Below are 72,089 nucleotides of genomic sequence, written 5' to 3'. Positions count from 1 at the left end.
TGTCAGGGAGGAGGTTCTGTATCGTTTATGATAGTCAGTCACTTATTTGATACAGTCTGTTTCTGGCGAAAATGTAACTAATTCGGTGGAAGTAACACTATCGTTTTCTCACCGTCAGTTGATGCTTCATATCCATAAGAGTCAAACCGTCGGGATCATTTGTTTATTTTTGGAACACAGTTCTTATTTGACACGATATTAAACACGTCTATGGGATTCAGAACGGGGGTGGAAAACTGCGAACCAGGTAGACAAACAAAGGATGTGTAAATTACGTCAGACTTCGGTGCCCCCCCCATAACTCTGAGAGGTCACACACTGTTGTGACCTCTGAGACTGTACAAATGTTTTTATATCCCACCGTCAGAAGCTGGTACAGCATGTGGACTTCACTCTGCTATACAATAATAATACCAGTTGTTCTTCAACGTTTATATTTCAAGGACCACCATGACTGACAGTATACAAATGGACAGGCCTGTAAGGGTCCATTTGGTTCTATGTATACACTCTCAGAGTTACAGACCTGTTAGGGTCCATTTGGAAGCCCCTCAAGTAACCCAGGTGGTCCCCGGACCTCACTTTGAGAACCTCTACAATAACATGAATGCAGTGCGGTATGTATGAATGAATTTGTGTAAAGACCAGGAAAGCATGACATTTTAGATTTTAACAACTTTAAACATTATCTTATACTTTGGCTATTCAAAAATAGCAGATCTACAAGCTCATAGCGCGGCACTCGTGCCGCGCTATGAGCTTGTATATCTGCTATTTATTGCTTGTATATCTGCTATTTCTCAAAATATGTTGTTCCAGGGACCCTGGAACAACATATTTGACAAAGATTTGAGTTACAAATGTTCGCTTAAAAAAAAAAAAAAAAAACATTCAAAGATTTGCAAAAATGTTCACAATTTTTTTTTAAATAGCAGATTTACAAGTGCTATGAGCTTGTAGATCTGCTATTTTTGAAATAGCCAAAGAAATGTAAAAATGACTGATACTTTCCCGGTCTTAAGGTCTTAATAAAGCGTAAAGGAATGGGACCGTTAAAGAGGAAATGGTTTAACATGATTAAATTAAAAGCATTCCAACACTAGTTAGATAAGTGGTTGAAAGCAGAGCAAGGAGTAATAATAGATTATAATTCAATGATTGTAATGTGAAAGGTTCCACACAGAGATGATTCCATTTAAAACACAACACACCTTTGTTGGTCTCTGTACGAGTGAGAGCTGTCATTGCCCTGGTGCTTTCTATTCATGGATTACAAGTAGCTCTTCCCCCCCCCAGCAAATATGGAGAGAAAAAGGAGTTCCCACTCCTCAAATAACTCTTTTCACCCCCATTAAAACGAGCTTGTAGATCTGCTATTTTAGAAGATTTTTGAAAATGTGTGCAAATCTTTGAATATATATATATATATGTTTTAAAGCATTTTTAACTCAAATCTTTGATTCTGGGGGTCCCTGGAACAAACTATGTTCAGATGGAATACATAGAATTTTGGATTTAGAAGACATTTGTATCCTTTTAGCCTTAATGTCTGACTGTACCTTGTGCTGTTCAAATCTCTGACTAATGAAGTGTTCAATCAAAGGGACACACGCACGCACGCACGCGCGCACACACACACACACACACGGGCGCACGCACGCACACACGCACACACGCACGCACACACACACACACGCACGCACACACACGCACGCGCGCGCACGCACGCACGCACACGCACACGCACACCCGCCTCTTACCATGCAGATTAGGTAGACCCCCAGGAACACCTGTCCGGTGGACTGCAGTGACCTGGTTCTGGGTTTCTGTCTGTAAACCTCTCCTGCTCCACTGGCCAGGATCAGAAAGCCTCCGACGATGGCCAGAGCTCTGGAGTACATGCGCACCTGATGAAGAGACAGGAGAGGAATGACCAGTTATATAGAGACAGGAGAGGAATGACCAGTTATATAGAGACAGGAGAGGAATGACCAGTTATAGAGAGCAGTGGTTCTCAAACTTTTTCATGTCAAGGACCCCCAAATTGACACTTATTAGCCTGCGGACCCCCATTTGAAAAGATATGCCAGGGACCCCCCATAAGAGACGATTTTTACGGCTGTAGCAGTGATTCACAACCATTTTAATTTCAAGGACCCCCAGTTTGACATGCATTAGGGCTACGGACCCCCATTTAATGGCAATTATATCTCTGGGACCCCAATTGCTATTATAAAATCAATGTTAATTTAACTCTGAGAGTGTCCAAATGGAACCAAATGGACCCTAACGGGTCCATTTGGTTCCATTTGGACACTCTCAGAGTTACAGACCCATTAAGGTCCATTTGGTTCCTATCCATCATTTAGCTGGGGACCCCCTGGAACCCCCTCAAGTACCCCTGGGGGTTCCCGGACCCCACTTTGAGAACCAATGATATAGAGACAGTAGAGGAATGACCAGTTATATAGAGACAGGAGAGGAATGACCAGTTATATAGAGACAGGAGAGGAATGACCAGTTATACGGTGACAGGTGACACTTGTCTTGACACATGCAAATATTATCCAACCACAATATCAGCACGATGACATCACCAGATGATATGCAAGCATAACATTGTTCAGAAATAAAAAAGCTTTGTGTAATGGATTGGACAGAGGATGTATCACATAGCTCAGGTTAGCACTTTAACCCATTGAGACCTGAAGCCGATTCTACATGTCTCCTAAATCTCAACATTATTCTGAAAAACGTATGTTTCTATATCAGTGGTGCTCAATCTTTTTCATGTCAAGGACCCCCAAAATTATATGCATTTGGCCGCGGACCCTCATCAAAATATTTTGTTCCAGGGACCCCCCAGAAGCAACGATTTGAGTTAAAAATGTTCGCTTTAAAAATATATATATTCAAAGATTTGCACACATTTTCACGATTTTTCAAAAATAGCAGATCTACAAGCTCATAGCGCGGCACTCGGTGCCGCGCTATGAGCTTGTATATCTGCTATTTTTGAATAACCCAAAGTGTAAAATAATGCTTTTTAGCTAAAATCAAAAAAAGACACAGTTCCAGGTCTTAATGGGTTAAACCACTAGAGCCCTATTTTATACTTTATCACAATTTTGACAATTTTGTGCCTGAAATGATAATGATATGTTCTTGTTCATGTTGGCTGACCACTCAGCACTCCTGGTCTCGGGTCGGGTGAGGACAAAATGCAAGTCGAGGAAGCCCTCAGTTCTGAACTCAGCTGAACTCAACTTTGAATTGAAGTACTTTGCTGGGTGTTTTAATTGTGGTGTTTATTTACGTATTGTCTCGTTGAATGTATGCATTGACCTGAGCAAAACTATTTCCCCTTGTGGATAATAAAGACATCTAATCTAACCTGCACTTGGCTTTCCAATAAAACTGTCATTACACCTCGGTAAAACAGAATCCATTCTTATTGGGTCCAAACATACCCTTAGCCATGCAAATTATGTCAAGGTCAGAGCTGACGCTATAGTAATCTCAAGCGAAGCGAAGAAGAGATGACCTATTTGGTCTGAATTCTAGATGGGTGAAAGAATTGCATCAAAGCGCGATCAAAGAAAGTCAATCAAAGAACAAGATGTTTGGGCAAGACTGCACCTGTTGGTTCTCCAACATCTCAATGTCACTAAAAACTAAAGGCCATGACCCACCTAATTCCAACACACTAGAAGACAGGGTTAAGCAAATATCACTGGGATTGGTATTTAAAGGGTAAGACCACTTTGGTAGAGGTTTGGGTTGTGTAGTTACCTTGCCATGATGTAACTCCAAAGGTGGACAAGAAATCAAAAATAATTGCTGCATTGATTAGAAATTGATAATTAAAAATGTGCTCCTCATTGACTTACATTGTACGGTAAAACATCTCTCAAAGTCACTCTTTTAGCACGTAAACGAACATGAACAAAGCTGATTCAGACAATATAGAGCATCACCAAACCCAGTACTGTTTTGTTTTTTTTATAAAAATGTTAACTTCCTGCTGATTTTACTATTTGAAGATCCGGATCCGCGAATCCAGTCCAGGTTTTCTTCTTAATGAAAATATCAAAATCAACAGGAAGTTAACATTTTTATTAAAATAAAAACAGTACTGGGTTTGGTGATGTGAGCAATTATTTTTAATTTCTTGTCCACCTTTGGAGTTACATCATGGCAAGGTAAATACACAACCCAAACCTCTACCAAAGTGGTCTTACCCTTTAAGAATGTCAAAGGGACAGAGCCCTCATACAGATGTGCCACTTCAAAACTTCACACGTTACTGTTCTTTCCCTGATTGTGCCCTGAAAAGGCATTTTTTTCCTCTCTTTTCTGCCCTTAAAATGCACTGTTTTGCCCCTGAAAAGAAGTTGTCACTACACACCCCCGTTTTTCCCTTCAACAGACATCCATATACATGAGAACAAAAGAATGTGTGTTGAACAAGGTGTCAGACTCATTATGAGGCGAAAGGTGATTTGACCAGTTGCTCAAATGAATTAGCATCATAAAAGCAGTGATCATCAAAATAATTCAGCATTTTAAATGCCCTTCTTTGTCCCTCTTATTGCCCTGGGAATCCCCTGAAAATGTACTGTCTTGGCGATGGCAGGACATGTGAAGTTTTGAAGTGGCACATCTGTACCTGTCCAACTACTTCACCAAAGTGAGTGACACCCACAGCCACAATACCAGAGGGAGAGACCATGATCTGGTATCGCCCAAACATAGAACAAACACGGGAAAATTCTCATTCTACTGCTGTGCCACCTAAATGTGGAATGTCCTGACACCGTCCATTAACCCATTAAGACCTGCAGCCGATTCTACAAATGTCTTCTAAATCCCAACAGTTTTCTGAAAAATGTATGTTTCTACAACTTTTTCATGTCAAGGACCCCCAAAATGATATGTATGTGGCCGCCGACCCCCATCTCAAAATATTTTGTTCCAGGGAGGGACCCCCCAGAAGCAAAGATTTCAGTAAAAAATGTCTGCTTTAAAATAATAGATATTCAAAGATTTGCACACATTTTCATGATTTTTCAAAAATGGCAGATCTACAAGCTCATAGCGCGGCACTCGGTGCCGCGGAGCCGCGGCCGGTACCTATTCGTCCGCCAAGGCAACGCGGACACCCCACCCCTAATTTCTCACATGGCCCTCTTCTAGCGCCACCTTCAGGCCGCTTTTCACAACACATTTTTGCCCACTACTCCTACAGTTTTGCCCCTAAAAACACGCAAATTGCTACACACTACACAGTATGTGTACACTCATGTCATCAACATGCCTGCCACCACATTTCTTAGACCACCAAACAAAACTATACATTGCCCACACAACTAGGAACCAATCGCCGTTACAGCCCTCTTCTGTATACATGTGACCTACGGTCGCTTATCTCCCGATTAGGGAGTCTTACTGGTGTGTAACAATGATTATCTTAACGTGCAACATTGTTTTCTCACTCAACGGTTAACAAACCAACATACAGTGTAAGTGTAGACAGGACCATAACAGCATCTGCACATTTCTAAAGTGACAATTTAACCCATTAAGACCTGGAACTGTGTCATTTTTAGATTTGAGCTAAAAAGCATTATTTTACTCTTTGGGCTATTCAAAAATCGTGAAAATGTGTGCAAATCTTTGAATATATATATTTTTAAAGCGAACATTTTTAACTCAAATCTTTGCTTCTGGGGGGTCCCTGGAACAAGATATTTTGATGGGGGTCCGCGCCCAAATACATATAATTTTGGGGGTCCTTGACACGAAAAAGATTGAGAACCACTGATATAGAAACACACGTTTTTCAGAAAACTGTTGAGATTTAGGAGACATGTAGAATCGGCTTCAGGTCTCAATGGGTTAAGGACTTATAAATAAATAAATAAGAGACCATAACTGCGTCACCAAAAGTAATAAACAAACTACTACACTATAAAAACTATTCATTGGTCAAATTGTCAAGTGGCAAAACACACGATGCGCAGTGTTTCCCCTGGCCAGAATCTGAAGCTGTGGGGGAGGATGCCAAATTATTTGGCGTTCTCAAAATGCATATTTGTGCTCAAACACAAAGACTTATATATAGTACATGTGCAGAGTAATGAGCAGGAAAATATATGTATAGTTTACATATGAATTGTCTCCAGATTTAGGAAAATATACTTTTATTAGACCAAGTAGTATAGACAGACTGTCATACATAACAAAAGAGACAGTGGTGGAGGAAGTACTCACACTTCTTACGTAAAACATTACCTGCCAATCACGGATATGTCCATGATTTTAAAAAAAAAGAAAAATCATACTGTGGCGTCCAGATTTAAGGGCTGGCGGCCCGCCACTGCTTTAGCGTATAGGGGAAACACTGCACGACTTTCTACATGCTCACAACGCCTCATATTGCACAATCTGAAGTGGCACAAAGCCTCAAACAAGCACCGTGCATTTTCGGAGCATGTCATAATGAGTGAATATTTGGGGCATTATTTATTTTATTTATTAATATTATACCGGGAACACATCTGGGTCATTTTTAGGTTTCTTTGGCTAGTCAAAAATATTCCCAAAAAATTAGCAGATCTTGTAGATCTGCTATTTTTTTGAAAAATCTTGAAAATGTGTACAAATCTTTGAATATATATATATGTTTTAAAGCGAACATTTTTTAACTCCGATCTGTGCTTCTGGGGGTCCCTGGAACAACTTATTTTGAGATGGGGGGTCCGTGGCCAAACACATATCATTTTGGGGGGTCCTTGACATGGAAAAGTTGAAGCACCACTGATATTATAGCAACATAAAACATTTTTTCAAAAAACTGTTGGTAGAAAAAATATTCAAAGATATGCACAAATGTTCACGATCTTTTCAAAAATAGCAGATCTACAAGCTCATAGCGCGGCACTCGGTGCCGCGCTATGAGCTTGTAGATCTGCTATTTTTGAATGGCCAAAGAAATCTTAAAATGACACAAAAGGACCAGTTCCCGGTCTTAAATGTGTGAACGTAGACATCGTCGTACCGTGGAGTTTCTTTTTGCCACGTCGCTACGTCCCTTCATTTGCTCACCTTAAGCCAGTCCCCATAGTGCACCTGCTCCCCCATGTACGAGGCGTAGGTGCTGACGGCCAGCTGGACGGCGGAGGCCAGAGCGAACCACCTCCTCTTCACCCCGAACGACATGAAGCTGGCACACAGCACGGCCACGCCCATGTCCACGTAGAGGTAGGGCACCTGGATGTCTGGCTTCCTGCACAGAAAAGGTGGAAGAGAAGCCAGAAAAATAAAATGCAACGTGGTTTGTGTTCTGTGTGAAAACCTCACAACTAAAGGATCATTTATTTGAGTTTTTCTTTTTTTTTTTACCCCTTTTCCTCCCCAATTTAGTAGTTACCGTACGCCAATTAAAAGGAGAATTTTGGACTAAGGTTTTCTTACCTTTTCTATGACGTTATGATATCTTAGGATGAATGGTACAGTAGAAAAATGTCATAACTCTATCCCGGGTCCACAGCTTAAAACACGTATTTTAATATATATATATTTTTTTTGGTGAGATCTGACGTTCATAGTGACAGAACACTATGAAAAAAAAAAAAATGAAAAAAAAGTCTTGCTAGACGAGATCGAAATCTCGAGATTTCGATCTCGTCTAGCAAGAACGTCAGATCTAAAAAAAATAATAATAATAAAAAATAAATATTAAAATATGTGTTTAACACATTGACCGCCAGAGGTTAATCTCATAATGTACTCACCAGTGCCAACGTTTTATTGTTGTTTTTTGTTTTTTTCACGTCCTCATAGACCCTGTTAAAATCCTTAAAATTGAGCCGTGCACTGTTTGTAAACATCGCAGACATCTGCCTGCCTGCCACTGAAGAACGCGTGTCAAACGGTGCCTCCATGTTGTAGTTAGAACGGTTTATGTTAAACAGTGATCGACGAGGAGAAGAAATAAACAAGGAGAAAATTGAGTTTCAGTTTCGTCATTAGAATGAGGGCTGACGACATCGGCAAAACCGGAATCCCTAATAAGGGCTTTCCGGTGGTGTTACAATGAAATGGTCCGTGTAGAAAATTGAAAAAAGTTTTTGTTTTTTTTAAAGGAAAAAGCACCACGGCCCGTAGGCTACGGGATCGGCGCTTTACAGTTGGATTTATCGGCCCGTAGGCTACGGGCCCGGCGGGTATGGGGAAAAATGTTGGGTGGTTGGGGAGGACTGGGGTGGGGTGGATGGGAGTTGTTGGGAGAAAATATAAAACCGAAGAGTTGTTTCAATCTTTGCAAATGTGAATACAATGTCATGTCTACTCTTTGAATACATTTTGCTTAAAAAAAAATAAAGCTATTAAATAATAATAAAGCTATTAAAATACGCGATCTAGCGCAAGGCCTATCGGCGCACGTTTTAAGCCGTGGCGGACCCGGGATGGACTTATGACATGTTTCTACTGTACCATTCATCCTAAGATATCATAACGTCATAGAAAAGGTAAGAAAACCTTAGTCCAAAATTCTCCTTTAATTCCTCCCCACACACACGTCTGTGTTGTCACTGCTGTCGTATCTTACGACTCACCTGCCAGTGAGGATTGACTCAAATATATTACATTAGAACAGGGGACTTCAACAGGGGGTCCGGGACCCCTAGGGGGTCCTCAGAGTTGCTACAGGGGGGCCACCAAATCTTTGTGGTTTCTACATTAACCACTTCAACCAAGCATCCCTACTCTGAGGAGAACTTTAGACAAAAATAGCAGATCTACAAGCGCACAACGCCTCACACTGCGCTTGTAGATCTGCTATTTTCGGCAAAGAGGTTTGGTGTAGGGGGAAAAAAGAGCAGACCAAGTACAGAGTGGGTCAAGTTTACTTAGTATGTGAGGTTTATGTGGTTAAAAGTCTGAAAACACACATTAAAATGAACCCAACACTGATGACAGTGTCTGTCAAACAAGTCTATGAAGCTATCTATGAAATCTATGAAAAGATTATATTCTATACAATATATATTGGGGGGTCCCTGCTTTATCCCTCTATCAGCCAAGGGGTCCTTGGCCTGAAAAGGAACCCCTGTATTAGAACATTATAGGATGAAATACAGACCATCACCTCAAACTTACACTCCAGTCTACATGGGTTTGATTGATTGATTGATTGATTGATTGAATACTTTATTAGCAGTTTGCTAATAAGCAGTCCATGATCACAACACCAGAGGCAGCTCCACAAACCTTGTCCAACCCTTTTTTGGCTCAACAAAGGGAAGTAACTCGTTCTCATGCTATTCATCAAAAATGTGGAATAACCTACCAAAAGCAGTAAAGGAGTGTAAAACCCTACTCACTTTCAAAACTGCCCTAAAGATACACCTTCAGGAGGCTGCAATTGATAAATGGCCCCTGTCCTAAGTCTTAACCTACCCCCTCTCTCTTTCTTCTCTTGTACATATTTTTCACTCTTCATACCAGTAACCTGTAAGCTGATTGTATGACATTCTGTATAGTAGTGTGTATAACTGTCTGTCTCTTATATGTCACCATGATTTGTGTGCGTGGGGAACTCATTTGAAACAAGCTCAGTGCTTAATGAGTCTTCCAGTTTAGTAGACCTTGTATTGTGAATTTGTACTTCCATGTACTGTTGTTCTCATGTCTTACTAAATAAAGTACATAAATCAATCAATCAATGCAGCAACAAAAAAGCACAGGAAAGTACAGTTCAATACAAGGTCTGCTAAGAGCATTTTAAACCCAAGAAATCCACACTACAAAGGACTTCAAGGGTCTTCAACAGGGGGTCCGGGACCCCTAGAGGATCCTCGGAGTTACTACGGGGAAGACCACCAAATCATCTTTGTGAGATATGAACTTGTACATGAACCACTTCAACTCTAGCATCTCCATTCTGGGGAGAAAAATGCCGATCTGCAAGCTCACAACACGTCACAGTCACAACTCGCTGTGACTGTGAGCTTGTAGATCAGCAATTTTCGGCAGAGAGGCAAAGAGGGGGAAAAGGGCAGACCAAGTACAGAGCCAAAAGGTCAAGTTTACCATGTATTTGAGCCTTTAAGTGGTTAAATGTATGAAAACATTAACATGAATACAACATTCATAGAATTGTGTAAATGTGTAAACAAACAAACAAACAAACAAACAAACAAACAAACAAACAAACAATCATTAATTTACACAACACTGATGACAGTGCTGCCAAACCAGCCTATCTATGAAATCCTGGAATAAATGTTATCTGCACAACACAATATGTACTGTAGTGGGGGTCCCTATCTGATTCATCTCTCTCTCAGCTGAGCTGAGGGGTCCATGGTTCCACCCAGTGTGGTTTGAAAGTACTGACTCCTCCAGATTAATGACAGAGTGATTCTCTGACTCATAATTACAGCCTGAAACTAAAACAATTCCATATGTCTGTCTGCATATAGCCCAGTCTGCCTGTTCAGCAAGCTCTAGAACGGTTGAAACAGAACACTCAACGTTCATGATGACAGACTACATTTAAATATGATATACACATACTGCTGACATGTTAGACTACATTAAATATTATATAAACATACTGCTGACACGTTAGACTACATTAAATATTATATAAACATACTGCTGACATGTTAGACCGGTGGTTCTCAAACTTTTTCATGTCAAGGACCCCCAAATAGACGCTTATTACCCCACGGACCCCCATTTCAAAAGATAAGCCAGGGACCACCATAAGAGAAGATTTTCACGGCTCTCTAGCAGTGATTCTCAACCATTTTAATTTCAAGGACCCCCAGTTTGACATGCATTAGGGCTACGGACCCCCATTTAATGGCATTTCTATCACTTGGACCGCAATTTATATTGTGAAATCTATGTCAATGTAACTCTGAGAGTGTACAAATGGAACCAAATGGACCCGTTAGGGTCCATTTGGTTCCATTTGTACACTCTCAGAGTTACAGACCCATAAGGGTCCATTTGGTGCCTAATCTATCATTTAGCTGGGGACCCCCTGGAACCCCCTCAAGGACCCCACTTTGAGAACCATGGCCATAGATGACACTAACATGCATCACATACAGGCTGAACACTGAGGTATAATTTAAGTCTTGAATGACTTTATAACAGTCAGTGTAAACATACTGTAAATGTGTCCATACAGAGCCACTAAGCCGTTACAACCACATTGGTGACCTATATAATCCCGCGACTCCAGACGTCATACTGTCTGAGCGTTCTGTTCATTGGAGGAAGTTTACAGTGTAAACTCTACATGTGTTTAATAATATATGTTTTAAAAAACAATTGTCATTAATACATGAGAAATAAACGATCAAAACACTCTCCTCGATTATTGTATTAATCGATATATTAAAAGATAGAATAACTGTATATAATATTATTTATAATATTTAATAGTTGTAGTTGTAGCCCCTGAACACAGCGACGCCTGGAGTCACCCTCTTCCACAGGCCACCGATGTCGGTGTAACACCCTGTTCCTGCATCATCATCATCATGTTGTCTAAGTCTGACAGAGTTGTTGTGACACACACACACACACACACACGGTACCTCTTAGCGTCGGCCCGCTCGGCGAACAGCATGAGCATGCTGAAACAGTTCCAGAAGCCGAAGCGGGTCAGAATGAATCCTCCGAACTGACAGAGGAACCGAAGCACCTCCTTCCTGCTGGGAGCCGCCATTACTGCTGCCTGCCTGCCTGTCTGTCTGACCGTCTGTCTGCCTCGGTCTGCCTGCCTGTCTGTCTGCTGCGCCACTGACCCGCGTTGCCAGACTTTGCGAGAGAAATAAGCAACCATGGTTGCTTATTTCTCTCGCATGCATGCTTAACCAGGTCTACAGTGGTGGGAAAAAAAAAGTACTCAAATGTTTTACTTGAGTAAGTATCAATACTGCAATGTAATGTAGTATTATGTCAAGTAAAAGTCCTGAATTAAAAATTGACTTGAGTTAAAGTACAAAAGTATTGGTATCAAAATGTACTTAAAGTACCAAAAGTGCAAATATATTTGAAAATAGCAGATCTGCAAGCTCACAACGCGTCGCATCGCGTTGTGAGCTTGTAGATCTGCTATTTTCAAAAAGCCTAGGTATAAAATAGGGCTAAAGTGGTTATGTTTCATAATATCATAATTTATATCTGAAAAGTAACTGATAACTAAAGTTGGCAAATGGCAAATAATTGTAATAGAGTAAAAGTACTATATTTGAGATGTAGTGGAGTAGAAGTAAAAGTATTGGAAATTGGAAATACTTAAGTAAAGTACAAATACCTCAAAATTATACTTAAGTACAGTACTTAAGTTACTTTCCACCACTGAGGTCTATGAAAACAAAGCCCAAAAGAAGAGACTATTTAATTATTATAGAATACAAGAACACTCGCCCCAAAACACAGTCGCCCCTGAACATTGGAACGATATCAATACAAACTAATATTTCTGTTTGCCTTTTAGGCTTCGTAATCGATAATTGCACAGGGGCAGATATGACTAAATTAAATATACAAAGAAATTATTGACATATTTATTTAATACTTTTATACAAGTAAAAATAGCAGAACTAGATTGTAGATCTGCTATTTCTGCTTTTTTTAATATTAGAAAATGTATTAACATTTTTCAACATTGAAACGATAATGACGATTATCGTTTATAACTTTTGGATGTATCAAATAATTAGACTATCATGTAATAATTGTGACAGGCCTACAAATCCGGTGACTTCGGAACGGTCGCCACGTACCAACCTCAGTAAAACTATGCCCTAACCTTATTCCTAACCTTAACCCTAACCCTAAAACTATGTCTAAACCTAACCTTATTCCTAAACTTAACCTCAGTAAAACTATGCCTAAACCTAACCTTATTTCTAACCTTAGCTAACCTCAGTAAAACTATGTCTAAACCTAACCTTATTCCTAACCTTAACCTCAGTAAAACTATGTCTAAACCTCACCTTATTCCTAAACTTAACCTCAGTAAAACTATGTCTAAACCTAACCTTATTCCTAACCTTAACCTCAGTAAAACTATGTCTAAACCTCACCTTATTCCTAACCTTAACCTCAGTAAAACTATGTCTAAACCTAACCTTATTCCTAAACTTAACCTCAGTAAAACTATGCCTAAACCTAACCTTATTTCTAACCTTAGTTAACCTCAGTAAAACAAACACAAGAATACAGGAACCGCTGGTCCGCGAAAAAAACTGGGGGTGAGTGTGTTTTAGGCGAGCCACGCCACATGAGCACCTCAGACAACCTATGAGCAAACCTTAACCTATATACATTATTGGCTATTTGAAAATAGCAGATCTAATAGCTCACAATGCAATGCTACGCGTTGTGAGCTTGTAGATCTGCTATTTTCAAAACAAATCTTGAGAAAAAATTGACAAATTTGAAATATCTTTGAGATGACACAAATCCGGTACAGGGGTCCCTGGCACAACACTTTTCAGGTGGGGGTCCGTCAGTCCGTGGACAAATACATATCAAGCTATTATTAGCCTACTTAGAATCTCATAATGAATCAAGAACAATGGCTTCTATTTCCAGGAGGAATCCCCACTGATGATGTCACTGGTAGGCATGTTTCTGAACTGTCCACAGTCCACCAATGAGACAGAATGATTAGACAACCATCTTATAATGAGCATTAGTGACCAGTTATATGAAGATAAGGTTTAAAATTGGAGGCACTGCACTGTCTCTATGCATTTGATGCAGCCTATGACCTCGTGTTTACCTTGTTTACTGTAAATCGCTCTGGATTAAGAGCGTCTGCTAAACGCCTACATTGTAAATTGTGAAGTGCTCCTTTAAAGGTAGGGTAAGTGTGTGTTAAAAGCTTAAAGCTCTATGTTTTGATAGTAATCACTGCTATAGAGTGTTTGTTCAGTAACAGTCACAGGGGTCTCCCCATCTCTTCAGCTCTTCAATAAACAGAAAATACATTTTCAGGTAGATGACAATATTTCAGCCAATCAAGAGAGAGAACCCATTTATCAGCTTACTTTTTATAGAGTTGCAGTTCCAATTGTGTGTCTACTCATTTCTTTGTGCCATCACTTCCAATTTCACCTCTTTAATCTCTATCCTGACTGAGTTCTCTATCCTGATTGGATAAAATCTCCTGACCTGACCCGAAAATGCTTTTTCTGTTTATTAAAGAGCTGCAGAGACATGGAGACTCCTGTTACTGAACAAACACTCTATAATAATAAGTACTATCACAATATAGAGCTATTGAACACTTATTTTATCCAAAGACAATCACTTACCCTACCTTTAATATAAATTGCCAGCATAGGCAGTGAAGAGTCATTCATTCACACATTGTCCTGATTAAAGTTTAAGTATCGTCATGTGTCTGTTCTGTTCCCATCCTGGATTAATCTAACACAGGGGTCATCACAATGCTGCCTTGTGATGGACATGTTCATAGAAAGTATGTTTGTGCCTCCGACATTCACTAGTGCAGTAGTTCTCAAACCTTTTCAGAAAATGTTTTGTGCCCGTGAGATTTGTGTTGTTATTCTGTTCATAAAAGATTTGTATTGTTAGAATGTTTTTAAGAAAGGAAGAGGCCGCACTGCTCGTAGCCACGATGCACAAATATTCTTCAGGGTATGTAAGTACGTAGAAAGTAGCAGATCTTGCATGGCGATACGTCGTTGTGAACTCATCTATTTTCAAACAGCCAATCTAGGTTTAAAGTGTTTAAATGATTTTGGTGCAATATTATATTTTCTTTTGCTGGGGACCTCCTGGAAACCCATCAAGGACACCTGGGGGTCCCCGGACCCCACTTTGAGAATCCTTGTAATAGTGGACTCCTAATGTGCCAATGTTTTATTATAATGTGCTTCACATTAATACAAGGAGGTGGGGGCATGCAATCAGGCTAGCTGTAGTATACAACCCTCGTAGACGTTTTCAATCTACGAGAGTTGTAGGGTTCACGCCCCATGGAGACAGGGACTTTCTGCACTATGCCCCTCAGATACTCCAAACGTGTACAAATCGAAAATAAAGGTGCTTACCCCAAAGCCCCAAATGTTAACTACTTCTACGCGGTAGTAGTTTAATGTAATAATCCATATCTTTCAATAAAGAAGTGTTTTAATGCCGTGTGGCCGATTCTGTCGGAAGTTCCCAATGGGCGGTAGTGACGGATAGTGAGGGGGCGCTTCCGGTGAAACCCGGAATTACACTAAATGTAAACAGGAAGTAAACGAGGGTGAAGAAATGGCGTTCGGCCACAGACGGCATTAAAACACTTCTTTATTGAAAGATATGGATTATTACATTACACTACTACCGCGTAGAAGTAGTTAACATTTGGGGCTTTGGGGTAAGCACCTTTATTTTCAATTTGTACACGTTTTGAGTATCTGCAGGGCATAGTGCAGAAAGTCCATGTCTCCATGGGGCGTGAACCCTACAACTCTCGTAGATTGAAAACGTCAGAATCCTAAATACGTCTACGAGGGTTGTATTGTACAGCTACAGTCAGGCCATGTTTTCGTGGCTCGGGTTTGAACCAAACACTTTCAACCTATTCAAAGCATCCACAAATATTCATCAGCCCATATACATAGAGGGATTATAGACCGGACCAGGGCCCTTGGGCAGCCCTAGACCACGAGGCTCAAAGACAATTGACTAAAATGTATAAAGGTTAATACTCAAATACGTAGGACCCTCAGCCTATACAGTACAACAAGGCCCCATATGGCTATAACAGCCAGGGCCCCTGGCCCTCCAATGGGGCCCTTTTAGACTGTAAATCATGTAAACAGGTATCTACAGGTGCTTATAGACCCACAAATGCCTTACAACCCAAGTACTGTGTTTGCGTGCCCACCTGACGTGATGGGGGGGCCCTCAAAGATAACTGGCCCAGGGGCCCCTGCAAGTATTAATCCGTCCCTGCATCAGCCTCTGGTGACTCTTTATTTCTAGCTGGTAGTTCAGGGTATTTTAACCCCTGTATGGCTTACAAGGATATTCATCAGCACCCATCAACCTGTGTGACTTTTTGTGATCTTTTGTCACACTTGTATTTTTAGCGGATATTAGCCCTCTATACCTGGCTTTTGCGTCAACGTTCTGATTGGTCAGGCTCGCCAAGGTTCTGATTGGTCAGGTCCGTCAACGTTCTGATTGGTCAGGCCCGCCAAGGTTCTGATTGGTCAGGTCCGTCAACGTTCTGATTGGTCAGGCCTGTCAAGGTTCTGATTGGTCAGGTCCGTCAACGTTCTGATTGGTCAGGCCCGTCGAGGTTCTGATTGGTCAGGTCCGTCAACGTTCTGATTGGTCAGGCCCGTCAAGGTTCTGATTGGTCAGGCCCGTCAAGGTTCTGATTTGTCAGGCAAGGGGACTATTCATGACATCACTATGATGTCATGAATATAGAATTAGTTGTCTATATAAACAATGACTAAATAAACAATGAGTAATATCTAGAAATATTTAGTAATTTCATTTTATTATTCATTTGGCTAAAGTCTCCTTCTAGGTAAGTTTTTGGCGGCGCTAGCCGCTCTATACCTTTAGGTATAGAGCGGATCCTGCTCTATACCTGACTTTGTCCGTGTTCACCGTCAACGTTCTGATTGGTCAGACCCGTCAACGTTCTGATTGATCAGACCCGTCAACGTTCTGATTGGTTAGACACGTCAACAAAGTGATTGGTCAAGCTTCACATGACACATGGCTATAAACACATATCGATGACATAATGTATCAAAGGCGCCGCTACAGTACCTTCACACAGGTGTGATTTTTTAGGACTACTTACAGAGAGCTTTGCTCCCTTCTTGCTTTACCCCCTCTGCTATGTTGTAGGCACTTCTCTCTTCACAATCTCATGTCCCTGTTTGGACACCTAAAATGTCTCCAAGGTTATGGACCAGCCTCTCCTCCAAGCTGGGGTCAGGCCTCAGGCTTACAGCATCAGTACTAAAGCTAAGGTTGTTCTTAAAGCTGTTGTGAATGAACTCAACTGACTTCTAAGTACAGTACGAACGTCCTGATGCCTTCCCTGTTTACTCCCTAAATACATCTTCCAGTGACCTTTAGAAGAGATACAATTTAGGATCACATCAATTAACAACAATAAAATTGTGTTTATCAGGAAATATATTCAGCAGTAAGTATGTTTACTACAAGGAAATGTTGGCTAGAGCCAAACTTTCAGGATCTCAACCAGGGTTGCATTGCTCATGGGACGGCCTTGCACGCCGTGCAAGAACCTATTTGAGCAGGAGCACGCACAGGCACACGCATAGATTTAAAACTACTTTAAATTCACACCTCAACAAAGTTTACAAAGGCTCGCGACTCACACCAGGCTTATTAACATAGGAATGAGCCTAGATGTATATCAATTGTCCATTGTGTGACCTGTAGTGTAGGTGTTAAGCCACGTGCGTGTGACGTCATTAAAATACAGTGCAACCACGTTCCAATTCAGCAATGCAACACTGATCTCAAGCATGAATAATCTAATATTTCACTGTTCACCGTGTAGCATTCCTCAACCAGAGATATGAAATACCTTGATGTGAAGAAATCAATAATTAGAATTTTAGATACAGTATGTTTTTATTGTACTCAGAAAAGCAGACCTTGATGACGTCCAAAGGGCCGATTAACACTTAGCTGCATGCTGAAAATAGCCGATCTGCAAGCTCACAAAGCGTCGCAGTGCAAAACGCGTTGTGAGCTTGTAGATCGGCTATTTCTGCTGCATCGGATTTAGTTATTTAGTTTTTATTTAGTTTTCGTCAGTGAAAAAAGGAAGTCGATGGACATCATTCGTCATAGTTTTAGTCGACGACGATAAACACTGCTCCTCATCAGCTGACCTAGCTGACCCTGTCTCTGTAGAAATGATACAAATAGCAGTTCTGAGACAGTTTCCTTTTTTTAAAGGCAAAGGGGAACAACATTAAAACACAGAGACGGTAAGTAGAGCTGTGGGGATCATAGCCAATGTATTGGAGGGATGTTGGTCTAAATTCATCCAGACAAACGATACCTGTACTCCTGTATTTCCTCATGTTTTTATAGTGTAGTATCTATTCACCCTAACTGTGTAGACTGGTCCAATGATTTACAAGCCCTACCAGTACAACCTTACAGAATACATTTCATACATCATAGTCTAATTCCACCAATAATTCAATTCAAATCAATTTAATCCAATCCTTTATTTCAGACCTGAGATCCATATCACAATAAAAACAGCACAATCAAATAAGAATAACATTAAAAAAAAAAAAAAAAGATCATACAGATAACATTTCTTAAAAGAGTACATTTTAACAATGTAGGATTGACCATGACCCAGACATGACTCTAAATAAAGAAATTCAAAACGTACATACTGTGTATATATACATAAAAAATATAAAAGATTTCAAAACAACAAAAAGGACCCAGCTATTCCCGAAGCAGACACTCTTTAGTTGTAGCTGGTGGTTTAGGGTATTTTTAGCCCCTGTATGGCTTACAAGGATTATTAAAATGGCTAGTCTCATTCCTTGATTCTGATTGGCTGGTTTCAGTTCAGTAGACGTGATAAAGCAGACTATAATCAACTCAACCTTAGATCAGTTTATATAAATCACAGGTGCATGTTTTGAGAAAAAATTATACAAAATGAACTGAAGAATACTAGTGACAAAAATGGTCTCTTACAACAGATTGAGCCTACCCATCACTACCAGATGATTCAACTTGAGACTTTGTCCCCCAAACTCCAAACTCCAGGTACATTTCCATATGGTAATATGGTCATAGAATCAAGAAGGTTTATTTGTCATTAACTTATACAAGTACCAGCAGCTAAATGTTGTTGGGATATAGTACAACATAACATATAGCCTATACAGCTAATTATTCCTGTTTTTAATAGCTGTAAAATGCACTCAGTTGTCAGAGTTACATTAGGCAGGCTTCTAAGCTTTTTATGAATTGATTTTCATAATGCTGACTTTAACTCCAAGTTTCATAACAATCAGGATGCTCACTCCTTCAGCCATAATTAGCTACTTCTTAAGTCATCTTTACAGTATTTATAGCACTTTTAAAACAAGAGGAGAGGAGAGGAGAGGAGAGGAGAGGAGAGAGAGAGAGAGAGAGAGAGAGAGAGAGAGAGAGAGAGAGAGAAAGAGAGAGAGAGAGAGTTCCCTCTCACAACCCACTTCACAAACAAAACTGATAGAGAAATGGTTAGCGCATGATCATAAACAGCTTTTATTCACGTGCAGCTGTCTCGTTGTCTCAGATGAATTTGAGGATGAGTGTCTTGGTGAGGGTGTTCCGGCAGATTTCTGGCATCTGTTTGTACCTATTCAACTGTCTTCTGCCCACCTCCCGGTTCACGGCCGTCAGGACGCTAATAATGTCAACTCCTCTGTCAGGAAACAGTGGAGTAGAACACTGATTAATTGAATGATTGAATACTTTATTTACTGTTAGGTAAACAGTTTTATGTTAAGATAACACAAAAAGCCCTGAGGGCTTGTGTCCATTGTGGTCCTGTGTATTCAATTCATCAAGATTACATTCGGAGAATACTACTAAAACCCAGCTTGGGTCATTTCACCGATGTTTATTCTATTGTGAGGAGAATGTGAAAATCTCTTCTCAGTGCATCCTGTGTGAGAGCTCAGAACACATGGGGAAGCATCATGTGCAATTTTCATATCCTCCTCCCAGCAGAATGATTTACATTACATTTAAGACAATTTGGTTTGTATTAGTGAATAAATCAACTATATTCTGTCCCCATTGACATGTCATGTAGTCGTGGTATTGTATTTTTAAAACTCTTTGAGAACCTTGAATTAACATCACTGGATTGATAAGACTAGAAAAAGTGCTCCTCGGAGCACAGGTCTCTGCCAGGTCACGTCGGTTATTGTGGCCTCCTGGTGGCGCTATAATAGGCCAATGTGAATAGGGTGGCATTTCTTCCTCGGCCTAGTGGGAATGAGCGTGCATGCATGATTTGAGGCATTTTGTTGCAAAAATGTGTTTTGCTAAATTAGACCTGCTGGTGGCGCTATAACAGGCCAATGTGAAAAAGGTGGCATTTCTTCCTTGACCTAGTGGGAATGTGCGTGCACATTTTCACGGAAATCACACGCTGCGTTCATGATTTGAGACATTTTGTTCAAAACGGACCAATCCTGCCAACTTTGGAAGCCAACCCCCTGTCCGGACACACGGACAGGGGGTAAAACATACTCTCTTGCCATGCCTTTCGGCCTGGCGGAGACAATAATCCATTGGTACTCTCCTGCCAATGGCTTATTATGTAAACAAAAGAGAAACAAAAATAATGAAGAATTCTACAGATAAACATTTACTGTTTTTGCCAACATAAAGGCTTGTAAAGTCAAACTTGTATCTCGTGCTGACAGATGTTGAAACCTCCATCTCACCTGACTGCTGTTCTTTCAAGCTGTTTGCACAGCTCCTGGATGTAGATGGAACCTTTCTTAATGTCCCGGAATGATTTGCATTCCTCCACGGATGCTATGCCCATCAGGAAGTCTGCATCGTTTGGAACCGTTTCGTCCTGGGGCAACAAGACAGAGTCTTCCTGTAATCTATTGCATTTGTCGCCTTCTTCTTCACTCTGTGTGGGGGTTTGCCGCGACAATCCCTCCTGGTAGTCTACCCCTTGGCACGCCTGGATGAAGAACAGCTTGGGCTTCCCTGCCAAGGTGTGGGCATTCCTGCTTCTGAAGGGCTGAGTCAACTCTTTGAGAAACACCTCCTCACCATCCGTACCGAACACGCATCCCTTCTCCCCGTGAGACAGCACACACACCACCTAATGTCAGAGGCAGAATGTGTGAAAACAGGAATGCACAGTGAAAGACTGACACCTCTTTTTAGATGTTGAACACCACCTACCAAAGCATCTGCCTCCTTGAAATCTTGTCCTCCGAGTTCTTTCATCACACGACGGATGTCATTTGCTGTCTTGTCGGTGTGTATCTTCACCTCAAAGCCCAGCTTGGAGAACACCTGTTTCAGGGCCTCTGTGTGACATGATAAGGAAAGAAAGAGGGACATGGCTGGGTTTCCCAAAGCGAGTTAAGTACTTCTTAAGAGCCTTCTTAAAGGAGTAGTTCACCCAAAAAATGACTTATTTTCTATCAATTGCACATCCCATGAGACCTTGAATCCATGGATGAATACATGCATTTTTGATTTTGTGGCATTCCTAAGCCAATAATTTGATTCCCGTCTCCTACCGGCTAATGTATCCGGTAGGAGACACAAAGTAGATTATTTGTGTCTCCTACCGGATACACACCCGGTCATCAAATTATTGTCTTAGGAATGCCACAAAAACAAAAATAAATCCATGAATTCAAGGCTTCATGGGGTGTGTAATTGATAGAAAATAAGTCATTTTTGGGTGAACTCCTCCTTTAAGAAGCAAATGGGTATTCCAAAATGCTTCTTAGCCTAAAAAGAGCTTTCATAAAAAGCTATTTTAAGGAGCACTCGTAACCCTTCTTAGCTAATATATACAGGATATATCCTGTATTATACAGGATACATGGATGTGTGTCTTTGAGACACACATCCATGTTTTGTTTGGCTAAAGAAAGGCATCATGTGACGTTAATCCCCTTCCCCTATTCGCTCATACTAGGACATGATGAAAAAAAAAAAAAATATATATATATATATATATATATATATATATATATATATATATATATATATATAAAATACATACATACACTGGCCCTCATTTATCAACGCAGCGTATAAACCGGCGTATATTTTTCCATATATTTGGCCGTACACCAACGTCGAAGTCACATTTATCAACGCATCCTACACAGCTGATCCGAGCTTAAACTTGGTCCCAGCGTTGATAAATGTCACGGCTGAAACGAGCGTCATTTAAATAACACGCCCTTAAAAAAATCTCAAAACGCCCCGATTTTACGACATGAAGACGAACCAGAATACGAGCATAGACATGAAAAGCCAATAAGAAACAGTCGCCCCCCCCGCTGGCCTCGCCGCACACGCACACGCACACGCACATGCACATGCCTCTCTCTCTCGCTCTCTCTTGCTCTCTCGCTCTCTCTCTCTCACACACACACACACTCACACACGCGCGCACGCGCGCGCGCCCAACTTTGTCTTTCATGTCCGTGTCCGTAGCGTAGCGGTACATGAGACTCGGGCGGAATGCAAAAAAAATGAAAATAGCAGATCTACAAGCTCACAACGCGTCGCGAATCGCGATGCAACGCTGGCTTGTGAGCTTGTAGATCTGCTATTTTCAATACAGACAGATCTACAATCTTATCTGAATGACTGTTAAAGCAGTTTGTTTAAATTACTTTATAAAATGATATATTTTCACAGCAATTATTTATTAGTGTAGATATACACATTTAGGAGTGGATTATGTGTCCAGATGCTTGTCAGACAGTCAGACAATGGTGCTCCGCAGGTCTAGAATGGAATAAACGGGTGCAGCCAATGTCAACAACTGGTCTCGACCAGACGTGAGATTTCAGCCTACGGTAGGATAAAGCCCACGTCAGGATATATTGATAAATGCCGAAAGGTGCGGTGATTACGCCGTACGCTCATTATTCGGGCTGCACCGCGTTGATAAATGAGGGCCACTGTGTGTATTTATGTATTATATATTATGATTGCATTGAGGCACCTCATTTCCCTTTGTGTTGTTAATTTTCTTTCTTTCATTAAAGTTTGTATTTAACATACAAGGCACATAAAAACATAAACCCAACACATGGACAGCACATATTGTCATGCCTTGTACTTATGTGCATCAATAGGTTCATATTATAGCCTACATTGATATAGAAAGAGGAAGTCATAGTTAAAAAAACTTAAACTTGGGTATTGTGCAGTCACAGTTACCAACAGCACTAAAGCGTGTTCATTTTCAGTGTTATTGTATTGATGGGCCAAGTACAATCCCACTTGTTACAGCCAAACTTCATTTGCGAGCATGTACTTGTGTGGAACAATCGGTTAGTCTGGCACCGATTGATTGGACAGCACCGGTTAAGATGCTTCTTACAGAGCCTTCTTGGCGCTGTGGTGAGAAGGGCACTAAGAGCGCGTTTGGGAAACACCCGTAACGTAACCCTTTAAGACCGGGAACGCATCTGTGTCATTTTAAGATTTCTTTGGCTATATAAAAATAGCAGATATACAAGCTCATAGCGCGGCACCGAGTGCCGCGTTACGAAGTTTTTTTTTTTTTTTTTTTTTTTTTACTTATGTTGCTCATTATTATTATCAATGGTTTTCAAACTTTTTGTGTCAAGGACCCCCAAAATAATATGTATTTGTGCGCGGACCCCCTCCCATCTAAAAATATTTTGTTCCAGGCACACGATTTTTCTAAAAATAGCAGATCTTCAAGCTCATAACGCGGCACTCGGTGCCGCGCTATGAGCTTGTAGATCTGCTATTTTTGAATAGCCAAAGAAACCTTAAAATGACACACATGTGTTTCCTTCCCGGCCTTAAAGGGTTAAGAGAGCCTTCTTACCGGAACCTTCTTAAGGACCCTTTTAACTCCATAAGAAGTTGCTTATTGGAAAACCCGGCCAATGTTATTATACAGCATCAAGACACAAGTGTTGACTTTGAGCAAAGATCTGTATTGATTATCAGTAACAAATGAGATCTAATCACTAAAGCAGGGATACATACCCTTATCTTTCTGAGTTCCGGGTCGGTCATTCAGCTTGTCCACAGTGAATATGTCGTTGTTAATGATCAAACACGTCCCACGTGGGTTATGAGTCAGTGTGTAGAATTCAGTCTGCAGGGCGCACACACACACACACACACACACACACACACACACACACACACACACACACACACACACACACACACACACACACACACACACACACACACACACACACACACACACACACACACACACACACACACACACACACACACTTACTTAAGAGGTATAATCTATGAGAGTGTAATAGAATAGTAAAAATACAATTACGCAGTAGGAATGTGAACATTTATTAAATTTAATATTTTGTATTTCCCCACAGTGATACATAAAGATTGATCTTATCCTATCATTCTTCAGCAGTAAATGTGCTTCATTGTCCTTCAAAAAGTGTCATCTGTCTTGTCTAATGTCTCACTCTGACAGACCTGTCTTCTCCAGAGTCTAAAGGTGTCCCTAGTTCCTCATCACTATGTCTTCTATTTGTTACTAAACGTGGAGAATATGGTACCTGTAGCCTCATTTCTCCAGGAGAATGGCCCCCATGGCAGCCATTAACTGTGAGATATTTACCTCAGAGTCAGGCTCTGTGTTTGGTTCTGCAGGGCCGTGCACACGCCCTGGGTCACATGCCTCAGTCACGGTCACACAGAATGGGCTCTTAGGCACCGGAGAGCCATTGTAGAATACCTCTACACTGTGTGGTCCTGAAACATGTCAACAGAACAAACACCACAGGCATCACACTCACATAGTGGGATGATGCAGAGACAATACGCACAGACTTGATCACATTAATAAATTAACTCACCCCTCTCGTATGGAGTGTATTCCACGCCGTAGGTTCCATCCCCTTCGTCGGTGATGAAGGCGTCCGTGCTACTGCCTGAGGGGTTGCTGATCAGGGTCTGGATGTGGTCACCACCCTTCTGTGTGAGGGAACGGGCATCCACAGTGAAGACGGTGAAGACCTCGCAAAACAAGTCTGTTGCACAGGCCAGGAAATGCACAGAACATGATTACAAGACATAGAACAGGTACACAGTAAAATCCTCAGTGTTTATTTAACTGCATTGTAAAAAAAAACGACCCAAGAGTAATGTACAAGAAATGTGTAAGCATCAATTTATAGGTCCCAGAAAATACAAGTAACTGATATCATAATCAGACCTTGAGTCCTGAGGTAAGACCAGACAAGTGAGGCAAAAGGCCACGAAATAGCAGGAGTTTCTTCCTTTTTACAGTTTAAATGAATCTAAGGTAAAGTTGAAGTGGCACACAGGGACACAAACAGAACCTCTGTCCTCACCTCTGCTCTCCACTCCAGGTCCAAACACATGGACTCCACTGGCATCGACGGCAGGCTCCACATACAGCAGGACACATGAAGTTAATTTCATCCATTAAAACTAATACATTCACCTTAAACATAAGAAGGTCTTGAGATGTTCTTAAAGCAGACAGTGGGAGACAATAGCGCCACTTGTTGTTTAATCAAATTACTGCAGGCATGCATCGATTAATTGAATAGACAGGACAGATGATGATTATATATTCACCAAAAAGACTTCATTCATAAAGAAGAAAAATATTTATAGATTTAAAAGACTTATAGATTGCATACATTTAAAAAAGCTTTAAGAAACAATGAAAAAAGCCAATGTACAACCTCGCAATGTGTCACGATCCGACACAATGCAATGTGTTGTGAGCTTGTAGAACGGCGATTTGATTTGTTTTTAAAATAGGGCTTTATGGGATAATTCATAATGTATGTCCCGGGGAGAACATATCAAATGTATCTTTTGGGACTTGTGCTGAAAGGTATGCAAACCCCTGGTTTAGACACATACAATCTAAATTAACAACATAAAATCTAATTATGAAAATTATACAAAAGACCACACTAACCTATCAGACATCAACAATTATTCCCATACTGTAAAGTGCTTCTAATAAAGTAAAGTACTGTCAGATCATGTGACATACCTTATATAATAAAGTAAAGTACTGTCAGATCATGTGACATACCTTATATAATAAAGTAAAGTACTGTCAGATCATGTGACATACCTTATATAATAAAGTATAATTTTTTTTATATAATTTTGAACCCTGGCTGAACGACTCCACTCGCAGCCTCCGACGCGCATGCAGGCGCTCGGAAAGAAAGTGGAATAAGGACAGATTACACGTTTCCCTTCAGATCCTCCGTGCCTGCTTCTCAGACTACCAAAAATCTGTAAAAAATGCCAAAACACTATATATTTCAAATCTGGTATCCATGAATTGCCACAAGCCACAAGTCCTTTTTAATGTTTTTAACTCCTTAGTCAATCCCCGTGTCTTACCATCTGTTGTGCCATCAACACCTCTCTGCGAGAGGTTTTTAAAGTTTTTTATTGATAAAATTGCAAACCTGAGGTCAGCACATATGTTCACCACACCAGAACCGGTTCCCCCATTCCACCATGCTGCCCTTGACACCTTCCTACCTATATCTCTCTCATCACTTGCGGATATTATTTCACACCTGCGACCCACAACCTGCTCCCTTGACACCATCCCCTCTCGCCTCCTTAAAGACGTTTTTGATGCCATAGGGCCCAGCGTGCTACTCATCATCAACACCTGTCTTTTCACAGGCTGCGTTCCACTTGCTTTTAAACAAGCGGTGGTCCAGCCCCTTTTAAAAAAGAAAAGTTTAGATCCCACCATCCTGTCTAATTTCAGACCTATCTCCCAACTCCCATTCCTTTCAAAGGTCTTAGAGAAAGTGGTCTATGTCCAGCTCCAGCTGTTCTTAACCACACACGATATTCACGAAAAATTCCAGTCCGGATTCAAGCCTGGCCACAGCACCGAAACCCCTCTTTTAAAAGTTTTTAATGATCTAATTTTATCCGTTGATAAGGGCAACTCTGCTGTCCTAGTACTGCTTGACCTGACTGCCGCCTTCGACACAATAGACCACAGAATTCTTTTACATAGGTTAGAATATCACGTAGGTATCACTGGCACAGCCCTCAACTGGTTCCATTCATATTTAACCGACAGGTCCTTCTCCATCCGCCTCGGGGACTTCACATCCACCAAGGCCCCCCTTATTTGCGGGGTCCCCCAGGGATCGATCCTGGGCCCCATCCTCTTTCTGTTATATCTGCTACCGCTAGGGCCCATCATCCAAAAACACAACATATCATTCCACTGCTTTGCAGATGATATCCAGCTATACCTGCCCTTACAATCAACATCCACTAACTCACACCAACTCCTACTAGACTGCTTAGCTGACATTAAAAATTGGATGAACATAAACTTCCTTGAATTAAATGAAAATAAGACGGAAGTAATCCTCTTTGGCCCCCTCTCCTCCGTCCCTCCCCGACACACTAAACTCCCTAAAATCCAACATTCACCCCTACGTCAAAAACCTCGGAATCATCTTTGACTCCAAATTCAAATTCGATAAGCAAGTCAGCTCGGTGGTTAGCTCCAGCTCCTACCAGCTGCGCCTACTGGCCAAAGTCAAACCCTACCTCTCTCCCAGTGACCTCGAGAGAGTAATTCACGCCTTCATCACCTCCAGGCTGGATTATTGTAACTCACTTTACATTGGCATAGACCAAGCCCTGCTTAGACGCCTTCAGCTCATCCAAAACGCCGCTGCCCGCCTCCTCACGGGTACTAGGCGGCGCGAGCACATCACCCTTGTTCTGGCCTCTCTCCACTGGCTCCCAGTCCGCTACAGAATTGATTTTAAGGTTTTATTGTTTGCTTTTAAATCACGTAACGGATTAGCCCCACCTTTTATCACTGACCTAACCGACAATCACACCCCATCCAGAACCCTAAGGTCGGCCAACCAACACCTACTGACTGAGCTCCCTACAAATAAACGCTCCAGAGGTGACCGAGCCTTTGCTGCAGCCGCCCCGAGGCTCTGGAACAGCCTTCCATTCCACATAAGAGCCGCTCAGTCCATAACCACTTTTAAAACATTACTGAAGACCTATTTTTTCTCACAGGCCTTTGAGCAATAAAGCCATCGCCCCACGACCATCGATCCTACCTCACAGTATTCTGCTATGCACTTTTTAATTAGAAATTCGTTTTTCTACCTTTAATTGTCTTGCATTTTTGTATTTGTATTGTATTCTTTGCTGGATGTATCTTATTATTGTCTTTATTCGTTGTGTTGTACAGCACTTTGGTTGACTTTGGTCTTTGTAAACGTGCTCTATAAATAAAATTTGAGTTGAGTTGAGTTGAGAAAGTAAAGTAATGTCAGATCATGTGACATACCTTATATAATAAAGTAAAGTACTGTCAGATCATGTGACATACCTTATATAATAAAGTAAAGTACTGTCAGATAATGTGACATACCTTATATAATAAAGTAAAGTACTGTCAGATCATGTGACATACCTTATATAATAAAGTAAAGTACTGTCAGATCATGTGACATACCTTGTGAGTCACTGGTTTTCCTGATGGTCCGATCACCTTGGCGTCGACCTTGTCCTGACCTCCAGTTCCCTTCATCTTCACATCCTGGTCTCTGCCTACAGTCATCTCTACAGAGAAAGAGGGAGGGAGGGGGCTGCTTACAGTCATCTCTACAGAGAAAGAGGGAGGGAGGGGGCTGCTTACAGTCATCTCTACAGAGAAAGAGGGAGGGAGGGGGCTGCTTACAGTCATCTCTACAGAGAAAGAGGGAGGGAGGGGGCTGCTTACAGTCATCTCTACAGAGAAAGAGGGAGGGAGGGGGCTGCTTCAAAGTAATGATAAGATAATGAGACAATCTAGAGTAAAACAATGATGTCACTGGTAGGAGGGTTTCTGAACTGTCCACAGCCCTCCTCTGAGACACAGAGTGAGTAGACACAAATGGTAACTTATTATAATGAGCATTAGTGAGGACCAATTATATGAAGATAGGTTGAAATGGGTGAAGTCGTCCTTTAAGTAACACTATTTTCATTTAAATGTTAAACTCTATTCCTCCAGTACAGTAAGTATGTTAAAATAAATGCTGTAATAATAGTGTGAATGATATTAGAAACAGGAAACTAACCTGCAACCTGCATTACACCTTCATTACTGAATCCACCAGGGAGGCTTGCTAGTGATGCTGTTACACTGGACACATCACTCTGTATGTAGAACAAAGACATTAACATTTTACAATCACACCATGAATGTTATTAGTTATCATTTGTAAAATTGATAAGCATTATGTCTGGATTATGGAAGCTTTTTTCATGATAAAATCAACAATAAATACATTTAGAGGGAATGATCAATAGGCTGTCCTGAACCAGATGTGTTGGAAATATACATTGATTGTACGTGTTGTCTGTTATTATAAATGTTATTGGAAAGAATAAAGGTCCTTACACACCGGCGAAAATAGCGAATATACGCAAAATTCGGACTCGTTCCGAATAATTAAAAGACGCTTTTTCGCTTCGCTTTTTCGCTTTTTTGCTCCATGTACGGAGCCATTGACTTTATAAGGTTTTTAAAAAAAACGCATTATTCGCACGAAAAAATCGCCCCGGTGTGTAACAACCTTAAGAGTGTGTAAAGTCATAGTATCTTTGGTTATCAAAAGTGTAGCTTTTGTCCCAAAGGACTGTCAATTCTTAATGAACAGCTTCCCTATGAAGCTTGACCTAATGAATAAATGTCAATATTATTTGAGCATAATAACTTCCTTCTAGAAAGTTCTACTGTATATCAGAGATAGATGAGTGTTAGACAAACCCTCAGACAGGTCATTAGTATTGAGTGTCTGTGTCACCACAAACTACAACTTCCTCTCTCATCTCCTCTCTCTTCTTTCATTCTTCTTGTCTGTTCCATTCTGAATCAATTTATTTAGTTTTGTATTTTATCTTTTCCGATTTCTCTACTCTTATCTGTACCTATCTTGTATTTTACACGTATTGCTGTTGCTGCTACAACATCTGAATTCCCCCACAGGGATTAATACTTTATCTTTGTCATTCTTCAGCAGTAAATGTTTTCTTTCTTTTCAGTCTTTCAAACAGTGTCATGTGTCTTGTCTCATGTCCCACCTTGAAGTGTCCTGTGTCTCTGACAGAGCTGTCTTCTCTGGAGACTGAAGGTTCAAAGTGTCCTCTGTTCCTCGTCACCATGTCTTCTGTTTTCTCCATCAGCTCTGTCACTTCTGAAATGTCCCACTTGATACCATGTATAACATGATACTTGTAGGCACATTTCTCGAGGATCCACCTCAGAGGTTCTCCTTCAGACTCTATGTACTCCTCAATACGTCTCCCTCCCAGCCACCATCCCCTCATGAACAGAACCAGAGTGTTTCTCCAGACTCTGTCCCCCAGCAGCTCCATGTGTTCCTCCACTGATCTCCTGTCAGCTTCAGAGAAACTGAACATGACATTAACAGTCACCAGGACAGCGTGGGGTCCAGGAGAACACAGAGTCACACCGTGTAGAAGGACGTCTTTGGTCTTCTGTGATGAAGGTGTAGTCGACCAGTCTGGACAGATCACCACACTCACATTTCTGTCAGCAACTCGTCTCTGTTGTCTGACACATTCTGTGAGTTTAGTCTGGCTTTTAAACTCCTGGAATATGAAGTTTACTGTATGTTAGTCATAAAATGCAAAACCTTCATTCTATTCTGTCCTCAATGAAGACTTCCCTCTCATCTTTGTCAGAGATTAATTCACTGAATGTATTATTCTCCTTCACTTTGTCTATCAGTGCCACATAAGCACTAGAAACTGTAGAAATTTATAGTTTTTCAATACTTTTTTTTTCTACTCCATGACATCTCAGGGCAAATATTGCACTTCTTACTCCAGTTACTGTAAGTTTAGGTGATTAATAACAAACATACATTAACTGATCATTTATGATATAATTGTATAGGTTAATCTATCCAGCAGCACAAGAAATTAAAATCAGCCCCACCTACCAGCTGTAACCTTACATTTATGAATACATTAATATATTATTAATTATAACATTAAAGTGATGAATATATTAATACATTACTAATTATAACATTAAAGGTATGAATACATTATTAATTATACCATTAAAGTGATGAATACATTAATATATACTAATTATAACATTAAAGTGATGAATACATTAATATATTACTAATGATAATCCAGTAACATGATTGTAAATGGACCATTCTGCATAATGAGTACTTTTATTTTAGTTTGGTACAGTGACTATATTATTATGCCAATACTGTTCTTGGTCTTAAAGGGATAGTTCACCCCAAAAAAGTACTTTCTTTCTGTAGATTAGTCACCCCATGGAGACTAGAATTCATGGATATTCTTTAGTTTTTGTCTCATTCCTAACACAATAATTTGATGACCAGCGGACCGGTAGGCAGCGGTTCTGGTAGGAGACACAAAGGAGACTCTTTGTGTCTCCTACCGGAACCGCTGACAGTCATCAAATTATTGGTTTAGGAATGAGACAAAAACTAAAGAATATCCATGAATTCAAGTCTCCATGGTGTGACTAATCTACAGAAAGAAAGTACTTTTGGGGGTGAACTATCCCTTTAAGCCCTATTTTATACTTTGGCTAAAGCTCAAAACATGTTGCTATGAGACAGGTTGTGAGCTTGTAGATCTGCTATTTTCAAACAATGCAAGAATAAATGGGGGGGGGTATGAAAAATGATTAACCCATTAAGACCGGGAACGCACCTGTGTCATTTTTATATACAAGCTCATAGCGCGGCACTCGGTGCCGCGCTATGAGCTTGTAGATCTGCATTTTTTTTTTATCATGAAGATTTGAGCAAATCTTTGACTATATATTTTTAAAGTGAACATTTGTAACTCAAATATTTGTTTCTGGGGGATTCTACAAATGTCTTATAAATCCTAACAGTTTTTTGAAAAAAAATTATGTTGCTATAATCAGTGGTTCTCAAACCTTTTCATGTCAAGGACCCCCACAATTGAATGTATTTGGCCGTGGACCCCCATCTCAAAATACGTTGTTCCAGGGACCCCCCAGAAGCAAAGATTTGAGTTACAGATATTCGCTTAAAAAACAAATATATATATATATATATATATATATTTAAAGATTTGCAAAAATTTCCACGATTAGAAAAAAAAAGCTGATCTACAAGCTCGTAGCGCGGCACTGCTATTTTTGAATGGCCAAAGAAATCTAAAGTAACATAGATGATGCTTTCCTAGTCTTAAAGGGTTAAGACACCAGGGTGGAAGTGGTTAAACATTCATGACAGCAGATACTTTCACATTAACATCAGAAAACATTTATATTTGATCTCTTTACTGTTTACTTCTTTCATTATAACATTCATATCATATTACTCACCTTGAATGGAGTTTGTGTAAACACACTGTGCTGCAGAATGCGATTTCCAGCTCTGTTCCTGACCTCCTGCTCTCCACCAACCAGCATCAATCTAACATCTGATAGACTCTGATGTTCTCCTGACACACACACACACACACACACACACACACACACACACACACACACACACACACACACACACACACACACACACACACACACACACACACACACACACACACACACACACACACACACACACACACACACACAGTGGTGTAAAGCAGTAGTTCTCAAACTTTTTGGTACCAAGGTTCCCCAAATGTATGTGCAGTGGGACCCCCTGGAGACCCCCGGACCACTTTAAGAACCACTGCTGTAAAGTAATTAAGTATATTTACTCAAGTGCTGTACTTACAGTAAGTACAATTTTGAGTTACTTTTACTTTACCTGAGTATTTCCATGTTTGATACTTCATACTTCTACTCCACTACATCTCAGAGGCAAATATTGTACTTTTACTCTACAATTATTTTACAGCTTGAGTTATAGTTACTTTGTTCAAAAATAGCTGATCTACAAGCTCACAATGTGTCATGATGAGACACATTGTTCTGCTTAACACTGATGTAAATATTTAAGATTGGATTCAGAGATTGAGTTATATGAATTATTAATAACATTAATTAATGAACATTGAGAATACAAACTGAAAATCTATATAATTGACAAAAAGTGTACATAAATAATAATAGCAGCTGCTTTACTGGTGTTCAGTTATGATGCTTCTTCTCTCAGTTCCTCTAATCTACATTAAGTTTGAATTTTAGTTTTATATTTATTGCCCCTTTTTGCACTTTACTGTACTTTTTAAAATAACTAAAATAACTTTACTGTACTTTTTAAATTAACTTTCAAAAAGACAGACAGACAGACAGACAGACAGACAGACAGACAGACAGACAGACAACCAGATCACCTTTAGAGCTAGCTTTCAGAGTGGTCAGTTTCCTGGTCAGTGTCTGGACATGTTCCTCTATGTTCCTCTTCCTCTCTGACATTTTCTCACAAACATCTCCATCAGCTTCACAGTGTCCACCTCTGTTTCCTGACATCATCTCATCTATCTTCTGCAGCAGCTGTGTGACCTGAGTGTCATCTCTCCTCTTACTGTTGAAGACATGGTATCTGTTCCCACATTTGTCAACAAGCCAGCGGAGGTCTTCTCCTTCAGCCTCAATGTGCTGCTCAATGCTTCTGTCTCCCAGACTGTCTCCATGGGTGAACAGTACCATAGAGTGACTCCAGAGACTCTGTGACAGAAGTGTCATGTGTTCCTCTACTGCTACTCTGTGTGCTTTGGTGAATGCTCTATCAAGAGGAACCGTCAGAAGAACAGCATGTGGTCCAGGACGACAAAGACACACACTGTTCTGGATCTCCAGTTTGTCCATCTCTGAGGTGTCCTGTAGTGGACTGTAGTACCTCCAGCCTGGAGAGTCCACCACTGTCACCTGTCTCCCTGCTACTTCACCCTGTCTCACCTCACACTGCACTGACCTCTGACCAGCTTTAAAACCACTTCCTGTCAGAATGGTGTTTCCAGCTGAACTCTTTCCAGAGTACTCCTCTCCCAACAACACAATCCTGAGGTCAGTCCGTCCTGTGAGAGAAAACAATGTTTACTTTCACTTTGTTTAACAACATTGTCAAGGTTTGTTTTAAATAGCGAAAATAGCCGATCCACAAGCTCATAATGCTTCTCAACGTGAGCTTGTAAATCTGCTGTTTTTGCTATATAACAAAATATATTGTTGCTGTAAATTAACGCCCTACTTCACCATACAAGAGTGTCGCACAAAAGTAGTGAAAATAGCAGATCTACAATTGTATTCATAGGTGAAATGTTATTGTTTAAACATGCGAACCCTGGTGTTCCCCATAAAAGTGAAAATAGCAGATCTATACAAGCTCACGACACGTCGCATTGCGACTAGTCGCATCATTTGGCATATGATGAAAGGGCTTCAACACATAAAACCTAGCATCCCTATTCTGAGGAAATAGCTGATCTACAAGCTCGCACCGTGTCCCGTTGCACCGTGTTGTGAGGTTGTAGATCTGCTATTTTCACTCTATTTAAATGTTTTTAAAATAATAATAAAAAAGGAAGCCTTTTGGACATACAGCAACGATATGTTTAAAACATTGTATCTTTGTTCCTCAACCACTAAACCACTTCAACACTATACTTAGTTGAGTGGAGTCCCCCAGGGGACTGTACTAGGCCTCCTCCTGTTTTCACTCTATACTAAATATATTAGCACAAAATAGCAGATCTACAACCTCACAACACGGTGCAACGTGACACGTTGTGAACTTGTAGATCAGCTATTTCCCCAGAATAGGGATGCTAGGCTTCATGTGGTTAAGCCCTATATACTTCATCATCATAAGACAAATAGCGGAAATAGCAGATCTATAGCTTATAGATCAGCTATTTTCACTTGGGGATTATAATCCTTTTTTTATAGGGACACCCGGGTTAGCATGTTTAACTCATTAAGACCTGAGGCCGATTCTACAAATGTGTTCTAAACCAGCAGTTCTCAAACTTTTTCATGTCAAGGACCCCTAATGATATGTATTTGGCTGCGGACCCCCATCTGATTTTTTTTTGTGCCAGGGACCCCCAGGAGAGAAGATTTGTGTTAAAGAATGTGTCAAACACGCTCAAGATTTTTCAAAAATGTTAAAAAATAGCAGATGTAAAAGCTCCCAGCGCGGCACAAACCCTTTGATATACCATTGGCCGCGGACCCCCATCTGAAAATGTTTAATGCCGGGGACCCCCAGAGGCAAAGATTTGAGTTAAAAATGTTCACTTTAAAAAAAGTACATATTCAAAGACATGCACACATTTTCAAGATTTTTCAAAAAATAGCAGATCTACAAGCTCATAGCGCGGCACTCGGTGCCGCGCTATGAGCTTGTAGATCTGCTATTTTTGAATAGCCAAAGCTAAGTGGTTAAAATGATTGTGACGCTATGTTAACTCATTTTGCTGGGGACCCCCCTGGTAACCCCCCCACTGGACCACTGGTCGTCCCCGGACCACTGGTTGAGAACCATTGGCTTAATCAATAACATTTCACCAGTAAATAAAATTTAAACAGAACACATTTTTTTTCTGTGTCAATACAATCTCCTCACATCAGAAAAATGCCATTTAGGTTAAAATGAGCTAATTGTCACTTAAACAAAGTAAACAAAACATACCAATGTGTTTTGTAGGTCCAGTTGTTTGTTTCTGAGCGTCTGTCCTCCTTTGTTCTGCTCTTCTTCTGATGGTTCTCTTCTTCTCCTTCAGTTCCTCTGAGACGTGTTCTTCTGTCTCATAGCGACAACCATTACTAGTCACCATCTGATCTATCTTCTCCATCAGCTCTGTGACCTGACTTCTACCTCCTCTGTCACTGATGTTAAGAACATGGAAGCGACCTTCACATTTCTCAGTGAGGTATCTTAAGTCAGAGTCAGATCTAATGAGATCAGTGTTCATTTTGTTTCTATCAGCTACAGTGAACACTATAATAGTGTGTTTCCACACTCTGTCACTGAGGAGAAATCTCACATGCTCCTCTGCTGACATCCCTGTTCCTACATATGGGATGTCCAATCTGATCACTAGGACAAAGGCATGGGGTCCTAGAGGACACAGATTCACACTCTGTTGGATTTCTAACTGAGTCAGTTTAGGGGTCAGATCTAGGGGAAGAGAAGACACCCATCCTGGAGTGTCTACCACAGTGACCTGTCTGCCTGACACTTCCTTTTGTCTCATGACACTCTGACATGTTATTCTGTTTGTGTCAAAAACATCTCTGCCCAGGATGATGTTTCCTACTGAACTCTTTCCACTGCCTCTACCTCCATCACTTCCCCCGATCAGAACAAGGTTGATGTTCTTCCCTGGATGGAAACAGTCAAATAATACTATTATTATTGTAACACACACACACACACACACACACACACACACACACACACACACACACACACACACACACACACACACACACACACACACACACACACACACACACACACACACACACACACACACACACACAGGGTGAGCATGAGGTCATAAAGAACCATGTGTTCATTTAAAAAATGATGATTGTCCGTTTTTTCGGTGTGGAAAAACGCACCCTGTCTGCAAAGGCCTTCAATGATGCAACATAGAAATACTAATTCAATTCAACATTTACTTGAGTAAAAGTACGAAGGTATTGGCATCAAAATGTACTTAAAGTTGAAAGTACTCATTATGCAGAATGTCCCATGAAGTTTTCAAATGTATACAAATCTTTTGAAAATAGCAGATCTACAAGCTTAAAATGTGTCTCATCGAGACGCGTTGTGAGCTTGTAGATCTGTTATTTTCAAATGGCTGAAATGTATATAGGGTTGAAGTGGTTAATGTATGTTTTGTAATAATAATGAAAATCTATAAAGTAACTAGTAACTAAAGTTTTCAAATAATTGTAGTGGAGTAAAAGTACAATGTTCGCCTCTGAGATGTAGTGGAGTAGAAGTAAAAGTATCGAAAATTGGAAATACTCCAGAAAAGTAGAAATACCTCAAACTTTTACTTAAGCACAGTTATTGACTAAATGTACTTAGTTACTTTCCACCTTGTGCCTATGTCCTGTCTGCCCCCTGCTGATTTCTCTAATGATTGAAGCATGTGTGTATTGTGTCACATGTTCATGTGTTGAACGTCAAGCCATATGTTTAACATCATACTAGTAGCCTACTGTTGATGTGTGTGGAGAGAGTTGTAACAGCAACTTTTACACACCTTTTAACAGACTGATCTCCTGACACCATTCCTCTTATAGTCTGTAGTAGTCTGCTCTGCTCTGGATAACAACGTTTAGTGTGTAAGGCCTTTATGGACCTGACCTGTGTCCAATGTGGAAACCCTGGTGCTACTAGAGCTCTGATTGGATATTTTAAAATGTCTTTAAACGAATTGGCACTCAACTGGAAGAGTAACATTCATGTGCAACATTTTGGACCTCACGCCCCCCCCCCCCCCCCCCCTGTGATCTTTGGTAACCCCTAGGGGAACTCTAAGCTACAACTCCCTCCGCGCGCGCGCGCACGCACGCACGCACGCACGCACGCACGCACGCACGCACGCACACACACACACACACACACACACACACACACACACACACACACACACACACACACACACACACACACACACACACACACACACACACACACACACACACACACACACACACACACACACCCCCCTCCATGATTGAATTAAAAAAATGCTTCTATGAAAATAGTCCTTCTTGAAAGAAAATTAATCACTTGCTTCATAATTCTATCATAATGTTTTACCTGATGATGAGCTGCTGGTCTGAATCCCACTCTGCTGTTGTTTGGAATTCATTGCAGCCAACTGGAAACACCCTAAATAAACATGATATTAATGTAAACCACCTACAGTATCATCATTACCTTTATTTAAACAATAATGGGCAGCTGATGTAACAATACAGTAAAAACACAACACTCTACATTAATAGAGTCACCAAGAAATAACAATAATTGTAAAGAAAGCCTGAATCAGTAATGACAAGAAAACACTTTAAACACTCATTCCAGGCAGATTAGATTATTAGATATCTTGTATATGAAGTTGACACTTTGGTCTGAAGGTGGCACCAGACACAAGGTGATGGTTAGGATTCATCATCCAGAGAACAGGAATGTGTTCAGTAGGTTTTATAGGAATCCATCCATTCTGATCTATTAGTGGACATTTTGATCTTCCATGTTTTTGGGCCAGAAAAACTATAGCTGTACAAATTAGCAATATCAACATTCCTGTCAGTTGCTGGATTGAGAGCTGTTATAGATTATATCATTTAAATGTATTTTAAAGTCTAATGTTGTGGAGACATAAAGTGATGGTGAGTCTGATGCTCCGGTACAGTTTGACACACTAGCAGAGACTAACAGTTCATAACTGGATGACTGTACAGTACAGTAAACTGTACATCCATCATTTACTATAATCTGATGTGTTTACCTATAAAAACACTTGTGTAACTTCATTTAATGACATTAGTAATGATATGTTGACAGATTAGTAAGCTTTGTGTCACTCAGAGTGTTTACCTTATTAAAGTGTTGAAGAAATGAGTCCAGACTGTAAACTTCACTCCTCCAGTGTCAACATGCACTGACAAGTGATTCCTGTCAATCAAGAGTAAAGTGTCAATCGTTCATGTGCTGTGGATCAAAGTACACATTATAGTACACACACACACACACACACACACACACACACACACACACACACACACACACACACACACACACACACACACACACACACACACACACACACACACACACACACACACACACACACACACACACACACACACACACACACACACACGTACAACTGATGACATCACAACGTATTGTTGCTGCAGTACAACTACAGTATAGTCATTATAATTCCTCCATACATCTTATTTTATGTATATAACATTGTTGCTGTCATGTGTACATTTGTGCTTCAAATGATTCAAACCCTACAAACCTGGATCCAGTTACACCACCTCACACTAAGTTCAAACTTAGCCTAGTTATACTGTAGCTTAACCCATTCAATCTCTGTCATTTTAGATTTCTTTGGCTATTCAAAAATAGCAGATATACAAAATCATGTCGTGGCACTGAGTGCCGCGATATGATCTTGTAGATCTGCTATTTTTGAAAAATCGTGGACATTTTTGAAAATATATATTTTAAAGTGAACATTTGTAACTCAAATCTTTGCTTCTGGGGGAGCCCTGGAACAAAAATATTTTACAAATGTTCGCTTGAATTTTCTTTTCAGACTTGCACACATTTTCACAAAAAAAAAAAAATAGCAGATCAAGCTCATAGCGTGCCGCGCAATGAGCTTGTAGATCTGCTATTTTTGAATAGCCAAAGAAATCTAAAAATGACACAGATACTTTCCCGGTCTAAATGGCTTTTTAAAAGCCATTTAAGCAATAGGCTAAGTTTGAACTTAGTGTGAAGGTGGTGCAATAGGCCCCTGGTGTATTGGCAAAATGCATTCAAAACTGTATCATACAATCAAGAACAATTTAAATAGCTCAACACAACTAATATTATGAGTGGTTTCTACAACTGCCACTCAAAATGCCAATTTTAATGACTATTGCAGTGTCATAATTATTCAAACCCTTCATAACAAGTGTCTGTAATACTTCGTAGGTCATCCTTTAGCTATTATGACCTGATGCAAATGTGACGCATAGCCAGGAGCCAGCTTCTGGCAGCATTCCATTTTAGCTCCTTTCTTTTTCATCCCACAGCACTGAATTCTCACTCCAAGGAAATGTCGGGCCGGGCCATTGCACAATCTACTCTACTGCCTGTCGTCAGTGTTGCCAGATTGTGAGAGAAATAAGCAGCCAGGTCTATGAAAACAAGCCCAAAACAAGCAACTAGCCATATGACCTATATACATATAATTGAAAATAGCCGATCTACAAGCTCACAACGCGTCTTCATAATAAGACATCATAGAAAAAACAAGCCCAAAGTCGCATATAATAAGCAGACATGGCAACACTGCCTGTCGCGCGCGTGTGTGTGTGTGTGTGTGTGTGTGTGTGTGTGTGTGTGTGTGTGTGTGTGTGTGTGTGTGTGTGTGTGTGTGTGTGTGTGTGTGTGTGTGTGTGTGTGAGAGAGAGAGAGCAAGAGCGAGAGCAAGAGCGAGAGCGAGACGTTCGAACCACACACTATAAATTGAATCCATCCATTGCTCAGGGAATAAACAACCGATTACAATAATTTCACATTCTCTATAATTAGTAACATGTTGGTGATAAGACAACCATTTGCTTTGTGGGCTACGAAATGAGCTCATCTGTCATTTTGAGATCAGTATTGGTTGCTCAAGAGTCAGAGCCGTTGAGAGTTGAGTCACTCTTTGATCTCACCTCAAAGCGTGCTGCTATGGGCTGTAGTTCCAAACATTGGAACTTCCTCATCGAGATAGACAGAGCATTTCCTCATTCCATTCTTACAATGGGAGTCTATGCTAGTGACGTAACTCTCTTATATGGCTCTGGTTGCTCTACACCCCAAGTAGTATAACAAAAACTCCTAAGTCAGAGAGCCAATGGGCTCTGTCCATGTAGACCTGGTGTCCAAGTAAGACGAGCTGTTATTTGCCCGTCAACAAATCAATCACTAGGATTGTAGCCAGATTGTAGTCAGCTGCGTTTTCAAATGATTTATGACAGCGTCACAGCGTTTTCTCCTCTCCCTCAAACTCACTCCTCTCCCCCTTCCAAAGTGAAGTGTTAATACAATTGTTTAGTTTTAAGCAGTTTTGATTATTGGGGTTTAATTTACTCCACCATAACAGACATGTAATAGTCATACATAAAGGAATATAAGGTAACATACTCATTGTCTAACAGTTTTCGAATAAAAGCTTCAGGCAGTTAAAAAAAAGTTCCACACATCGTTTTTCAAAATAAAGCAATAGAGACTTAACAAGCTGCACGTAGAAACATTCTCTGAATTATTGTTCTTTTCTAGTTGTTATTGATGTGGATGGATCATGTTTTCTGTCATGTGTCGTCACCTCTAAGGTCTGTTCTGATCCATAACAATCACTGATATACAATATCGTTGCTGTCAGGCAGAAACCTCTTATCTCCATTTTTTTTTGTAAATTAATGTCCTACTTCATCAGACTACAGCATCACACAAAAGTATCAGATCTATACCTAAGCTTGAAACGCGCCGCGAAGCAACATGTTTTGAGCTTGTAGATCTGCTACTTTTGCTATTTTTGAATTTGGATCCTGAAAAGTAACATATGAGGTTTCTACCCGACAGAGATGATATATTATTAGTCTTCACAAAGTGCTTCCAATAGAATATATTTATATTTAATGAAGACATTTTTAAAAGATTTTATCAGCATCATCTTATATCTTAATATAAAGTACAATACAGTCATACGGTACAATTCTATTGTAGAATGTATCAAACAAAAAAAGTATCAATACTGCAACGTAGAAATACTCTGTTACAGGTAAAAGTTCGGTAATCAAAAGCATTGGCATCAAAATATACTTAAAGTACCAAAAGTAAAAGTACTCATTATGCAGAATGTACCGTTTCACAAGGTATCATATCGTCACCTTATTAAACTAATGGCCTAAGTCATTTTTTGAGGAAATGATATTTTTGCCTAAGTCAGGTCCTCATGACACTGGCCACCTCTGGTAAAATCGCCCAACTCCTAATTGAAAAGGATCATGCTGTTCACGCCCCTTTTAGTATAATGGCCTAACTCCCTAGTGTGACTTAGGACAAAATAGGCCTTTTGTTTGGCCTAAGTCACATGTTTTTGTGACTTAAGCCAAATTATTTACTGATTTAGGCCATTTTGTAATTTGTTTTGCTTTTTATTTTGGCCTAAGTCAGATTTAATCCTATTTAAACCTATTTCAATCTCTTATGTTACATAACTGACAGACAGTGTTATTTCTATTTAAATAGTCATAATTTGTTATAAACATTTTGGGTGAAATGATTAAGAAATATCATATAGTTTTGTTCTGGATCAGTTTTTTATTTTTCCTGAAAACCTTGAAAAAATGACTTAGGCCATTAGTTTAATAAGGTGACGATATGTATAAAATGTATTAAAATCTTTTGAAAACAGCAGATCTTCAAGATCACAACACGACGCATTGTGAGCTTGTAGATCAGCTATATTTTCAAGCCAAGTTCAAATAGGGCTCAAGTGGTTGATGTCTGTTTTGCAATAATAATTCAAATCTACAAAGTAACAAGTAACTAAAAGTTTTCAAATAATTGCAGTGGAGTAAAAGTACAATATTTGCCTCTGAGATGTAGTGGAGTAGAAGTAAAATGATTGAAAATTGGAAATACTCAAGTAAAGTAAAACTACCTCAAAATTGTACTTGAGTAAAAGTAATTAGTTACTTTCCACCACCGATCACACTTTTGTTTGGTTTTCTGGTGTACGGTCCTTACCTGTCATTAATCCAAGGTCCTTGAAGTGTAAATGTTGAATGTGTTGTTCTGTAGTCACACAGCACCAGGTACAAGCTGATCCATGATTAATACAAATGTTTTCATTCTCCTGGTTATAAAGTGTTGAGCTGCTGGGCGGGGAAACACAGAGAGATGTTGTCAAACTAGATTCACATAAACAACATCTGATCATACTGTCTGTCTGTCTGTCTGTCTGTCTGTGCGTGCGTGCGTGCGTGCGTGCGTGTATGTACACATCATCAAATGAGAGCCGTCCCCCAGATGTTGTTTTTAATGCATTTCCTACATTTCTATTATATTTATATGATAAAACTTCACACATTTACTACATGCAGTGTCTTCCTAAGCTACATAATTATTTATCTAAATACTCACACTTAGTGTCTGTTAGAGATTAAATGGTATTGAACATATCATGATTATAGTGACCCAAATGATCATCAGTATCATCACAGTATTGTTTTATATACTGTAGCTCCTTTTCTCCAAAGCTCTTTACAATGTGCATTACATTAACCCATTCAGCAGAGAGGAAACCATGTAAGACACAAACCTGCTCATCAGGAGCAGTTGCTATAGTTCAGCGTCTTGCTCAAGGACACTTCAACCAGGAACCTTCCGAGATTCCCAACCAGCCGCTCTAACTCCCTCCTGAGCCGCTCCGGCCTCTCCTATATATATATATATATATATATATATATATATATATATATATATATATATATATATATATATATATATATATATATATATATATATATATATATATATGCGTGTCACCTTCACTAACACACAGGCATAAAGGTTCTTTTTTTTTTATCAAATCTTTCAAAACATTTATTCAAATAATTTTCAGTCCCCTCACATCTGCATGTACATTTTGTCCTGTACGTAATCTTTCCTCCTTTTTATTCAGCCTACTGTATGTACAGTATGTAGTTCTATGAACACCTCTGAGCCTGTAGCTTACGTCACACACCAACTCACAATGATTGTGCAATCACACTGCTGCTGTTCTGGCTCAGAGAACAATGACAAAAATAGATGTCTGGGAATTTCAGCCCTCTGACAAATATGGTTTTGTTTTTTATGTTTTGAAAATATTCACTTTGAGACAAAGACATGAGGGGTCTTTCAAACATCACTGGAAGTAAGGGTAGTCTGCATACTGTGTCTTAGCTCCCAGTAGAAAATGGATTAAGTTGACAACGTTTCAGTCTTCAACAGGTCTGAGGTCTTTTGAGAAAGACCCTTGACACGTTGTCAGGTTAATATATTTTCTACTTGGAGCTATAAGACACAGTGTGCAGACTTCCCTTCATTCTCCAGTGTACGTACTCTAACCTCTAACGCCAACCCCCTCTAACCCCAACCCCCTCTTGTGTGTTGGCTAGTGAGGCGCGTCCTAGCGACACCTGATAGAATGGGTTTCATTGCGCACACACTGGTTGCACGCATACTAGTTCTTATCAGTGTGACGTTGTCAGGTTCTATATCACTTCACCAAGTCCATCTTGTGTGAAAATGGTGAAACACATTGCAGTGTCCAAGACACCTCTGAGACCAGGTTTTCCCCTGGAAACCACTGGCCCCAGCACGCACGCACGCACGCACGCACACACACACACACACACACACACACACACACACACACACACACACACACACACACACACACACACACACACACACACACACACACACACACACACACACACACACACACACACACACACACACACACACACACACACACACACACACACACACGATGATGCTGCATGCATGCACAAGAACAACCAAGTACATCTGCATGTAATACTTCAGGCTTTGTGCCCTGGTTGCTTTGCCAATTTAGTTTGACTCAGGCCAGGTGTGACTCCTTCAATCAGCCATCACACAGTATGGTTTTCACCAGAGCCATTTATTACAGAGTTACGCCACCTCGGTTCACTTCATCAGGCCAGGTCTTCTACAGCAGTGATTCTCAAACTTTTTCATGTCAAGGACACTTATTAGTCCGCGGACCCCCTTTTGAAAAGATAAGCCAGGGACCGCCTTAAGAGAAGATTTTTATGGCCCTAGCAGTGATTCTCAACCATTTTAATTTCCCAGGACCCCCAGTTTGACATGCATTAGGGCTACGGACCCCCATTTAATGGCATTTCTATCTCTGGGACCCCAATTTATATTGTAAAATCAATGTTAATTTAACTCTGAGAGTGTACAAATGGAACCAAATGGACCCGTTAGGGTCCATTTGGTTTCATTTGTACACTCTCAGAGTTACAGACCCATAAGGGTCCATTTGGTTTCTATCCATCATTTAGCTGGGGACCCCCTGGAACCCCCTCAAGGACCCCTGGGGGTCCCCAGACCCCACTTTGAGAACCAATGTTCTACAGAGCCTTCTATTGGCGAATAGTGACAAAGAGTGTTTGTCAGGAGGTTTGCTGAATGCACTCGAGTTTGTTTGTCACTATTTAGAGTTACACAAACCATGTGACCGGTGAGGTTTTCTGCCCCCGGGTTGGCGTAACTCTCTAATAAATGGCTCTGGTTTTCACTACACAGAAAGCACTCGTGTTGGTGTTCAAATTAAAGTTATTTTGGTTTTCACTTGACAGTAGAAGCACTATTATTTATGCGTTTTGTGTTTGTTGAGCTGAGGAGTCAAGACAAAGTTAATAAATAGAATTAGAATATGTTAGAAATGTGAATAGAGAAGTGAATCAAAGCATGAGTAGAGAAACGGTTGTTGCCCCTTCCCTAGCCACTGTAATTAGTGTTGCCATGTCGGCTTATTATAAGCGACTTTGGGCTTCTTTTTCTGCAAAGTTGCTTGTAAAAGAAATTGGTAGTTGCGGAATGCGTTTTTTTGTGTAGTTGCTTATGTGTTGCTTATTTAGGATCGTTTCCAAATGTTTTAATTATCATTTAAACCAGTGGTTCTCAAATGTTTTCATGAAACATGTTTTGTGCATTTGTGCTAAAATGTTTAAAAAATATTCCAAATATTCCAAATTTTAGTTCAAGACTTTTTGAAAATAGCAGAGCTTGTAGATCTGTTATTTTCAAATAGCCGATGCATCTAGGTGTTCATGTGGCCCAAGTTGCTTCTTTTAGGCTTGTTTTCCAAGACCTGGTTGCTTATTTCTCTCACAAAATATGGCAACACTGCCGGTAAAAAAAATGCCAACAGACTGCCAGTAGTCTGTTTGGGGTAAAGTAGTCTGTTTAGTGGCGATTCACCCTAACAGGAGCGCTCATTTCGGTTCACTGTAAGTCCCGTTTTGGGTGATAATAGATTGTCTTTTTTTCATGTCATTGTTTCTATGAGACATTATGTTATAATAACCTAGTATTTCTCTCTCTCTCCACCCTCCCTTTCTCTCTGGAATGGCTGCTGGCTGTCAGGATACAGTGGTGACAGTGACTGCATTCCTTTAAATGCTGTCCTGACCTTCATTATCTAATCTCTCATCAGCTACTCATCTGTTTGACAGTCAAGATGATGTCTCCATCGTTCCATCTCCACACCTCACAACATACCTACTCATGGAATCACAACAATGTTCTAAGACTTCCTCATCATCATAGAATACCTGTTTACCTGAATGGAAAACACAACTATTAAAGATACCGCTTGACAAACATAAAACTAGTTTAGTTGGTACAACTTGATCTCCTCTTGTCCTCAAAGTAACCTGTCCTCTGTAAAGGCAGCCGTCTGTACAGTATATAATATCATATAACATATAATAAGCACTCAAACACCTTTTTAACATGTATGCTAGAGTGGGCTTTCTATCTGCTTTATGTACATAATTATGTAGGCTAAGCTAAGTCATGAACTTCATAAAATAGTGTTTTATCAAAAGTCGTCATGAGTCCATTCTGTATTCTCAGCAGTGAGTGGGTGGACACATTACATTTGTATGCCTCTGCTGGCAGACAGCCATGACCAGAGGCATTATGCTGCCTGCCTGCCTGCCTGACTGTCTGTCTGTCTGTCTGCCTGTCTGCCTGCCCGCCCGCCCGTCTGCCCGCCCGCCCGTCCGTCCGTCCGTCCGTCCACCTGTCTGTCTGTCTGTCTGCCTGTCTATCTGACTGAAATGTAAATCTTAGTTTAAAGTAGTGGGCCAACAGGGTTCAAATTAATCTATGTTTACTGTGAAAACTAAAACCAACAGTAAAAGGATGGTTTAACTCATTTAGACCTGAGGCCAATTTTAAAAACACCTTCTAAATCCTAAACTAAGTTTTTCTTAAAATGTTTTATTTTTTATTCAAAACATTTAAATAAATACATTCCTGTTGCTACATAGAAACATCTAAAATGACACAGATGCTTCCCCTGGTTTTAAAGGTATAACATACCTTTCCCGCTCTTAATGGGTTCAAACCTGAAGCTGATGAGTGGAACAACAGGGACATGCAGACAGAGGGATTTGGAGTAAAGGTATCATTGCGTTGCTTTAATGTCCTCAAAGTCACCCTGACCCTAACCCAACAAGCTCTGAACTGAGTGTCCCATTGCCGTGAAAGGCCTAAGAAGAAACGCCACCCATTTCACATTGGCCTATTATATTATAGCGCCACCAGGAGGCCACAGTAACCTATACCTGACCTGGTGGAGACCTGTGCTCCGAGGGGAACGTTTTTCTAGTTTCATGTAGTTTTTTTGGTTTTCTTTTTGTTACAGGCAGCAGGAAACCTGAGAATTAACTTATGTACGCTATAGGAGGTCAAAACATTAAATACATAAATATGAATGTAGCCACAAGGGTCATTTAATGTGTCCTATGTGTCTTTAATACTGTGTTTGGTATGTGGGTCAGGTCAACAGAAGTATGTAATGGGTGTGGTGGTGTACAGCATGCCAGCGTGGGACTGATAGGACACTGTTTTAGTTAGGTTTTTACATTCAAACTATAGCCATGATATATGAATAATAATGATTCTATTATTATTCAAGTTGTCTGCCATTCAAACATATTCTCAGTGGTGGAAAGTAACTAATTACATTTGCGAGTACTTCCTGTAGTGGCTTTTTCATGCACTTTGTTTTTCTTCAAGAGATAAAAAATATGTTTTTGTTCATGGCATACTATCTGTTATTGATTTATCAAAAGCCAGCAAAGTGTGTTTACAAAACAATCGGTCACCTATGTTTCCTAATGTGTAAATCCTCCTCTGCACTGTTCTATTCATTCTGCACTGTGCAGTGAGTGTCACATTTCATGTTGGTGTTACAAGTAAAAGAGTGTCCCTATCAAAAGTCGTCATGACTCCATTCTGTACTCAGCAATCAGCAGTGAGTGGGCGGAGAAACATTTCATGTTGGTGTTACAAGTAAAAGAGTGTCCCTATCAAAAGTCGTCATGACTCCATTGTATTCTCAGCAGTGAGAGAGTGGACACATTACATTTTTATGCCTCTGCTGGCAGACAGCCATCACCAGAGGCATTATGCTGCCTGCCTGTCTGCCTGCCTGCCTGCCTGCCTGCCTGCCTGCCTGGCTGCCAGCCTGCCTACTACCTGACTGTCTGTCTGTCTGTCTGCCTGCCTGACTACATGTCTGTCTGTCTGTCTGTCTGTCTGTCTGTCTGTCTGTCTGTCTGTCTGTCTGTCTGTCTGAAATGTAAATCTTTCCCCCGACACGGTCGAGGCAGAAGGCCGCCACCCCAGAGCCTAGGGTCTGCCTGACGTTTCTTCCAGTTAAGAGGGAGTTTTTCGTTGCCACTGTCGCAAAAATTGCTTGTTCAGGGTGGGATTGTCGGGTCTCTTCTCTACATGTAAAGCCAGCAAAGTGTGTTTACAAAACAATCACAGTTATTTATTGTTACATCCATTGATAGAAGACAGAATGAGAGTAAAATGATTGGGTTTCGGCTCCTCAACATTATAATGAAAACTTTTTATTTGTATTAAAAACTAATAATTTGGGGAACTGTAATGAGGCCCCTGATTGTTGGGGCCCCAGACGGTCACCTATATGTTTCCTAATGTGTAAATCCTCCTCTACACTGTTCTATTCATTCTGCACTGTGCAGTGAGTGGAGACACATTACATGTCGGTGTTACAAGTAAAAGAGTGTCCCTATCAAAAGTCGTCATGACTCCATTCTGTATTCAGTAGTGAGTGGGTGGAGACCAAGCCCCCAGAGCCGCGGTAGAACAGTGAAGCGGCCGTCGCCTGGTGGTCAATCTGAGAATGCAACACTTCTGCATTTAAAAATGCTTCTACCGTTTGTGTGGTGCCTGCTCATAACTCTATGGACACGCCTTTTCCACCCAATGTCAGACAGATTCTATTAGAGCCAATGGACCCAATTTTAAACTTCCGGCAGACTTCCGGGTGCTTCAAACGCCACTGAGCAACTTTCATTGAAATGAATAGGTGGGGGCAGGGTAACCCGCCCTCTAGATATATTATAACTCTATGGTGGAGACATTATTATGTTGGTGTTGCAGGTAAAAGAGTGTCCCTATCAAAACTCGTCATGACTCCATTCTGTAGTGAGTGGGTGGAGACAGTGACACATTACATGTTGGTGTTACAAGTAAAAGTGTGTTCCCATCAAAAGTCGTCATGACTCCATTGTATTCTCAGCAGTGAGTGAGTGGGTGGACACATTACATTTGTATGCCTCTGTTGGCAGACAGCCATGACCGGAGGCATTTTGCTTGCTTGCCGTCTGCCTGCCTGCCTGACTGCCTGACTGAAATGTAAATCTTAGTTTAAAGTAGTGGGCCAACAGGGTTAAAATTTATCTAGGTTTACTGTGAAAACTAAAACCAACATTAAAAGGATGGTTTAACTCATTTAGACCTGAGGCTGATCTAAAAAAAAACGCCTTCTAAATCCTAAACTAAGTTTTATAAAATGTTCAATTTTTTCTTCAAAAAAAGTAAAAGAATAAAAATCCTGTTGCTACATATCAACATCTAAAATGACACAGATGCTTTCCCGGTTTTAAAGGTAGGCCTATAACATAACGTATAGGCTTTCCCAGTCTTCCCATCTTTATATAATAATCATATAATATAAGCACTCAAACACCTTTTTAACGTGTATGCTAGAGTGGGCTTTCCATCTACTGTGTATGTACATAATTATGTAGGCTAAACTAAGTTATTTTTGTTACAGGCAGCAGGAAACCTGAGGTGGTCAAAACATTCAAAACATAAATATGAATGCAGCCCCAAAGGTCATTTGATTTAATGTAATGTGCCCTATACTGTATGTATAATGTGTAAATCCTCCTCTGCACTGTTCCATTCATTCTGTACTGTGCAGTGAGTGGAGACACGTTACATGTTGGTGTTACACGTAAAAGAGTGTCCCTATCAAAAGTTGTCATGACTCCATTGTATTCTAAGCACAGTGAGCGAGTGGCTGGACTCATTACATTTTTATGCCATGACCGGAGAGCGGAGGCATTATGCTTCAGGTTGTCTGCCTGTCTGTCTGTCAGTCAGTCTACCTGTCTGTCTGCCTGCCTGCCTGTCTGTCTGTCTGACTGCCTGCCTGTCTGTCTGCCTGAAATTGAAATCTGAGTTTAAAGTAGTGGGACAAGATTCACAACATTTCTTTGTTCATGGCATACTATCTGTTATTGATTTATAAAAAGCCAGTAATGTATGTTTACAAAACGATCACAATTATTTATTGTTACATCCATTTATAGAAGACAGAATGAGAGTAAAATTATTGGGTTTCGGCTCCTCAACATTGCAATGAAAAAATAATTTGTATTAAAAACTAATAATTTGGGGAACTGTATACATGAGGCCCCTGATTGGCCCTATATGTTCAGGGGGCAGGGGGGCCCTGGATTGCCCCCTAAAAATCAACGATTTAGTGCCCGTTCCTTAAGCAGTTGATTTCATCCCAATAGCATGAAGTAGTTTCAACTAGGCTACCTGGCTACTTCTATTTCCAGTAGTACCATTTCAAAATAAAACATGGGTTGATTTATCACATTACAAGTATAGATGAAAAAATAACTGTTTGCACCGTTTTGAAAGGAAACAGATTTCCATGGAGGCCCCTTGACGACATTCATCAAGCCTGCGTTCTTCCATGCATAAAAACAACACAGACATAATGGAATATGAACACAAGGCTTTGGGGCAAATGTAAAAAATGTGAATACTTTTTCCACCACTGAATGCTGGCTAAAGTTGCCTACAGAAGGAACTGTTACTGTACAGTATACATTCTGCACTGCACGCAGTGATGTGTTGTTGAGACGCGTTGTCTCAATTAAACTGTCTACCGTCATACATGTTAAAATGACATAAAATAAGGCATTGGCTCTTCTATTGTTGCAGAAATGTAACATGGTCTACTGTACTCAGCACTGAAATGTTTGCAAATGCAGGCTATATGTTGTCATGAAGGCATTAAAATATGATGACCATAGATGCTGAGCTTGTAGAAAAACAATTTTTGTGAAAATCGCCCATATCTCCTGGCAGATTCATTGGAATGTGGAATTATATTCATTTTATTGATAAGATGGGGGGGGGGGCTTGAGCTTTGCTTGGAGCCACGAACAATCCGCCCCTGCCTATGTTTCCTAATGTGTAAATCCTCCTCTGCACTGTTCCATTCATTATGTACTGTGCAATGAGTGGAGACAAATTACATGTCGGTGTTACAAGTAAAAGAGTGTCCCTATCAAAAGTCGTCATGACTCTATTCTGTAGGCCTACTCATCAGTGAGTGAGCGGAGACACATTACATGTTGGTGTTACAAGTAAAAGAGTGTCCCTATCAAAAGTCGGCATACAGCCATAACCGAAGGCATTATGCTGTCTGTCTGAAATTTTAATAGTTTCAAGCAGTGGGGCAATTAATCCAGGTTTACTGTGAAAACTAAAACATAAAAGGATGTTTTCAAACTAAACCTGATTAGTGAAAACTAGGTTTAAACTTTTGTGCAGCTGGAGTTAATAGATAAACCTTGATTTAAACCAGGTTAAAGCTTAATCCTTGTTGGTGAAACCTGGCCTTAATGTCCAAGTTAGGGTGGTCACTGTGCCCAGCAAGAGACACAGCAAGGACCCCCACATTTATATGTATTCAGCCGTGGACCCCCTTCTCAAAACATTTTGTGCCAGGGACCCCTCAAGATTATTACAGATGTTTCAAAAATGTTAAGAAAATACAAACTATGAGCTTGTAGATCGGCTATTTAAAAAAATGTATATTGTCAAATAGGTTTAAAGAGGTTTAAATGTTGATGCTCTATTAACTCTATTAACTGGGGACCCTCTTTATTTATAGAACCAAAGACCCTTCATGAATGACTGTATTTTATAATATTTTTCTTTAGGCCTACTTGTTTTTGTTTTTTCATGTTTACATTGTCTTTTTCTTAGGTTTTTGTTGAATTAATTGTTCCTGAGTTAAATTGTCCCAATTTAGATCTAATCCATACTGGCATAATGTGAAAGAATAAAACAGAGAGAGAGAGAGAGAGAGAGAGAGAGAGAGAGAGAGAGAGAGAGAGAGAAGAGGAGACTCATGGACATGTATGGTACTGGATAGATCTGCTGCTGTTATTCTATGTGACAGGGTGGATCTATAGATCTGCTGCTGTTATTCTATGTGACAGGGTGGATCTATAGATCTGCTGCTGTTATTCTATGTGACAGGGTGGAACAAAGACCAGAGGGTAGTCCTACACCTGCACTTCTCACATTGACTTATTATTGCTTGTCACTCACTCCCTTTGCTGACTGTGTGATGTGACTCATCACTGCCCTCTACTGGCATAGCATACGAATACCCCAAAACTAACAAGTCTTTAAAAAAAAAACTAAAACTAACTGGACATGATTAGCTCCAACGTCTCTTATTGTGACATTTATCACAACAAAGAGTCAATATTAAAACACCTGTGCTGCTTCTTGCAGTAGGCTACACACATGTAGGGTCTACACCATGAATTTTAACTTTTTCTTCATTTTTGTGTGTTTTTGGTCTCCCCCACCTCTCTTCTGTTCCAACAAATACCCGACTTCGAGCATGCAGGCTTTCATAGGCCATCTGTGGTTTTTATGTAAATTGGTCTGAAAACAGTCCGTCAGATTTGTTCCCCCACCCTACGTCACGTCTGGGAACAATTCCTCCCGTTTTTCAGTTGTAACCAAAAAAAAAAATCCCCCAAAAAAAAAAAAAAAAAAAAAAATCATTTTTAATTTTTTTTTAATTTTTTCTTATTTTTTTTTTTTACTTTTTCCACACAGAACCAGGACATAACATGCATACAAACTGGCTCAATAGCGCCCCGTGCCAAACAGGACAATGTGGTATTGCAGGTGAAAGTGCTTTATAAGCCAGAGAGAAGTTAGTTGGAATGAGTATATCTGAGGCTTGATTTAGGCTCAAACCTTTTGAAAAACGTTTGAGGGACATAAACAATATGATATCAAATATTATTATTATTTTTTAAATTCATGGTGTAGCTCCTTTAATGCCTCAATGTCAGATGTTTTTTTTACTCACTGTTTGATGATGTTGATTGATGATTGTCTTGATAGAATCCAAAGCAGGTCGATTTAGGAGAGATGTGTGAAAAATCTAAGTTGCAAACAAAATGAAGAATACATAAAAACAACACAAGTCAAACAAAATAACTCCAAACAAACGCCTTTTTTAGTTGTTGTTTTGTGTGTGTGTGTTTGAAAATGTGTGTCTCTTCTGGGTTCTGCCACACACACCTGTAGCTTGATGAATGTAAACTATGGTGCCATCCTCCCAAGGCCACCAGTAGGGGGCAACAATGAATCATAAAATATGAGATGGCAGAAGGTGTCAGGAAGGGGTTAAAGGGAGAGTGAAGGGGGGTCCAGTCTAGTCACAGTGTCCCTGACATCAGCCACAGACAGTGGACGACAAGGATTCACAAAGTTTTCAGGCCACGACCCCCGAAATAATCCTATTTTAACTGGGGACCCCGTAAGATTATCATATTTTAACTGGGGACCCCCCAAAATTACCATATTTGAACTGGGGACCCCCCAAAATAATCGTATTTTAACTGGGGAGTGGGGACCCCCCCACCCTGACGAGCACTTGGAAATGTAGGTTTGACTCGGTTCCGCAGATAAACATCATGAAAATAGATGATCTACAAGCTCACAACGCCTCGCAGTGCGAGGCGTTGTGAGCTTGTAGATCAGCTATTTTCACAATGTGTGCCTCTTTCTTACGAAATATTTGACAATTTGGCAAATTCCGTCCTTCAATTGTCACTTTATAAACGTACAGATACCCTGTATACACTTATACTGTATGTTGGTTTGTTTACTGTTGAGTGAGAAAACAATGTTGCACATTAAACTCATCTGGGGACCCCCACTCCCCAAAAAAAGATCCCTTGGGGATCCTGACCCCAGTTTGGGAACCACTGGTGTATGACACCCAGTAGCCAGCTCACCCAGGGTGGGCTCTGGGCTGTCTACTGGCTACTGGGTGTCATCCACTGTCTCAAGTGTTGAGGCAACATGCACTGTTTAGAGTTGTGTTCTTTCAGTCGACCAATCACATCCTCATCACATGACACACCATGTGACATAAAGAGAAAAGAACCACATTAACATTCACTCTCATTTACATTTTAACAGCTAATAAATTAACATGAGCTGCCAGGCTGACAAACACACTGTTAACTGTTAAGTTACTGCTCCCTTCAACCCATCTTCACTCTGCTACTGTAATAGAGTGGTCTTTGGTTGCCACCTTGTGGTGGTAATATGCAACTGTCTGATTATTAACACCTGGACCAGTATAATAACTATACTGATTGATTTAACTTTAATATTAAAGGTGAAACAGACAGAGAGTCCTTCAAAGCCCCAACTCAAAACCTCACTTTAACAACAGACTAAACTATAAAACAATCGCACATAAATAATATTATTTTCCTGCAGAATGTCGTCCTAGTATCACTGAAACTGTCCACTGAGATCAATACAACCTGAGTGGAACTGTGCTGTCTATTCAGTGGTAGGAGAACATAGTGATGGACTACAATTTACAATGTAGGCATTTAGCAGACACGCTTAATCCAGAGCGATTTACAGTACCTATGTAGGTAAATAGTTATCTAGGATCATAGGTAAACCAAGAACCTATGATCAGTCTAAACAGTAAACAGACTATAGCTACAGACAGTAGTACACACTGAGGCTTAATCAGGATTTATAGGCCAAGGGTAGGCTGAGAGGTGGACATTGCTCTTGTCTTTGTATGTCTTTATGTATGTATTTTGTATTGTGTTTTGTTTTTCTTGTGTCATGTCAAATGTGTGAACTGTTTATTGTTGCATACATGGCTGCTGGGTCGCAAGACAAATTTCAGTGTGAACTGACAATAAAGTATTATCGTATCGTATCGTATAGTAGCAGAGCCTACTGCCATTGAGACCTGAAGCCGATTCTACATGTCTCCCAACAGTATTATGAAAAACGTATGTTTCTATATCAGTGGTGCTCAATCTTTTTCATGTCAAGGACCCCCAAAATGATATGTATTTGGCCGCGGACCCCCATCAAAATATTTTGTTCCAGGGACCCCCCAGAAGCAATGATTTGAGTTAAAAATGTTCGCTTTAAAAATATATATATTCAAAGATTTGCGCACATTTTCACGATTTTTCAAAAATAGCAGATCTACAAGCTCGTAGCGCGGCACTCGGTGCCGCGCTATGAGCTTGTATATCTGCTATTTTTGAATAGCCCTAAGGTGTAAAATAATGCTTTTTAGCTCAAATCTAAAAATGACACAGTTCCAGGTCTCAATGGGTTAACCAAGAACCTATGATCAGTCTAAACAGTAAACAGACTATAGCTACAGACAGTAGTAGCAGAGCCTACTGTAAATTAAATAATTAACAACAAGTCTTCAAACACCCAGCATGTCCATCATTACTGGTTCCAGACAGGAAGGCTGTCCTGAAGACTCTTTGTGAGGCTGAGCTGGTTGCAGACGTTGCACAGGAACCACCAGGACAGTTTGCTCCGTTTGGGAACGTTGACATGATGTCGTTTCCACAAAGAGAGGAGATCTGCCAATAAACTGACCTGATGAAGATCCATCATGGATCAGAATGTTGTCTGTTTTTGTTAGTATAAACCATAGCATGGTGTGTGTTCTATGTGTGAAAATGATGTTCTGCTCTTAACCATCCACTGTCAATAAAGACCTTTATATTTATAGAGTGTACAATGTGTCACTGGAGAAGTGACATCTATGGCATCAGAAGAAAAAACATCACATCACATTAAATCTACAGTTATTTCTATGTGAGCAGCATGATGCCAATTATTAATTAAGTGTTTCAATGTATAACTGTGTCTAACATGATGTGGTCAATAAAATAAACAAAACAAAGCTAATGTATTTGTACCACACATTTCACACAAAGACTAATCATAGTGTTTACATGCTATCTTTGGCATTAAGGGTTTAGTATTGACATAAGAAATCTAGTTGTAACCATTCATAAACATCTGTAATTATATAAGACTGAATACATTGAATATGAACATATTGACCAATAAACAGACTCTGTTATCAACCGCTCTGTAAACACAGTCATGTGTGACTCAGAACACAGTCGTATATAAAGTGACTTAAAGCTGATGTATGCTTTGGTGACAAAGTGTCATGTGACATGTGTCAATTGATAAATACAAAACAGAAATAATGATTTTGTCACTGAATCATATTGTCCCCCCCCCCCCCCACCCCGTCTGTGATCAGCATCCCTTATAATGGTCATTAAAATGACCCCAATGGTCTTTACCAACGTCTGTCTGTCTGTCTGTCTGTCTGCATGCTGTTTCACATCTACAGTAGATACAGTCAACCTGTCTGTCTGCACGCTGTCTCACTGCAACAGAAGAACACATCATTATCTCTGTGTTGATCATTATTCAAGGTAAACTGTAATATGAACAATAAACAACACATAAACAGACCTACAATAGCATCATTTCTAATCAACACAGACATGTAACCTACAGGTAACATGATAAAAAAATAAACAAAGCACCTGTTCAACACAGAGTCACACTCTTACTGTAAAGGTACCATGTATGCACCTTCAAATGTAATAAAATGTACTGTACAGTATGTGCCCTGGATCTTTCAGTCCTTCTATATAAAAACTTAACATATAAACATATATACAATCCCACAATGTAATAAAATAGCAGATTTACAAGCTGACACTTTGTCAGCTTGTCTAATATAATGCCATAAACTTTAGAAGATGTCTAATATAATGGCATGCCCGAAATAATAGGTTGAAAGTGGTTAACAAACACAGTATGCAGAGCCACTGATGCAGAATGCTTAACACATCCATAAACTGTGGATGTGATAAACTGGAATGTTACAATTTATGTTGAGTTTTAACTAGTTTTTCAAAGTATTTAATTAACACTAATGTTAAAGCAACAGATCTGTAGTCTGAGACAGGATAAACATTTTATTTTGTTAAGCCACAATATGTTTTCTTAAAGCTTTGGTTCTCAAACTGGGGTCCGGGGACCCCCAGGGGTACTTGAGGGGATTCCAGGGGGTACCCAGCAAAATGTGTTAATATAGCATCACAATAATTATTACTTTGGCTATTCAAAAATAGCAGATCTACAAGCTTGTAGATCTGCTATTTTTGAAAAATCGTGAACATTTGTGCAAACCTTTGAAATATATATACATTTTTTAAGCGAACATCTGTTGCTCAAATCTTTGCTTCTGGGGGTCCCTGGAACAAAATATTTGAGATGGGGGTCCGCGGTCAAATACATATCATTTTGGGGGTCCTTGACGTGAAAAAGTTTGAGAACCACTGTCTTAAAGCACTTGGACCCACACAGAGTGACAATGACAGGTTAAAATGTGTTTAAAAACACTTGACAGTTTACTAAAGCAGATCTTAATAACAGAAGATGAGAAACCGTCTGTGGGCTTTGACACATTTAAACACATCAGTCTGTGTCTCTTGATGTGTTAGCTTGTTCAGTGACAGCTCTACAAAGTTCTGTGCATCATGTTCTGCTGGTTCTGAATCACACTCAGAGCAGAGATAGAAACTGTTCTACAAGGTTCTGTGCATCATGTTCTGCTGGTTCTTAATCACACTCAGAGCAGAGATAGAACCTGTTCTACAAGGTTCTGTGCATCATGTTCTGCTGGTTCTGAATCACACTCAGAGCAGAGATAGAACCTGTTCAGTCATCTGGCAGTGAAGCTGTGATGATGTTCATAAAACCACCTGCTTTGGGTTTGTAGTCAGTTATCACTTGTAGTCACTGCCACGTGAACCTGGAATCCCTGCTGTTGTGACGATGTTGTAGTTTATCCTGTTGTTGTCTTTCTTTTTTTCTTTTCTTTTTTATACCCTATCGCATCCCGAGGGGAAACATCAGTTTGTCAGCTTCACCCAGCTGAGTGCTGACCCACAGAGGAACGCGGAGGTGGGAGTAGTTAGGGGTTAAGGGTCTTGCTCAGGGACACTTTGACACATTGTTGAGAGCTGGAATCGTACCTGGGACCTCTGGAGTCCTAGGCGGGCTCACTAACCATTCAGCTATGGACGCAGTTGAATGTGTTCCACCACCAGTGAGACGGACTGGGAGTTTACTTCCACATCAGTGCATCATGAGTTCAGTTCATCAGGAAACGTACTGCCCCACATGTTACCTTGCTGGTTGTTTCAGACAACTGTTCTAGTCATTGCAGAGAGAAGCCATCAGGTTGTATGGATCTGTCCAGGAGGTTAGAGGTCAGTGAGGTTGTATGGATCTGTCCAGGAGGTGAGAGGTCAACCAGGTTTTTAGCTCCCATTGGGAGATAATACAGCATGATTATCTTCCCTGATTTTCTTCTGGAATTTGAATACAAACACAAAGTAAAAGCATGTCACACACAATTCCAACAAACTGGACTGAAAGAGGGATTTATAGTTGTTGGTTCTTACCCAGATCTTCAACCAGAAAGGATTCATACTGTTGCAGAGCATCGTAGAATGCTGACATGGCTCTTCTTCCTTTAGGATGCACAGTGTCAAACATTATTCTCATTTGTTCTTGACTGGTCTTTGCTTCCCTGATGCAGTCGTACGTCCCCTTTGTGAAAACGCGTTTCTCAAGAAGGTCATCTGCTAGACACAGGACCTCTCTGACGCGTTGAATTAGAGCAAGCCTGTTCTTCTCCACAAATTCAGCTTTCCTGTCTGTCAAAGGAAAACTAGAGGTGCACAGAACTTGGAAAAAGAAGACATCAAACATTCATTATCTCATTATCCATTTGATTATTCTGTATTGTTGGTTTGACTTCAGGGTCAAAATAAAGGTCAGAGATAAGTAAAGATATCATCTCACCTGTTGCCTGTCTAATCCGAGGTTCTTTCACAGCTGATGCACCTGAGAGAAAACAAGAATCAGTTGATACTGTAACAGAAATGACTTTCATGTTCTTGATGTGAAGAAAACAAGCAGCTTCTAAACCACACTATGCATCAAACACTAGACACACTATTCAATGAACTGATTCACTTTACATTACATCATGAAGAATCTGAAAATCTGACAAAGTCAATGTGTTTTTTTCACTCTTCAGTTGATAACTTAGGCAACAGTATTTTCATTTAAATGTTAAACGCTATTCCTCCAGTACTTTAAGTATGTTAAATAAATGTTGAATAATAGTTTGAATGACATTAGAAACAGGACACTAACCTGCAACCTGCATTACACCTTCAGCCACTGTTTCATCATCACTGAATCCACCAGAAAGGCTTGGGTTTAATGCTGTTGTACTGGACACATCACTCTGTGTGTAGGAAAAAATACATTAAAACTCCACAATAAGTTACTTAACTATACATTTATATACTGAATAGACATTATTGCTGCATTATAGATGCTTTTTTGTACATCCATTAATAATTGAATTAATCATAAAGACATTCTGAGGGAATGATCAGGCTGTCCTGAACAGATGTGTTTTTTTTGGGAGAAAAGCGCTATAGAAATGCAGTCCATTTAACATTTTTGAAATAAAGAGTGTGTAAAGTCATACTCTTGCTCAGTAAACTATAGATTAAGTAGATCATATATTATTTTATAGAGCTCACCAGAATATGAGGACACATTTTAGTTACAGCAGGTATCAGCCCTAGGGCTGACCCAGGGTAAAGACTGGGTGATAAAGTGTGGTTCAGTAAGTTTAGTCTACTCTCTATATTCAACATTCATTTTATGATGAAAAACATCCTCAACCCAAGTCTCTCTCCAAAGCCTAAACTAAATTGCAGATCCTTGTGAAACATATGTGTCTAGCTCAGCTAGAGACAGTGGGAGCCAATAGCGCCACTTGTTGTTTGATCAAATTACTGCAGGCATGCATCGATGAATTGAATACACAGGACAGATAGAAATAAGCCATAGACTTTTTGGGTTATCCTTTTATCATCCTTTTGTACACATCTGTAACTGTTAATAAAGTAATCATTCAATCAATCAATGCATTTACATGTGGACCATACAGTCAGTTACTCAGCTACATTTTAGACCAGTGTTTCCCATTGGTCAGGACCAATATTTTCCCCAATGGCCCTTTTTTTGGGTCACAGAATAATTTTTATGGGTCATAAATATGAGTTTATTTTAATGTTTCTCTCACACACACACACACACACACACACACACACACACACACACACACACACACACACACACACACACACACACACACACACACACACACACACACACACACACACACACACACACACACACACACACACACACACACACACACACACACACACACACGTTGTGAGCTTGTAGAACGGCTTTTTCATATGTTTTTAAAATAGGTTTTAATTGGATCATTCATAATGTATGTCCCGGAGAGACATTAAATGTATCTTTTGGGTCTTGTGCTGAAAGGTATGCAAACCCCTGGTTTAGACACATACAATCTAAATAAACAACCTATCAGACATCAACAATTATCCACATACTGTAACTTCTAATAGAGTAAAGTACTGTCAGATCATGTGACATACCTTATATAATAAAGTAAAGTACTGTCAGATCATGTGACATACCTTATATAATAAAGTAAAGTACTGTCAGATCATGTGACATACCTTATATAATAAAGTAAAGTACTGTCAGATCATGTGACATACCTTGTGAGTCACTGGTTTTCCTGATGGCCCGATCACCTTGGCGTGGACCTTGCCCTGACCTCCAGTTCCCTTCATCTTCACATCCTGGTCTCTGCTTACAGTCATCTCTACAGAGAAAGAGGGAGGGAGGGGGCTGCTTACAGTCATCTCTACAGAGAAAGAGGGAGGGAGGGGGCTGCTTACAGTCATCTCTACAGAGAAAGAGGGAGGGAGGGGGCTGCTTACAGTCATCTCTACAGAGAAAGAGGGAGGGAGGGGGCTGCTTACAGTCATCTCTACAGAGAAAGAGGGAGGGAGGGGGCTGCTTACAGTCATCTCTACAGAGAAAGAGGGAGGGAGGGGGCTGCTTACAGTCATCTCTACAGAGAAAGAGGGAGGGAGGGGGCTGCTTACAGTCATCTCTACAGAGAAAGAGGGAGGGAGGGGGCTGCTTACAGTCATCTCTACAGAGAAAGAGGGAGGGAGGGGGCTGCTTACAGTCATCTCTACAGAGAAAGAGGGAGGGAGGGGGCTGCTTACAGTCATCTCTACAGAGAAAGAGGGAGGGAGGGGGCTGCTTACAGTCATCTCTACAGAGAAAGAGGGAGGGAGGGGGCTGCTTACAGTCATCTCTACAGAGAAAGAGGGAGGGAGGGGCTGCTTACAGTCATCTCTACAGAGAAAGAGGGAGGGAGGGGGCTGCTTACAGTCATCTCTACAGAGAAAGAGGGAGGGAGGGGGCTGCTTACAGTCATCTCTACAGAGAAAGAGGGAGGGAGGGGGCTGCTTACAGTCATCTCTACAGAGAAAGAGGGAGGGAGGGGGCTGCTTACAGTCATCTCTACAGAGAAAGAGGGAGGGAGGGGCTGCTTACAGTCATCTCTACAGAGAAAGAGGGAGGGAGGGGGCTGCTTACAGTCATCTCTACAGAGAAAGAGGGAGGGAGGGGGCTGCTTACAGTCATCTCTACAGAGAAAGAGGGAGGGAGGGGGCTGCTTACAGTCATCTCTACAGAGAAAGAGGGAGGGAGGGGGCTGCTTTAACATAATGATAAGATAATGAGACAATCTAGAGTAAAAACTCAGGTCTCAGAGGAGGGGCTGTGGACAGTTCAGAAACCCGCCTACCAGTGACATCATCGTTAGGCAGGTTATTATTTTAAATGCGTTTATTAACGCATGTACAATATCTTCCATTATAGCATGCTAACTTTCCAGCAATAGAAAGCCTGCAGTTTCTATTAGCTTGGATTCCCCATCGATGATGTCACTGGTAGGCGGGTTTCTGAATTGTCCACAGCCCTCCTCTGAGACACAGAGTGAGTAGACACAAATGGTAACTTATTATAATGAGCATTAGTGAGGAGCAATTGTATGAAGATAGGTTGAAATGGGTGAAGTCGTCCTTTAAGTAACACTGTTTTCATTTAAATGTTAAACTCTATTCCTCCAGTACAGTCAGTATGTTAAAATAAAGGCTGTAATAATAGTGTGAATGATATTAGAAACAGGAAACTAACCTGCAACCTGCATTACACCTTCATTACTGAATCCAGCAGGGAGGCTTGCTAGTGATGCTGTTACACTGGACACATCACTCTGTATGTAGAACAAAGAAGACATTAACATTTTACAATCACACCATAAATGTTATTATTACTTATTAGCTATCATCTGTAAAATCAATAAGCATTATAGGTCTGGATTATGGAAGCTTTGTTCATGATAAAATCAACAATAAATACATTTAGAGGGAATGATCAGTAGGCTGTCCTGAACCAGATGTGTTGGAAATATACATTGATTGTACGAGTTGTCCGTTATTATAAATGTTATTGGAAAAAAGAACAGTGTGTAAAGCCAGTCTCTTTGTCTATCAAAGGTGTAGCTTTTGTCCCAAAGGACTGTCAATTCTTAATGAACAGCTTCCCTATGAAGCTTGACCTAATGAATAAATGTCATTATGTGAGCATAATAACTTCCTTAGAAAGTTCTACTGAATATCAGAGATAGATAAGTGTTAGACAAACCCTCAGACAGGTCATTAGTATTGAGTGTCTGTGTCACTAGTACAAACTACAACTTCCTCTCATCTCCTCTCTCTTCTTTCATTCTTCTTCTTGTCTGTTCCATTCTGAATCAATTTATATCATTTTGTATTTTATCTTTTCCGATTTCTCTACTCTTATCTGTACCTATCTTGTATTTTACACGTATTGCTGCTGCTGCTACAACATCTGAATTCCCCCACAGGGATTAATACATTATCATTTATCATTCTTCAGCAGTAAATGTTTTCTTTCTTTTCAGTCTTTCAAACAGTGTCATGTGTCTTGTCTCATGTCCCACCTTGAAGTGTCCTGTGTCTCTGACAGAGCTGTCTTCTCCTGACACTGAAGGTTCAAAGTGTCCTCTGTTCCTCATCACCATGTCTTCTGTTTTCTCCATCAGCTTTGTTACTTCTGAAATGTCACACTTCATACCATGTAGAACATGGTACTTGTAGGCACATTTTTCCAGGATCCACCTCAGAGGTTCTCCTTCAGACTCTATGTACTCCTCAACACGTCTCCCTCCCAGCCAGTATGCCCACATGAACAGAACCAGAGTGTGTCTCCAGACTCTGTCCCCCAGCAGCTCCATGTGTTTCTCCACTGATCTCCTGTCAGCTTCAGAGAAACTGGACCTGACATCAACAGTCACCAGGACAGCGTGGGGTCCAGGAGAACACAGAGTCACACCGTGTAGAAGGACGTCTTTGGTCTTCTGTGATGGAGGTGTAGTCGACCAGTCTGGACAGATCACCACACTCACATTTCTTCCTTTCTTCTTCTTCTGTTGTCTGACACATTCTGTCAGTTTAGTCTGGGTTTTAAACTCCTGGAATATGAGGTTTACTGTATGTTAGTCATAAAATGCAAAACCTTCATTCTATTATGTCCTCAATGAAGACTTCCCTCTCATCTTTTTCAGAGATGAATTCACTGAATGTATTATTCTCCTTCACTTTGTCTAACAGTGCCACAGGAACACTAGGGGAATAAACAGTATTGATCTATGTGGAATACATTAACGTAACTATATGGTGTATGGCAGGGGCCTAAGTAGTTGTTACAAAACCGTTGTTTATGTACCCGAAATCCATCACAAACCCGCGGAAAAAGTATCAGAAACCACTAATAACCGCAAAATTTCGCAGTCCGGGCGCAGTCCGTTCGTGAGGGCCCGCTGTGACCACCTCGCGTCGGGGCCTACTATTGCCTCGTTAAGCGACTGGTGTATGGTTAATAATCACTATCAGCAAATAGCTACTGTAAAAATGTAGTAGAAACTGTAGGAATGTAGTCGTTTTTCAATACTTTTTATTCTACTCTAATACATCTCAGGGCAAATATTGCACTTCTTACTCCACTACAATTATTTGACTGTATTAATCACTAGTTACTTTGAAGTTTAGGTGATTAATAACAAACATACATTAACTGATCAATTATGATATCATTTTATAGGTTAATCTATCCAGCAGCACAAGAAATTAATATCAGCCCCACCTACCAGCTGTAACCTTAAAATGATGAATACATTAATACATTACTAATGATAACATTAAAGTGATGAATACATTAATACATAATATTAAAGTGATGAATACATTAATACATAATATTAAAGTGATGAATACATTAATACATAATATTAAAGTTATGAATACATTAATATATACTAATTATAACATTAAAGTGATGAATACATGAATATATTACTAATGACAATCCAATAATATGATTGTGAAATGGACCATTCTGCATAAAGAGTACTTTTATGTTTGGTACTGTGATTATATTATTATGCCAAAACTTTTCTTGGCCTGAAGCCCTATTTTTTACTTGGGCTATAGCTTTAGCAGATCTACAAGCTCAAAACACGTTGCTAAGAGACAGGTTGTGAGCTTGTAGATGAGCTATTTTCAAAAAATGCAAGAATAGATGGGGGGGGGGGGGGGGGGGTATGACAAAATATTAACCCATTAAGACCGGGAACGCACCTGTATCATTTTTATATACAAGCTCATAGCGCGGCACCGAGTGCTTGTAGATCTGCTATAAAAAAAAATGTAATCGTGAAGATTTGTGAAAATCTTTGACAATATATATTTTTAAAGCGAACATTTGTAACTCAAATCTTTCTGGGGGATTCTACAAATGTCTTCTAAATCCTAACAGTTTTTAGTTACAAATGTTCGCTTTAAAAAATATATGTATATACTGTATATATATATTTAAAGATTTGCTAAAATTTCAAAAAGCTGATCTACAAGCTCGTGGCACCGAGTGCCGCGCTACGAGCTTGTAGATTTTTGAATGGCCAAAGAAATCTAAAGTAACATAGATGATGCTTTCCTAGTCTTAAAGGGTTAAGACACCAGGGTGGAAGTGGTTAAACATTCATGACAGCAGATACTTTCACATTAACATCAGAAAACATTTATATTTGATCTCTTCACTGTTTACTTCTTTCATTATAACATTCATATCATATTACTCACCTTGAATGGAGTTTCTGTAAACACACTGCGCTGCAGAATGAGATTTCCAGCTCTGTTCCTCTCATACTGCTCTCCACCAACCACCATCAATCTAACATCTGATAGACTCTGATGTTCTCCTGACACACACACACACACACACACACACACACACACACACACACACACACACACACACACACACACACACACACACACACACACACACACACACACACACACACACACACACACACACACACACACACACACACACACACACACAGACAGACAGACAGTGTAAAGCATTGGTTCTCAAACTCTTTGGTTCCAAGGATCCCCACATGTATACATTTGCCCACAGACCCCCATCTGAGAATGTTTTGTGCCAGGGACCCCCAGAAGAGAATATTTGTGTTAAAAAAATGCTAAATTATTCAAATCTTTTAAAAACCGTTAACAAATAGCAGATATACAAGTTTGCAGCAGGAAGTGATGCACTGCAAGCTTGTATATCTGCTATCTTTGACTAACCAACGTATAAAATCTGGAACATTTGGCAATGGGACCCCCTGAAAACCTCAAGGACCCGGACCCTACTTTGAGAACCACTGGTGTAAAGTAACTAAGTACATTTACTCAAGTGCTGTACTCAGAGTAAGTACACTTTAGAGTTACTTTTACTTTACCTGAGTATTTCCATTTTTGATATTTCATACTTCTACTCCACTACATCTCAGAGGCAAATATTGTACTTTTACTCTACAATTATTTTACAGCTTTAGTTATAGTTACCTTGTTCAAAAATAGCTGATCTACAAGCTCACAATGCGTTGTGATGAGACACGTTGTGCTGCTTAACACTGATGTAAATATTTAGGATTGGATTCAGAGATTGAGTTATATGAATTATTAATAACATGAATTAATTAACATTGAGAATACAAACTGTAAATCTATATAATTGACAAAACGTTTACATAAATAATAATAGCAGCTGCTTTACTGGTGTTCAGTTATGATGCTTCTTCTCTCAGTTCCTCTACTCTACTAATCTACTCTAATCTATTAAGTTTGAATTTTAGTTTTATATTTATTGCCCCTTTTTGCACTTTACTGTACTTTTTAAAATAACTAAAATAACTTTACTGTACTTTTTAAAATAACTAAAATAACTTTACTGTACTTTTTAAAATAACTAAAATAACTTTACTGTACTTTTTAATTTAACTTTCAAAAAGACAGACAGACAGTCAGACAGACAGACAGACAGGCAGACAGACAGACAGACAGACAGACAGACAGACAGACAGACAGACAGACAGATCACCTTCAGAGCTAACTTTCAGAGAGGTCAGTTTCCTGGTCAGTGTCTGGACATGTTCCTCTATGTTCCTCTTCCTCTCTGACATCTTCTCACAAACATCTCCATCAGCTTCACAGTGTCCACCTCTGTTTCCTGACATCATCTCATCTATCTTCTGCAGCAGCTGTGTGACCTGAGTGTCATCTGTCTCCTCATTGTTGAAGACATGATATCTGTTCCCACATTTGTCAACAAGCCAGCGGAGGTCTTCTCCTTCAGCCTCAATGTGCTCCTCAATGCTTCTGTCTCCCAGACGGTCTCCATGGGTGAACAGTACCATAGAGTGACTCCAGAGACTCTGTGACAGAAGTGTCATGTGTTCCTCTGCTGCTACTCTCTGGGCTTTGGTGAATGCTCTATTAAGAGGAACCGTCAGAAGAGCAGCATGTGGTCCAGGATGACAGAGAGACACACTGTTCTGGATCTCCAGTTTGTCCATCTCTGAGGTGTCCTGTAGTGGACTGTTGTACCACCAGCCTGGTGAGTCCACCACTGTCACCTGTCTCCCTGCTACTTCACCCTGTCTCACCTCACACTGCACTGACCTCTGACCTTTAGCTTTAAAACCACTTCCTGTCAGAATGGTGTTTCCAGTTGAACTCTTCCCAGAGAACCTCTCTCCCAACAACACAATCCTGAGGTCAGTCAGTCCTGTCAGAGAAAACAATGTTTACTTTCACTTTGTTTAACAACATTGTCAAGGTTTGTTTTAAATAGCGAAAATAGCCGATCAACAAGCTCATAATGCTTCTCAACGTGAGCTTGTAAATCTGCTGTTTTTGCTATATAACAAAATATATTGTTGCTGTAAATTAACGCCCTACTTCACCATACAAGAGTGTCGCACAAAAGTAGTGAAAATAGCAGATCTGCAATTGTATTCATAGGTGAAATGTTATTGTTTAAACATGCGAACCCTGGTGTTCCCCATAAAAGTGAAAATAGCAGATCTATACAAGCTCACGACACGTCGCATTGCGACTAGTCGCATCATTTGGCATATGATGAAAGGGCTTCAACACATAAAACCTAGCATCCCTATTCTGAGGAAATAGCTGATCTACAAGCTCGCACCGTGTCGCGTTGCACCGTGTTGTGAGGTTGTAGATCTGCTATTTTCACTCTATTTAAATGTTTTTAAAATAATAATAAAAAAGGAAGGCTTTTGGACATACAGCAACAATATGTTTAAAACATTGTATCTTTGTTCCTCAACCACTAAACCACTTCAACACTATACTTAGTTGAGTGGAGTCCCCCAGGGGACTGTACTAGGCCTCCTCCTGTTTTCACTCTATACTAAATATATTAGCACAAAATAACAGATCTACAACCGACACGTTGTGAACTTGTAGATCAGCTATTTCCCCAGAATAGGGATGCTAGGCTTCATGTGGTTAAGCCCTATATACTTCATCATCATAAGACAAATAGCGAAAATAGCAGATCTATAGCTTATAGATCAGCTATTTTCACTATTTTGGCGATAACAATCTTTTTTTTATAGAGACACCCGGGTTAGCATGTTTAACTCATTAAGACCTGAGGCCGATTCTACAAATGCCTTCTAAACCAGCAGTTCTCAAACTTTTTCATGTCAAGGACCCCTAATGATATGTATTTGGCTGTGGACCCCCATCTGACTTTTTTTGTGCCAGGGACCCCCAGGAGAGAAGATTTGTGTTAAAGAATGTGTCAAACACGTTCAAGATTTTTCAAAAATGTTGAAAAATAGCAGATGTAAAAGCTCGCAGCGCGGCACAAACCCTTTGATATACACTTGGCCGCGGACCCCCATCTGAATTTTTTTTGTGCCAGGGACCCCCAGAGGCAAAGATTTGAGTTAAAAATGTTTGCTTTAAAAATGTACTTATTCAAAGACATGCACACATTTTCAAGATTTTTCAAAAATAGCAGATCTACAAGCTCATAGCGCGGCACTCGGTGCCGCGCTATGAGCTTGTAGATCTGCTATTTTTGAATAGCCAAAGCTAAGTGGTTAAAATTATTGTGATGCTATGTTAACTAATTTTGCTGGGGACCCCCCTGGTAACCCCCCCACTGGACCACTGGTGGTCCCCGGACCACTGGTTGAGAACCACTGGCTTAAACAATAACATTTCACCAGCAAATAAAATTAAAACAGAACACAATTTGTTTCTTTGTCAATACAATCTCCTCACATCAGAAAAATGCAATATAGGTTACAAAATGTGTTAATTAGCATTTAAACAAAGTAAACAAAACATACCAATGTGTTTTGTAGGTCCAGTTGTTTGTTTCTGAGCGTCTGTCCTCCTTTGTTCTGCTCTTCTTCTGATGGTTCTCTCCTTCTCCTTCAGTTCCTCTGAGACGTGTTCTTCTGTCTCATAGTGACAACCATTACTAGTCACCATCTGATCTATCTTCTCCAGCAGCTCTGTGACCTGACTTCTATCTCCTCTGTCACTAATGTTAAGAACATGGAAGCGACCTTCACATTTCTCAGTGAGAGATCTTAACTCAGGGTCAGCTCTAATGAGATCAGGTCTCATGTTGTTTCTATCAGCTACAGTGAACACTATAATAGTGTGTTTCCACACTCTGTCACTGAGGAGAAATCTCACATGCTCCTCTGCTGACATCCCTGTTCCTACATATGTGCTGTCCAATCTGATCACTAGGACAAAGGCATGGGGTCCTAGAGGACACAGATTCACACTCTGTTGGATTTCTAACTGAGTCAGTTTAGGGGTCAGGTCTAGGGGAATACCAGACCTCCATCCTGGAGTGTCTACCACAGTGACCTGTCTGCCTGACACTTCCTCTTGTCTCATGACACTCTGAGATGTTATTCTGTTTGCTTTAAAAACATCTCTGCCCAGGATGATGTTTCCGACTGAACTCTTTCCACTGGGTAAACCTCCATGTCCTCCCCCGATCAGAACAAGGTTGATGTTCTTCCCTGGATGGAAAGAGTCAAATAATACTATTATTATTGCAACACACACACACACACACACACACACACACACACACACACACACACACACACACACACACACACACACACACACACACACACACACACACACACACACACACACACACACACACACACACACACACACACACACACACACACACACACACACACACACGGTGAGCATGAGGTCATACAGAACCATGTGTTCATTTAAAAAATGATATTGTCCGTTTTTTCGGTGTGGAAAAACGCACCCTGTCTGCAAAGGCCTTCAATGATGCAACATAGAAATACTAATTCAATTCAACATTTACTTGAGTAAAAGTACGAAGGTATTGGCATCAAAATGTACTTAAAGTTGAAAGTACTCATTATGCAGAATGTCCCATGAAGTTTTCAAATGTATACAAATCTTTTGAAAATAGCAGATCTACAAGCTTAAAATGTGTCTCATCGAGACGCGTTGTGAGCTTGTAGATCTGCTATTTTCAAATGGCTGAAATGTATATAGGGTTGAAGTGGTTAATGTATGTTTTGTAATAATAATGAAAATCTACAAAGTAACTAGTAACTAAAGTTTTCAAATAATTGTAGTGGAGTAAAAGTACAATGTTTGCCTCTGAGATGTAGTGGAGTAGAAGTAAATCGAAAATCAAAAATTGGAAATACTCCAGAAAAGTAGAAATACCTCAAACCTTTACTTAAGTACAGTACTTGAATAAAAGTACTTAGTTACTTTCCACCACTGACCTTGTGCCTACAGTATGTCCTGTAAGCCCCCTGCTGATTTCTCTAATGATTGAAGCATGTGTGTATTGTGTCACATGTTCATGTGTTTGTTGTTGAAAAGTGAACGTCAAGCCATATGTTTAACATCATACTAGTAGCCTACTGTTGATGTGTGTGGAGAGAGTTGTAACAGCAACTTTTACACACCTTAACAGACTGATCTCCTGACACCATTCCTCTTATAGTCTGTAGTAGTCTGCTCTGCTCTGGATAACAACGTTTAGTGTGTACCTGACCTGTGTCCAATGTGGAAACCCTGGTGCTACTAGAGCTCTGATTGGATATTTTAAAATGGATTGGCACTCAACTGGAAGAGTAACATTCATGTAAAACATTTTGGAAAACATTTTGGAAAACATTTTCTAAAAATGTTCTAAACATTTTCTAAAACATTTTCACGCCGCCCTGTGATCTTTGGTAACCCCTAGGGGAACTCTAAGCTACCCCCCCTCCGCACGCACGCACACATCAATCACATCGAATCACATGCTTCATAATTCTATCATAATGTTTTACCTGCTGATGAGCTGCTGGTCTGAATCCCACTCTGCTGTTGGTTCCACCATTTGGAAAACATTGTAGCCAACTGGAAACACCCTAAATGAACATGATATTAATGTAAACCACCTACAGTATCATCATTACCTTTATTTAAACAATGATGGGCAGCTGAGGTAACAATATAGTAACACAATACTCTACATTAATAGAGTCACCAATAAATAACACTAATTGTAAAGAAAGCATGAATCAGTAATGACAAGACAATAGCCTACTTTAAACGCTCATTCCAGGCAGATTAGATTATTAGATATCTTGTGTGTGAAATTGACACTTTGGCATGAAGATGGCGCCAGAGACAAGGTGATGTGATCACTCAAATAATGGTTAGTATTCATTATCCAGAGAACAGAAATGTGTTCAGTAGGTTTTTATTTAAGAATGCATCCATTCCGATCTGGACATTTTGAACTTCCATGTTTTGGATTGAGAGCTGTTATAGTTTATATTATTTTATTTCATTAGTCTAATGTTGAGGAGACATAAAGTGATGGTAAATCTGATGCTCCGGTACAGTTTGACACACTAGCAGAGAGAACAGTTCATAACTGGATGACTGTACAGTACAGTAAAGTGTACATCCATCATTTACTATAATCTGATGTGTTTACCTATAAAAACACGTGTGTAACTTCATTTAATGACATTAGTAATGATATGTTGACAGATTAGTAAGCTTTGTGTCACTCAGAGTGTTTACCTTATTAAAGTGTTGAAGAAATGAGTCCAGACTGTAAACTTCACTCCTCCAGTGTCAACATGCACTGACAAGTGATTCCTGTCAATCAAGAGGAAAGTGTCAATCATTCATGTGCTGTGGATCAAAGTACACATTCTAGTACACACATGTACAACTGATGACATCACAACGTATTGTTGCTGCAGTTGATAATGAAGTATAACCACAGTATAGTCATTATAATTCCTCCATACATCTTATTTTATGTATATAACATTGTTGCTGTCATGTGTACATTTGTGCTTCAAATGATTCAAACCCTACAAACCTGGATCCAGTTACACCACCTCACACTAAGTTCAAACTTAGCCTAGTTATAGCTTAACCCATTCAGGGTTAAGCTATAAGGACGCATCTCTGTCATTTTAGATTTCTTTGGCTATTCAAAAATAGCAGATATACAAAATCATATCGTGGCACTGAGTGCCGCGATATGAGCTTGTAGATCTGCTATTCTTGAAAAATCGTGAACATGTGTGCAAATCTTTGAATATATATTTTTAAAAGCAAACATTTGTAACTCAAATCTTTGCTTCTGGGGGGG

At 40.1% G+C, this 72,089-nt stretch overlaps 2 protein-coding genes and 1 long non-coding RNA gene across 6 annotated transcripts in view; all 3 read right to left on the bottom strand.

Moving 5' to 3' along the window:
• tmem101 (transmembrane protein 101) overlaps positions 1–11,765 on the bottom strand; it is a 14,066-nt gene extending 2,301 nt beyond the window's left edge. Inside the window, exons 1-3 of the mRNA XM_084079152.1 lie at positions 11,622–11,765; positions 7,108–7,288; positions 1,761–1,907 (exon numbers count right to left, since the gene is read on the bottom strand). Of these exons, the coding sequence (XP_083935278.1) occupies positions 1,761–1,907; positions 7,108–7,288; positions 11,622–11,752 (459 nt within the window). The 5' untranslated portion in view covers positions 11,753–11,765. The remainder of the gene's footprint in view (positions 1–1,760; positions 1,908–7,107; positions 7,289–11,621) is intronic.
• Positions 11,766–18,271: 6,506 nt separating this feature from the next.
• LOC311060798 (GTPase IMAP family member 8-like) lies at positions 18,272–69,400 on the bottom strand. Of its 4 annotated transcripts, XM_084079127.1 has the most exons (14): positions 68,743–69,400; positions 66,456–67,142; positions 65,147–65,265; positions 62,950–63,480; positions 62,121–62,199; positions 60,671–60,729; positions 28,346–28,393; positions 25,182–25,236; positions 24,684–24,857; positions 24,446–24,579; positions 23,827–23,938; positions 21,010–21,137; positions 20,532–20,926; positions 18,272–19,498 (listed from the first exon to the last, which is right to left on the bottom strand). In XM_084079127.1, the coding sequence occupies exons 1-14, from the start codon at positions 69,305–69,307 to the stop codon at positions 19,366–19,368; spliced, it is 3,219 nt and encodes a 1,072-aa protein (XP_083935253.1). In that variant the 5' UTR covers positions 69,308–69,400; the 3' UTR covers positions 18,272–19,365. The 4 variants fall into 4 exon arrangements, with proteins under 4 accessions (XP_083935253.1, XP_083935254.1, XP_083935252.1 ...); XM_084079128.1 differs by lacking the exon at positions 28,346–28,393 and having other exon boundaries at positions 60,623–60,729; XM_084079126.1 differs by lacking the exons at positions 60,671–60,729; positions 62,121–62,199; positions 62,950–63,480 and adding exons at positions 28,953–29,031; positions 29,959–30,489 and having other exon boundaries at positions 28,346–28,452.
• Positions 37,639–42,469, bottom strand: LOC311060834. The gene is made up of 3 exons (XR_014602330.1): positions 42,375–42,469; positions 38,445–38,522; positions 37,639–37,733 (listed from the first exon to the last, which is right to left on the bottom strand). It is a non-coding gene; the product is annotated as an uncharacterized lncRNA (long non-coding RNA).
• Positions 69,401–72,089: the final 2,689 nt, after the last annotated feature.

The sequence above is a fragment of the Gymnoscopelus microlampas genome (assembly GCF_963454915.1).
Source record: "Gymnoscopelus microlampas genome assembly, chromosome: 14".
Taxonomy (NCBI): Eukaryota; Metazoa; Chordata; class Actinopteri; order Myctophiformes; family Myctophidae; genus Gymnoscopelus; species Gymnoscopelus microlampas.
Note: the sequence above shows the minus strand (reverse complement) of the source record. Positions and strands in the feature narration are given on the sequence as shown.

Bases quoted from the DNA above. Each gene is read 5' to 3' on its own strand.
- LOC311060798 (XM_084079128.1), bottom strand. From the start codon at position 69,307: ATGAGACAAGAGGAAGTGTCAGGCAGACAGGTCACTGTGGTAGACACT. The intron at 25,237-60,622 runs GTATGTCACATG...CTGTATGTGGAG, and splicing joins GAAAACCAGTGACTCACAAG to CCTGCCGTCGATGCCAGTGG. The intron at 24,858-25,181 runs GTGAGGACAGAG...CCTGTGCAACAG, and splicing joins ACCTGGAGTGGAGAGCAGAG to ACTTGTTTTGCGAGGTCTTC.